The sequence below is a fragment of the Microtus oregoni genome, unplaced genomic scaffold, assembly GCF_018167655.1.
Source record: "Microtus oregoni isolate MIOR12 unplaced genomic scaffold, Mior012 000006F_ref0000085, whole genome shotgun sequence".
Taxonomy (NCBI): Eukaryota; Metazoa; Chordata; class Mammalia; order Rodentia; family Cricetidae; genus Microtus; species Microtus oregoni.
Window position 1 is genome coordinate 39,374,805 of NW_024543065.1, and position 72,089 is coordinate 39,446,893.

The 72,089-nt window shown below is 38.0% G+C and overlaps 2 protein-coding genes across 2 annotated transcripts; both read right to left on the reverse strand.

The window, feature by feature from the left end:
* Positions 1-10,345: 10,345 nt before the first annotated feature.
* Positions 10,346-27,461, reverse strand: LOC121449148 (vomeronasal type-2 receptor 116-like). Its single transcript, XM_041653388.1, is given in 6 exon segments — positions 10,346-11,265; positions 14,788-14,911; positions 18,865-19,092; positions 20,470-21,282; positions 21,557-21,848; positions 27,265-27,461. Coding segments are annotated over 6 exon segments (2,574 nt in total).
* Positions 27,462-34,310: 6,849 nt separating this feature from the next.
* LOC121449162 (vomeronasal type-2 receptor 116-like) lies at positions 34,311-58,120 on the reverse strand. The gene is made up of 7 exons (XM_041653419.1): positions 57,924-58,120; positions 53,549-53,840; positions 52,461-53,273; positions 50,871-51,098; positions 47,315-47,438; positions 42,926-43,805; positions 34,311-34,335 (listed from the first exon to the last, which is right to left on the reverse strand). Exons 1-7 carry the CDS (start codon positions 58,118-58,120, stop codon positions 34,311-34,313), a joined length of 2,559 nt encoding a protein of 852 aa, XP_041509353.1.
* Between the last annotated feature and the right edge of the window lie 13,969 nt (positions 58,121-72,089).

Here is a 72,089-nt window from a genome sequence, read left to right on the forward strand (position 1 = left end):
TATCCTTGGTGTTTTTGACTTTAGCCATTCTGACAGGTGTAAGATGATATCTCAAAGTTGTTTTGATTTGCATTTCCCTGATTGCTAAGGAAGTTGAGCACGACCTTAAGTGTCTTTTGGCCATTTGGACTTCTTCTGTTGAGAATTCTCTGTTCAATTCAGTGCCCCATTTTTTAATTGGGTTAATTAGCATTTTAAAGTCTAGTTTCTTGAGTTCTCTATATATTTTGGAGATCAGACCTTTGTCTGTTGTGGGGTTGGTGAAAATCTTCTCCCAGTCAGTAGGTTGCCTTTGTGTCTTAGTGACCATGTCCTTTGCTTTACAGAAGCTTCTCAGTTTAGGTAGGTCCCATTTATTCAATGTTGCCCTTAATGTCTGTGCTTCTGGGGTTATACATAGGAAGCGATCTCCTGTGCCCATCGGTTGTAGGGTATTTCCCACTTTCTCTTCTATCAGGTTCAGTGTGTTCGGGCTGATATTGAGGTCTTTAATCCATTTGGACTTGAGTTTTGTGCACGGTGAGAGACATGGGTCTATTTTCATTCTTCTACAGGTTGACATCCAGTTGTGCCAGCACCATTTGTTGAAGATGCTTTCTTTCTTCCATTGTATACTTTTAGCTCCTTTATCAAAAATGAGGTGTTCATAGGTTTGTGGGATAAAATCCGGGTCTTCTATATGATTCCATTGGTCGACTTCTCTGTTTTTATGCCAGTACCACACTGTTTTCATTACTGTAGCTCTGTAATAGAGTTTGAAGTCAGGGATGGTAATGCCTCCAGAAGATCCTTTATTGTATAGGATTGTTTTGGCTATCCTGGGTTTTTTGTTTTTCCATATAAAGTTGATTATTGTCTTCTCCAGATCTGTGAAGAATTTTGATGGGATCTTGATGGGGATTGCATTGAATCTATAAATTGCCTTAGGTAGAATTGCCATTTTTACTATGTTGATCCTCCCATTCCAAGAGCAAGGGAGGTCCATCCATTTTTTGGTATCCTCTTCAATTTCTTTCTTCAATGCCTTAAAGTTCTTGTCAAATAAATCTTTCACTTCCTTGGTTAGATTTACCCCAAGATATTTTATGCTGTTTGTGGCTATCGTGAATGGTGAAGCTTCTCTGATTTCCCTCTCTGCTTCCATATCCTTTGTGTATAAGAGGGCGACTGATTTTTTGGAGTTGATCTTGTATCCTGCCTCATTACTAAAGCTGTTTATCAGCTGTATAAGTTCTTTGGTGGAGTTTTGGGGGTCGCTTATGTACACTATCATATCATCTTCAAATAACGAAAGTTTAACTTCTTCCTTTCCAATTCGAATCCCCTTGATCCCATTATGTTGTCTTATTGCTATTGCTAGAACTTCAAGCACTATATTGAAGAGGTATGGCGAGAGTGGACAGCCTTGCCGTGTTCCTGAGTTAAGTGGGATGGCTTTGAGTTTCTCTCCGTTTAATTTGATGTTAGCTGTCGGCTTGCTGTATATAGCTTTTATTATATTTAGGTATGACCCTTGTATCCCTAATCTCTCCAAGACTTTTAACATAAATGGATGTTGAATTTTGTCAAATGCTTTTTCAGCATCTAATGAAATGATCATATGGTTTTTTTTCTTTCAGTTTATTTATATGCTGGATTACATTGATAGATTTTCGTATGTTGAACCAGCCCTGCATCTGAGGAATGAAGCCTACTTGATCATAATGGATAATTTTTCGGATGTGTTCTTGGATTCGATTTGCCAGTATTTTGTTGAGGATTTTTGCGTCGATATTCATGAGTGAGATTGGCCTGTAGTTCTCTTTCCTGGTTGAGTCTTTGAGTGGTTTTGGTATCAGAGTAATTGTGGCTTCATAAAAGGAATTTGGTAATGACCCTTCTGTTTCTATATTGTGGAATATATTAAGGAGTATAGGTATTAGGTCTTCTTGGAAGTTCTGGTAGAATTCTGCATTGAAACCATCTGGTCCTGGGCTTTTTTTGGTAGGGAGGTTTTTGATAACAGCTTCTAATTCTTCGCGACTTACAGGTCTGTTTAGATTGTTCACCTGGTCCTGGTTTAGTTTTGGTACATGGTATTTGTCTAAAAAAGCGTCCATTTCTTTTACATTTTCCAGTTTTGTGGCATACAGGCTTTTGTAGTAAGATCTAATGACTCTCTGAATTTCCTCTGTGTCTGTGGTTATGTCCCCCTTTTCATTTCTGATCTTATTAATTTGCAAATTCTCTCTCTGTCGTTTGATTAGTTTGGATAGGGGTTTATCAATCTTGTTGATTTTCTCCAGGAACCAGCTTTTTGTTTCATTGATTCTTTGGATTGTTTTCTGTGTTTCTATTTTGCTGATTTCCACCCTCAATTTGATTATTTCCAGTCTTCTACTCCTCCTAGGTGAGTCTGCTTCTTTTTTTTCTAGAGCTTTCAAGTGGGCTGTTAAGTCTCCAGTATGTGCTTTCTCTGTTTTCTTTAGGTGGGCACTTAGTGCTATGAACTTTCCTCTCAGGACTGCTTTCATAGTGTCCCATAAGTTCGAGTATGTTGTTTCTTTATTTTCATTGAATTCAAGGAAGACTTTAATTTCTTTCTTTATTTCTTCCTTAATCCAGGTTTGGTTCAGTAGTTGACTGTTCAGTTTCCATGAGTTTGTAGGCTTTCTGGGGGTAGCATTGTTGTTGAATTCTAACTTTAATCCATGGTGATCTGATAAGACACAGGTGGTTACTAATATTTTTTTGTAACTGTGTAAGTTAGCTTTGTTACCAAGTATATGGTCAATTTTCGAGAAGGTTCCATGAGCTGCAGAGAAGAAGGTATATTCTTTCCTCTTTGGGTGGAATAATCTATAGATGTCTGTTAAGTCCATTTGCTTCATTACCTCCATTAATTCTCTAATTTCTCTGTTAGGTTTCTGTCTGATTGACCTGTCCATTGGTGAGAGAGGAGTGTTGAAGTCTCCTACTATTAGTGTGTGCGGTTTGATGTCTGCCTTGAGTTTTAGCAATGTTTCTTTTATGTACGTGGGTGCTTTTATATTAGGGGCATAGATATTCAGGATTGAGACTTCTTCCTGATGAATTGTTCCTGTTATGAGTATAAAATGTCCCTCTCCATCTCTTCTGATTGATTTAAGTTTGAAGTCAACTTTGTTAGAAATTAGTATGGCCACACCTGCTTGTTTCTTAGGTCCATTTGCTTGATAAGCCTTTTCCCAGCCTGGAGTTCTCCTTTTGAACTTAGTACATTTGAAGCTCACCATGTAAATGGACATGAGCTCTGATTCTGTGATGAGCTGTCCTGGGGGACTAAGATGTGACAGAGAAGGATATGACAGGAAGAGTCTCTCAAAGGAACACAAAGCAAATCAACTTCCTCTTTATGTATTTATTTATTGTATATCCCAGCAACAGTTTCATCTCCCTCCCATTTTCTCAGACCTCCCCTGCCTCCCATCTGCCTCTAACCACAATCTCCTCCTTCTCTGTTTCCATTCAGAAAATATCAGCCCTCCCATGGATATCAATGTGACATGGGATTCCAATTTGTAGCAAGAATAAACACCTTGCCTTGTTAAGGATAGTCAAGGTGACATAGTATGAGGAGTATGATCTCAAAATCCTGCAAAGAAGTTTGAACAGCCCCTTTCTCAGAAAATTGAAAATTATTCTAACTCGAGAATCAGAAAAATCAGACTTCAAGAGTGCAAATGAAATTTACATCAGTATAAGTTTGGCTATGTACCCAGTTTTGTTTTATGTGTAATAATTACTATTGTTTTAATTAATAGATAACCTAAGAGATTCCATCATATCACACTCACATACATGTTGTATGACCTTCCTCAGTATTTACACCTCTGCTGCGCACTTCTGCTTAACTTACTATTAATTTTATTCTTCAGTTCACAAAACTTTCTTCTCACTTAATGGTTGTGTGTACTTGTCCAGCTTAGCATACAAGTGTTATATTTTCATCAAATTGGCTTTAGAGGGTATTTTAACAAAATTCTTTTATGCATTTACATCTCAAATAATACCTTTTCTTCTTTCTTTGAATATATATATATATATATATATATATCCACAAACACACTCTCACTTTTACATTTTTTGAAGTGAAAATTCTGCATTTCTGGAGTCTGTTCAGATAATATGATGATCCCATTCCTTCTAATGACATCATGTTATTCTTCCAGGTTGAGGAGAACCCCCTTACTTGAAAATAAATCTCATGAAGCTTTAATCTTATTCCAATATATGTAAGAATAGTATGAATCCAGCAATCAAATATGTTTAATTTCATCATTGGTTTCAATAGTTATTGAATTGTATGGTGCCTATTTATTTATTTTTCTTTTTTCTATCAAGAATGTTTTAATACAATGTTTCCTCTAATCCTTGTATTCCACCCTTCCCTGCCAAGCTGCCATCTAATCCCCACAATGGGCAAGACTTCCCATGGCGAGTCAATAAAAACTGAGACTTCACTTTGAGGCAAGACCAGGGCCCCCTGCCCTATATCTAGACTGAGCAAGGTATTCCTCCAAAAGGAATGTGCTCCAAGATGCCAGTTCAAGCCAGTTCAAGGGAAGAATCCTTGTTCATTGCCAATGATCCCACAGACTCTCTAAGTCTCACAGCTGTCCTGTGCATAAGTGGTCCTAGGTTTATCCTATGCAGGTTCCCTCACAATCAGTCCAGAGTCAGTGAGGTAACACTATCTTACGTCAGCTTTTTCAGTGGGTATCAACATCATACACCAGACCTCTTTGCTCACATTATCATTCCTCCCTTTCATGAATTGGTCTTCAGAAGCTAGTCTGAATGCTTTACTGTGGATCACTGTATCTGCTTCTATTAGTTGTTGGATGAAGGTTCTATGATGACAATGAAGGTAGTCATCAATCTGTTTAAAGAGGAAGGCCAGTTTAGACATCCTCTGCACTATTGTTTAGAGTCTTAACTGGGGCCATCCTTGTAAATTCTTTTTTTTTTTTAATTTTGTTTTTTATTGAGAAAAGGAGAAAAAATAAACAAGTTTCCACCTCCTCCCAGCCTCCCATTTCCCTCCCCCTCCTCCCACCCTTCTCCCCCCCCTCCCACACTTCTCCCCCTCCCCCCACTCCTCTCCCTCTCCCTCTCCATTCCAAAGAGCAGTCAGGGTTCCCTGTCCTGTGGTAAGTCTTAGGTCTTCCCCCCTCCGTCCATTTCTAGGAAGGTGAACATCCAAACTGGCTAGGCTCCCACAAAGCCAGCACATTAAGTAGGTTCAAAACCCCGTGCCATTGTCCTTGGCTTCTCACCAGCCCTCATTGTTCGCCATGCTCAGAGAGTCCAGTTTTATCCCATGCTTTTTCAGTCACAGTCCAGCTGGCCTTGGTGAGCTCCCAATAGATCAGCTCCACTGTCTCAGTGGGTGGGTGCACCCCTCGTGGTCCCGAATTCTTTGCTCATGTTCTCCCTCTTTCTGCTCCTCCTTGGGACCTTGGGAGCTCAGTCCAGTGCTCCAGTGTGGGTCTCTGTCTCTATCTCCATCCATCACCAGATGAAGGTTCTATGATGATATGCAAGATATTCGTCAGTATTGCTATAGGATAGGGTCATTTCAGGTTCACTATCCTCAGCTGCCCAAGGAACTAACTGGGAACCTCGGCTTGGGCCTCTGGGAGCCACTCTAGGTTCAAGTCTCTTGCCAACCCTAAGGTGGCTCCCTTAACTAAGAATTGTGCTTCCGTGCTCCCCTGTCCAACCTTCCTTTATCCCAATCCTCCTTTTTCCCCAAGATCCCCCCAGTCTCCCCTTCTCCCTTTTCTCTCCCCATCTCCCCTTACCCTCATCACACCCCACCCCCAAGATCTCAATTTTCTCCCCGGCAATTTTGTCTACTTCCCATAGCCAAGAGGACAACTCTGTTTTTCCTTTGGTTCACCTTCTTACTTAGCTTCTTTGGGATCACCGATTGTAGACTCCGTGACCCTTGTTTATGGCTAGAAACCAATTATGAATGAGTACATCTCATATTCATCTTTTTGGTTCTGGGTTACCTCACTCAGGATAGTGTTTTCTATTTCCATCCATTTGCATGCAAAATTTGAGAAGTCATTGTATTTTACCACAGCGTAGTACTCTAATGTGTAGATATTCCACACTTTCTTCATCCATTCTTCCATTGAAGGGCATCTAGGTTATTTCCAGATTCTGGCTATTACAAATAATACTGCTATGAACATAGTTGAACAAATGGAAGCAGAGTGGGAAATCAGAGAATCTTCACCTTTCACGATAGCCACAAACAGCATAAAATATCTTGGGGTAACTCTAACCAAGGAAGTGAAAGATCTATTTGACAAGAACTTTAAGGCATTGAAGAAAGAAACCGAGGAGTATACCAGAAAATGGAAGGACCTCCCTTGCTCTTGGATTGGGAGGATCAACATAGTAAAAATGGCAATTCTACCAAAGGCAATTTATAGATTCATTGCAATCCCCGTCAAGGTCCCATCAAAATTCTTCACAGATCTTGAGAGGACAATAATCAACTTTACATGGAAAAACAAAAACCCAGGATAGCCAAAACAATCCTATACAATAAAGGATTGTCTGGAGGCATTACCATCCCTGACTTCAAACTCTTTTACAGAGCTACAGTGATGAAAACAGTGTGGTACTGGCATAAAAACAGAGAAGTCGACCAATGGATTCGTATAGAAGACCCGTATTTTATATAAAGAAATCAAGAAACTAGACTTTAAAATGCTAATTAACCCAATTAAAAAATGGGGCACTGAACTGAACGGAGAATTCTCAGCAGAGGAAATTCAAATGGCCAGAAGACACTTAAGGTCATGCTCAACCACCTTAGCGATCAGGGAAATGCAAATCAAAACACCTTTGAGATATCATCTTACACCTGTCAAAATGGCTAAATAAAAAACTCCAATGATAGCCTTTGCTGGAGAGGCTGTGGAGGACGGGGTACTCTCATCCATTGCTGGTGGGAATGCAATCTTGTGCAACCACTTTGGAAATCGGTGTTTTGGTTTCCAGGAAATTCGGGATCAACCTACCCCTGGACCCAGCAATACCACTCCTGGGAATATACCCAAGAGATGCCCTATCATATGACAAGAGCATTTGTTCAACTATGTTCATAGCAGCAAATTCTTGAGAATTTCCATGGTGCCATGTTTCTCCCAAACCCTTTCCTGGTTCCTTCAATCAAGATATTTCTATTCTTGCTCTCCCTCACTGCCCTTCCCCCTTCTTGAGCATCCTGTTCCCTCATATTCCCTTTTCCCTCTCTTTCTCTCTTCTCACACCCCTTCAATCCTTCCTCCATATTCCCAAGAGTTTCAGGAGATCTTGTCTCTTTTCCAAACCCAGGAAGATCCATTTATGTCTCTGTTAGGGTTCTCCTTGTTACCTAGCTTCTCTAGGATCATGGGCTATAGACTGGTTATACTTTGATTTACCTGTAATATTCACTCATGCGTGAGTATATACCATGGTCATCTATCTGGGTCTAGGTTATGTCACTCAGAATGTTTTTTTTCTAATTCCATCTATTTGAATGGCAATTTCAAGATTTCATTCTTTGTAACTCTGAGTAATAATCCTTTGTGTAAATATACCATAATTTCTTTATCTATTCTTCAGTTTAGGGGAACCTAGGTTGTTTGCAGGTTCTGGGTATTACAAATAATGATGTCATGAACATAGTTGAGCAAATGTTCTTGTGGTAATAGTATGTATCCTTTGGGTATATTCCCAAGAATATATTGCTGGGTCTTGAGGAAGATTTTCCAAACAACAACAATGTTTTACAAAGTGGTTATCCAAGATTGTACTCTCACCAGTAATGGAGGAGGGTGTCTCTTACTCTGAATCCTCTCCAACATGAGCTGTCTTTGGTGTTGTTGATCTTAGCCATTCTGACTTGTATAAGATACTATCTCAGAGTCATTTTGGTTTTCATTTTCTTGATGGCTAAGAATGCTGAGCAATTCCTTAATTGTCTTTTGGCTATTTGCAGTTCAGCTGTTGATTATGCTCTGTTTAGATCTCTACCCAATTCTTATTAATTATTTTATAATTTGGTGTCTAGTTTTTATATAGATCTTGAGATCCGTCCTCTGTCCGATGTGGTTCTAATGCAGATATTTTCCCATTCAATACACTACCATTAAGTCTTGGTGATTGTGTCTTTTGCCTATAGCAGCTCTTTAGTTTCAAGTGGTCCCAATTATTAATTGGTGCTCTCAATGTCTATGCTACTGGGGTTACATTTAGGAAGCGTTCTCCTGTGCCCATTATTTCATTGCTACTTCTCATATCCTCTTCAATGAGTTTCAGTGTGACTGGATATATGTTGAGGTTTTTGACCATTTATACATGTTTTGTACATGGGGTAGATGAATCTGTTTGCATTCTTTTACATACTGACATTCAGTTATGCCAGCACCATTTTTTGGAAGATGCTTTCTTTTGTATGTGGGAGGTCCTTCTGTCTGCATGTTGCTTTTGTTGGTTAATGAATAAAGAACTACTTTTAGCTCATGGCAATAAAGAACAGAACTAGGTGGGGAAAGCTAAGCTGTATGCTGGGGAAAAGAAGGGTCGACTCAGAGAGAAACCATCAAGCCTCTGAAGATAGAAACTGGGAACTTTATCCAGTAAGTCACAGCCTCATGGCGAAATACAGATGAATAGAAATGGGTTAAATTAATATAAGAGTTAGTCAATAAGAAGCTAGAGCTAATGGGCAAGAAGTGATTTAATTAATACAGTTTCTGTGTGATTATTTTGGGTTTAAGCTATCCTGGTGGCCTGAAAATAACAAGTAGCCTCCCCTTCTTCCAACACTTTTTCCATTGTATAATTTTAGCTTCTTTGTCAAAAATCAGGTGTTCATAGGTGTGAGGAATAATGTCAGGATCTTTGTTTCATTTCCATTGGTCTACCTGTCTGATTTTATTGTAGCGAGCTGCATGGTGTCACACCTGATGGAGATGTATAATCAACTCCTGAGATGGCTAAGGCCTGCTATGATCACGCAATGATTATCAGCTGGCTGCATATGCGTGAACCTATGGGCAGTGCCCACTTGGAAGTTCAGGGTTGGCAGCCCATGCCTACTAAAGGGCTGGGAGAGGTTTGCCCGGAGAGAGGTGAGGGAAGTAGAGAGAGAGAGGTCAAGGAGAGAGAAAGAGAGAGGAAAAGGAGAGAGAGAGAGGAGAGAGGGGAAGAGAGAGAGAAAGTGAATAAAGTCCTGGAATAAACTGAAGTGAGAAGAGCTCCGGTGGTCGCGTCATCCTTGCTGGTCGAGGTGGGACACGGCATTTTATGTCAATACCAAGCCTTTTTTATTACTGTAGCTCTATAGAAAAGCTTGATGTCAGGGATGGGAATTCCTCTGGACGTTTCTTTCTTGTAGAGAACTGTTCTGGTCATTCTGGATTTTTTACTTTCCCATAGAAAACTATTTTGCGGTGAGAGATAGAAGCGGTGGATAAAATAGCATAAAGGGATTATGGGAAGGAGTATGGAAGAATAAAGGAATAAAGGCAGGAGAAGCCATAATCAGGGACTATTATGTGGGAAATTATTTTTAATGAAGGGAAAAAAATAAGCCAGTGTTCCATTTCAGTGATTTATAAATTCAATTCTATAATTTATTTTAACTTCAATTAGGAGTATGTTTGTTTTCTGAGTGTGTTATTATGTGCACATCGGAATGTAGGTGTTCTTGGAAGTCAGAAGAGTGTAATTCTTTCATTAGAGCTATTGTTATAGCGACTGCAAGTTGTGGGGAATGGATAGTGAACTCATTTCCTCAGAAAAAGCACACATGAATTTAAATGCAGAAAAACAATTCTTCTTCCTCAATATCCATTACATCTATTTATCATACACTTTTCTCTGTCCTAAATTCTACTCCTCTAACTCCTAGGATGCAATGGCATTCACTTTTCTTGCTCCAAAAATGAGCCTATTAGTTTTACCATCTGATAGCAATATTTAACTCTACTAAAAGCTTTCTCTGTTTTCATTTGCATTCAAAGTTCCACATTCACTCCTTTATCAGTAGAATCACTTAGCATTTATTTTAATGTTGCTGGGGAATTGAGGAATAAAGGAATACATCTCTTGTACACTAATTGTAAAAAATTGAATCTTATAAAATAATTGGCTGTGTGGGTGATTATAGATCACAGTGTACAGAAAAGTAGTATACATGACACTGCTGTGCCTCATTATTAGAAAAACTGATAAGAATCACTAGCCATTCATACAGTTTGCACTGTATTGTATTAGGTGGTTCTGAAAAAATTCTGTAGTTGTCAGATACAATTTATGAAATGTGTGTTCAGCAAGATGTTTTCTCCCTTAACTTTTGAAGAGAATTTCTCTCTGGTCTTAACAAAATTATGTAGCACTTGGGGATAAAAATGCATCCCAGTAGGCCTGCACTGGAAGCCAAGATGGACAAGACCTCCACAACCACCATTATCTTTCCCTTGGTGCTGTGGTAGACAGGGAGAAAGGTGATCCAGACACTGCAAAACAACAGCATGCTGAAGGTCAGCAACTTGGCTTCATTGAATGTGTCAGGGAGATTCCTGGCCAAGAAAGCAACAATGAAGCTCACGAATGCAAGGGAGCCATGGTATCCCAGGACACAGTAGAATGCAGTAACTGAGCCCTTGTTGCAAACAATGATGATCTGACCATGCTCAGAGTGCACATCTTTGTCAATATAAGGAGGAGAAAATTGCAGCCAGATTGTACAGAGAATAATTTGGATGAGCGTACAGATGGCAATGACATAGTTGGGAACACCAGAAATCAGAAAATACCTCATCCTTGTTCCAGGAACTGTTACTTTGAAAGCAAGCAGCACAGTCACTGTTTTGGCCAATACAGTTGAAACAGCCACAGTGAATACAACTCCAAATGTGATTTGTTGCAGAACACAGGTAGCTGAGTTGGGATGCCCAATGAAAAGCAAGGGACACAGGAAACAGAAGATGAGTGAAATTAGCAAGATGTAGCTGAGATTCTGGTTGTTGGCCTTCACAATGGGAGTGTCATGATGCTTCACAAATATCCCAAGAACCACAGTTGTGAATGCAGAGAAGAACAAGGCCATTAAGGTAAGAACCATCCCTAAGGTGTCATTGTAGTTCAGGAAGACCACAGCTTTTTGAATACACTGGTTCTGCTCTCTGTTGGCATACTGGTCCTCTGGACACCTCACACATTTATCCACATCTTCTGGAGACAGAAAAGCATGATTACTACAACTTCTGCCATTTATTGACCGAATATTTCTATTCAGTGTGTTGAGTAAACATTGCAATATCTACATCTTTGCTGATGATGTAGCTGAGAGACCCAGCTGCATAGCAATACTTTCATTTCAGAATATTCATTATATTTATGGAAAATGAAATAAAATAATATGTTATCTATTTAACTATGTGTTGATGATACCATTTTATATTTTCAGAAAACACAGATTATTTTCAGTGCTTTCTAAATGCTATGATGAGTTGACTGAAACTAGTGAGTTTACAGAGATTAAAATGATTAATCACTGTATTGCACAGAGTGTATTTTAATATCTCAGATCCCATGGTTATAGAGATTTTTGATGTCTTTCTGTTTTATAAATGGTTTTCCTGAAATAGATGGAGATCATGTCTTCTATATGACAAGTTATGTGATACATTTTCTAATATAAATTCACCAGCCCGAACACACTGATATATACGAAACAGGAAACAGAATCTGTAGGGACCCTTGGAGTCTGTAAACAAAATACTAAGATCAAGTTTACAACTAAAAGGAGATTGATTTGTCCAAGAGGACAATGGGTAGGGAAAAAGAATCAAAGACAGGAGATAGATAGTGAATATGAGTATGTCAAAAAGAGAGGAGGAAAGGGGTTTTGGTCAAGGAGGACATAGCACTGTCTCTGGTTAGAGGAGACAGGTGTGGCCAGTATAAAAATAGCAGTTTATAAAGGTAAAAGCAGAACCCCCTGATAGGACAAATAATTTAATTTTGATTAAACAGGTTAATTTGGACAGTCATAAAACACTTTTTTTGCTCACTGGACTTCAATAGCATTTAATTGGATATCTTATAGTTTGGAGGCTAATTCCATTATTATGATCCTGGGACATGCAATTATGGAGGAAGACATGGTGCTGGAGAGGGAGTTGAGTATTCTAGGTTTGATCCATAGGCAACGGGAAGTATATGGTCTCACTGTGAATGGCCTTCCCTATGAAAGTACAAGAAGCTTAGAGATCACCAAATAGACTGGATCAAAAAAATACCCCTTGCCATAAAATAATCAAAACACAAAACATACTGAATAAAGAAAGAATATTAAGAGCTTCAAGGAAGAAAGTCTAGTAACATAAATAGGTAAACCTATCAGAATTACACTCGACTTCTCAAAGGAAACCATGAAAGCCAGAAGGTCTTGGATAGATGTGCTGCAGACCCTAACAGACCATGGATGCAAGCACAGGCTACTATACCCCACAAAGCTTTCTTTCACCATCGATGGAGAAAACAAGATATTCCAGAACAAAAACAGATTTAAACAATATGTATACACAAACCCAGCCTTACAGAATGTACTAGAAGGAAAACCACAACCCAAGGATGTCAACAACACCCACAATAGCACAGACATCTGACAACCCTCCACCAACACAACTCAAAGAGGGGAAACACACAAAGACTACCACCGGAAAAAAAATAATTGGAGTTAACAACCACTGGTCATTAATATCGTTTAATAGCAATGGATTCGATTCACCAGTAAAAAGGCACAGGTTCAGAGAATGGTAATGAAAACAGGACCCAACATTCTGCTGTTTACAAGAAACACACCTCAACCTCAAAGACAAAGATTATTTCAGAGTATAGGGTTGGCAAAAGATTTTCCAATCAAACAGACCTAGGAAACAAGTGCGTGTGGCTATCCTAATATCTTACAAAATTTATTTCAAACTAAAATCAGTCAGAAGAGATGCAGAATGGCACTTTATACTCATAACAGGAAAAATTCATCAAAGATGAAGTCTCAATCCTGAATATCTATGCCCCTAATATAAAAGCACCGACATATGTAAAAGAAACATTACTAGAACTCAAATCACACATCAAACCACACACACTAATAGGAGGAGATTTTAACACTCCTCTCTCACCAATCACAGGACAACCAGGTAGAAACTTACCAGAGAAATAAGAAAACTAACAGATGTTATTAATCAAATGGACTTAAGAGACATCTATAGAACATTCCACACTTGTGTAGAATTTGGTCACTATGTTGTATGACTGTCAAAGCTGTTTCTTTGAGAAAAGTCCAGCTAATACAGACTTTCAAGGAATCAAAGATGTATGTCATGGTATGAAGCACAATTAGTAAAAACTCTGGGTCAGAAATTGGGGTTCAACCTGAAGATCTGAAAAGCAAAACACCCAGTCACTGGCTCTTACCTTGACCTCAGTCTGAAATGGCAATCTCATAAAAAGACTGGGTCTGAGACCTATCTTCCCACCCCATTTTATATTTCAGTCTAGGTTTGGGATTAATAGCATGCAACGCTGGGATAAAGGCATGTAAAACCCAATTTCTATATTAACCAGGGTGGCTACTGAGATTAAAGGTGTTTTTTCTTACCATAATCTCTTCTATAACGCTTAAAAGTAAAACAGTTTTACCCTCATATCTTCAGACAGTCTTTATTTATTAAAGTACAGTTGAAATGCGTCTACAGTTCCCTTTTTTTGTCAAAAAAATAATAAAAAAAATAAAAAAATAATAAAAAAGGCTATCATTAATATAAAAACTATATACAATAAGTACAATGACTATATATAATATATACAGGGAAGAAATATATCCACAATATCGAGTCCATTTTCATTTGACATATTGAGAAAAAAATATTTAGTATGTAGCTTATCCTGGTGAGTCCAAAGGCTTATAGCTAATTTACTTTCTGTCAACAACTTACTTTTGCCACAAAGAAAGTAAACTCCATGTGGAGTTTATTCAATATCCATTATGTTCTCTGGAATAGATTGTTCTGCTCTATATTCCTAAACTGTTGATAATACTAATTTTCAAGGACTAGAAATTAGCTTTACATTGTTCAACGAGCCGTATAGGTACCATACCTTGAACAAGATTCAAAATGCACGTACAATATGCTTTCACAAAATTAATCTCAAATTTGTATCAATATACAAAATTGGTATAAATATTCAAAATTTGTATACAATATACAAAAATAAAACAAATGTGAAATACGTTAAACTAACAGACCATGTCTGAGAACTGTCCATCTTTCTCTCTAAGGCTCTGACTAAAAGCATATAGCACTGGGATTAAAGTTATGCAACCCCTGATTTCTATATCAGCTAGGGAAATGACTGGGATTAAACATGCATACCATTGTGGCTACTGGGATTAAAGGTGTATGTTACCATAATTTGGTCTGTAAGGCTTATTGCTGGGACTGTATTACTCTTAGATCTTCAGACAGTCATTATTTATTAATATACAATTGAAATGCCACTACAATGGTATAACAAGTTTTTAAAAATGAATTTGTTAATAATCATAGTCCTATAAAAATTAACTTAGAAAAGTAATATATTTTATTTCTTCAATTGTCTTTTGGTCCATTTGATCTACTCAGTAAGACTGAGAGAAGATGATCTATGTGATGTGAAGGATTTATCTCACTAGCAAACACTCACTTGTCTCATTAGAAACTTCATTTTGTGGGCAGGGGCTGCAATCAAAGCAGCAGGTTGCCATTCCCTCCTGCCAGAATTTTCTGAATCCGGGAAGACAATCAGCACTGCACACAGAGGGCGGCATCTGTGAAAAATCAGATACATACTGGTGTCAGGAGTTTTACCTACTTATATAAATATATTTCATTATCATGTTGATATACTAATTAGCTAGTATTATATACACCAAAAGAGTTATCAGATTAGGCTTAATACATTTTATAATACCACGCATACAAATGTATGGAAACAAACTGATGTAAATTTGAGTAACTACCCACACCTAGAAATTTAGGAGGAAGAATGGGTTTTTTTTTTGATATGAACAAACACTGTAGAGCTTACAAAGTGGTTTTTTTACTTAATTTTCATCACAGTGACACAAAGTACTTTAATAAGTTAGAGTGAACCTTAACTGAAATATTTCTCTCCATTGAATTAGCCTGCTGTCAAATTATTTAAGCATTTTATTAATGGGTAATTGATATAGGACTGCCCTTTCCACTGTTGGCAGTGCTGTGCCTAGTCAGGGCTGTGTGAGAATTCAGAAAAAAACAGTAAGCTATATTCCTGCAGATTCTGATATTAAATGCAGTCTTCATACGCCTGCCTGCCTTGTCATTTCTTTGCTGTAATTCATGATCCCAATCAAACCTTCTCCTCAATAAGATTTTGGTCAATATTTAATCACAGCACCCTCACAGAAAGCTAAGATGAACAGATATCTGGAATAGGAGATTAGCTCTTAAAATATCAGATAGCACACATGTACTCTAAAAAACAGCACTGCAGAGCATGACATATTACAAAGAAAAATACAGCTAAATAGCCAGAGTGAGGAAGGGCATAATGGATATCTATTGAGCTGGAAAGAATGGTGTTTCCTGAAGTGCAAAGGCTTTACAAATCCTCCACATATTTGAGGAACTTGAGTAAAAGTTTGATTTGAATTATTTGTTCTCTTGATGACCAATTTCTTGAGATTTTTGTATATTTTGGAGACCAGACCTCTGTCTGATGTGGAGTTAGTGAAGATTTTTTTCCTATTCTGCAGGATGTTGTTTTATATTATTGACAGTGTCCTTTGCTTTACAGACGCTATTGAGTTTCAGGAGGTCCAATTTATTAATTGTTTCTCTCAGTGTCTGTACTGCTGGGGTTATATTTAGGATGTGGTCTCCTTTGTCATTGCATTCAAATGTACTTTCGACTTTCTCTTCTATAAGGTTTGATATTTTTGGCTTTATGATGATAGTACAACTGTAAAAATGGTAAAGATCCAAAACACTGATGACTACTTGTGCTGGAGAGGTGTGGGGTAAAGGGAGCACTTTTGAATTGCTGGTGGGAATGCAAGATGGTAAAACCCGTTTGGAAGCCAGTATGATAATTTCTCAGAAAAGTAGGAAATAAAACCTTCCCTAAAACCCAGTAATACCACTTTGGGGTATTTATCCAAAGATGCTCAATTGTAACCACAAGGACATATCATCAGCTATATCCATAGGAGCATTGTTTGTCATCCCAGAACCTGGAAAGAGCCTAAATGCCCCTTACCAAAGAATGAATTTAAAAAAGGTGCATATCATCATAGAACCTTCATCTGGTGATGGATGGAGATAGAGACAGAGACCCACACTGGAGCACTGGACTGAGTTCCCAAGGTCCCAATGAGGAGCAGAAGGAGGGAGAACATGAGTAAAGAAGTCGGGACCACGAGGGGTGCACTCACCCACTGAGACAGTGGAGCTGATCTATTGGGAGCTCACCAAGGAGAGCTGGACTGTGACTGAAAAAGCATGGGATAAAACTGGACTCACTGAACATGGCGAACAATGAGGGCTGATGAGACGCCAAGGACAATGGCACGGGGTTTTGAACCTACTTAATGTGCTGGCTTTGTGGGAGCCTAGCCAGTTTGGATGTTCACCTTCCTAGACCAGGATGGAGGGGGGAGGACCTAGGACTTACCACAGGGCAGGGAACCCTGACTGCTCTTTGGACTGGAGAGGGAGGGGGAAAGGAGTGGGGGGAGGGGGAGGGAAATGGGAGGCTGGGAGGAGGTGGAAACTTGTTTTAGTTTTCTTTACTCCTTTTCTCAATAAAAAAAAGGTGGTACATTTTCACAATGGAGTTGTACACAGCAGAAAAAAATAACATCTTAAAAATTTCAGGAAAATGGATGGAGCTAGGAAACATTTTTTGAGTTAGGTAACCCAGACACAGAAAGACAGTTATCATATGTACTCCCTCAGAAGTGGTTTTTATAAATTAATTAATTTAAGATTTCTGTCTCTTCCCCACCACCAACTTCCATTTCCCTCCTGCTCCCCCAATCAAGTCCCCCTCCCTCGTCAGCCCAAAGAGCAATCAGGGTTTCCTGACCTGTGGGAAGTTCAAGGACCACCCACCTCCATCCAGGTCTAGTAAGGTGAGCATCCAAACTGCCTAGGCTCCCACAAAGCCAGTACATGCAGTAGGATCAAAAACCCATTGCCATTGTTCTTGAGTTCTCGGAGTCTTCATTGTCCACTTTGTTCAGCGAGTCCGGTTTTATCCCATGCTTTTTCAGACCCAGGACAGCTGGCCTTGGTGAACTCCCGATAGAACATCCCCATTGTCTCAGTGTGTGGGTGCACCCCTTGCAGTCCTGAGTTCCTTGCTGTGCTCTCTCTTCTTCTGCTCCTGATTTGGAGCTTGAGATTTCTGTCCGGTGCTCCAATGTGCGTCTCTGTCTCCTTTCATCGCGTGATGAGGTTAATATTCAGGAGCATGCCTATATGTTTTTCTTTGGGTTCTCCTTCTCATTTAGCTTCTCTAGGATCACGAATTACAGGCTCAGTGTCCTTTATTTATCACTAGAAACCAAATATGAGTGAGTACATCCCATGTTCCTATTTTTGGGTCTGGCTTACCTCACTCAGGATAGTGTTTTCTATTTCCATCCATTTGTATGCAAAATTCAAGAAGTCCTTGTTTTTTACTGCTGAGTAGAACTCTAATATGTATATATTCCATACTTTCCTCATCTATTCTTCCATTGAAGGGCATCTAAGTTGTTTCCAGGTTATGGCCATTACAAACAATGCTGTTATGAACATAATAGAGCATATACTTTTGTTGTATGATAGGGCCTCTCTTAGGTATATTCCCAAGAGTTGTATTGCTGGGTCCAGAGGTAGGTTGATCCAGAATTTCCTGAGAAACTGCCACACTGCTTTCCAGAGTGGTTGCACACGTTTGCATTCCCACCAGCAATGGATGAGTGTACCCCTTTCTCCACAACCTCTCCAGCAAAGGCTATCATTGGTGTTTTTTATTTTAGCCATTCTGACAGGTGTAAGATGGTATCTTAAAGTTGTCTTGATTTGCCTTTCCCTGATCTCCCTTGCTGTTGGATTGGGAGGATCAACATAGTAAAAATGGCAATTCTACCAAAAGTGATCTATAGATTCAATGCAATCTCCATCAAAATTCTTCACAGATCTCGAGAAGACAATAATGAACTTTATATGGAAAAACAGAAGTGGTTTTTAAACAAGAAGCTAAGAAAACCAGCTTACAAACCACAATCACAGAGAAATTAGACAGCAATGAGGACGGTAGGAGAGACATACATAGATCTAATCTACACAGGAAGTAGAAAAAGACAAAATCTCCTGAGTAAATTGAAAGCATGGGTACTTTTGTGGGGAGGGTTGTATGTGAGAGGAAGAGCAGAGAGTGGAGCAGAGAAAAATGTAGTGCTCAATAAAAATCAATAAAAATATGGCACAGTAGTAACATTCATTATACATTATATATTAAAAAATAAAGATATTCTAGAATGATAAAAATTCATTGTACGCATATGTGAAATCCTTAAAGTATTAATAAAATGTCACATCAAAATTGGATGTAGAAACATACAATAGGAGGAATGTAAATGCTTTGTAATGTGACTAATTATTTTTAGTTCATTATAAGACAGCACAAATCAATCCCATTGTCTGTGTTACTGCTGTGTAATGCAAAAGAATGCAGTTAAGTCAGACCCACCTGTCTACTTCCTGTTGCATGCTCTATCATGTCTTCATATATATGCAGCTGTTGACCATATGGAAAATATGAGCTAAACTCTCCTATTTTCACCTTAAGTCCAAGACCATATGGGAAATTCCAAATATGAAAAATGTCATACTCTTCCTGAAGATTTTCTTTCTGGTTCATAATCATTCTGTCTCCAACTGGATTAGTGAGGCGTGTTTTCCTCAGAAAGGAATGCAGCTGAAAAAGATACACCATTCTATAGTGTGTGTGTCCTTTCTTGAATTCATAAAATGTATTTTATTTCATCTTAAAGGCAATATTACTGAAAGTGTCCAGAGGAGAAATAACAGTAAATCATGTGGACAAATAAAGTTATCATAATGTTCTAGAATATAAGTTCTTTCAGAAAAAAGCACCAAACAGAATCACAGACATATACGCGGATACAAAACACCAATATGAAAACACATACACATCATAAGAAAGAGAGACGGAGAAATCCAGTCAGAGATTCACTTCCACATAGACATACATAATGCATCTACATATTTCATACAGACATACACAAATGCCAACACTTACACATGAAAACAATGATACACACAGTGAAACATATGCACCAAAACAGACACACAAAAACAGAAAGCTGTGAAACACATAAAGAGGGCCACAAACACATGCACAAATTAAATTACAAATACACACAAGGAGACACTCACAGACAAAAACACCTAGAGAGCTATTGATATTGATGGATTTATGCTCATATACAAAGATAGATTGAGAGAAACAGACAGACAGACAAACAAAAACAAAGATATAATATGTTCAAACAATATACACAAGGAACCCAACACATATAAACATGCACTGAAGAAACACAGAAGTTATGCACAGACAAACTCCCATACAGAAAGACATTGGAACAAAAGAAATTTATTTTCAGTTCCTCAAACAGATAGATATGTGGATGTACAGAACCACACACACACACACACACACACACACACATACACACACACATACATTCACACACACACACACACACACACACACACACACTAACACAGATACAATAAGAGATACCCGGAAACACAAAAACGTGTAACCATATGCAAGGAGAACCAGGCATTCATACTTATGTACACAAATGTATGTCTTAATCGAAGAATGACACTGTTTACTGTGTAATTACTTTCACTCAGGATGAGAAATGAGGTCCCAAGTGCCTACAGTGTGAGCAGATTCAGTTTAGAACACTAGTGAAAATCATCTCATAAACGGATTATCACATATTTGAAAATAAATATGCAAGGATTCATCTTCTCATTAGGAAGAGGGTTAAGAAGGAAGGACTTGGGCTTACAGTTTTAGAATAGCTGTGGTGATAGTCAGGTACTCTGTAACAAAATCAGTGTATTTTTTACAAATTGTACCTTCCACACCATTAAGATTTATACCAGCATCCAGATTTACATTATTATGAAGAAAAATTTCCATAAAACTTTATATTGTATGAAATATTCCCTAATTTAGTAAATTGGAACATTTCACAGACATTTAAAGACATTGACATTGATGACATCAAATTTGATATTAAAGAGGAAACACTACCTTCAAGCAGTGAGCAAAATGTCCTTCTCCATTATCCATGGGTTGATTTTATACATGCTGAAGAAGCATTTCATGGAAGGCATGGGCCAGAGCATACACCGCATTATATATGTCATAACTCTCATCACTAAAGGCCATGTCAAAAGTCTGTGCCTTTAGCCATTGCAATGAGGCATTGGATAAGCAATTCTTCAGGGTTTTACACATAGAAGCTGAGACTTTGCAGTTCACGTTCATCCACTCCAGCCTGGCCAGGAATTCTTCTGTGTATTTGAGAGGGTTCAGTGTCTGGACAAATGTTTTAAAATGAGAAACCTCAGCATGATAATGTGCAAAAGTTATTTTCCCATTGAATGAATTACGTGGGAAGTCATTCTTAGTTGTAGTGCCATCCCACTGTGAGGTGGTGACCCATATTCTCTGTAAACATAGAGATCGCCACCTTCTAAAGGCCACAGCTAGAGAACTCTCTGGGTCACCATAAATGATAACTACATTTGTGGATGATGTCATGATTTGGTTATAATAAACTTCAACTCTTGTCAAGAATAAATGCATCTTGACTGGGATCAAACTCACAAAGGCAAAGCAGACTGTAACTTTTTCCATCTCTCCTCTTAATTGTGTGAGAAATTGAGTACCCTGATCATTGTCTGAGATGGCCAGTCCAATCCAGTTCCAGTTGAAGTAAAGCATCAAAGATATCATGGCCAGGGCTAAAGATGTGTCCTTGCCAGCAATCTGATACAGAAAGGGAAATTGTTCACGATTGCTCAGGATGGGATGGAAAGGTCCATAGGTAATCTGCAGGACCTACAACACAGGGAGCAGCATGAGGTAGCACATGTACATAAGAACTTGTAAACTTACTTTAGGTGTAGACTTCCTTAAAAAAACTCCTTATCTGTTACTTCTTCCCTCATCTCAATTTCAAAAAAGGAAATGAGACCCATCACAAATGAATAAAATTGTGAACGACACCGTTTAACACAAATTTGACAGTAGTATCCTACTTAGAATCTTCTTAGCAACTAGGATTATAAGAGCAGAGTTAGAATTTCTTGCAAAGTCACAACAAAAATCTCACCTGTTTAGGTACGATGAGGTTGAAGATAGACCCAACCATCACAGATGTTGCCAAATTTGGTCCTGTAAGCAGCACGAGACACATAGTCTGTTCATAACACATATAATTAGGGGGGAAATCACGAACTTCTTCAGACAAGTGAAAGTGACTATATAATTTTGTCCCAGTTGCACAACCACCCTCTGGACATTCAAATACAAATGATGAATTTGGCAGAAGATCAGGGTTCCTGTTGACTTCATCCATGGAAAAAGCTAAGGCCAGTATAAACTGGAAGTTTTTAGTTGTTGTTCTGTAAAAGGGTATGGTGATTAATATGGACAGAGATCTACATATGATCCTGAGTAGTCAATAGATGGATTATTATGTGCTGTACCATATTCTCAACCACTGCCAATAATGTTACAAGTGGCCTATGCTGTGAGATTAGAATAATATAAGTAGCTGGAAGCTCGTGAAAAGCTTTAAAAGTTCATTAGAGTGTATCTTCCACAAATAAAGAGAGGCATCAACACCTTTCAAAGAGTGTGATTTCAAGTTCTTATTTTAAAATGCTTACTCTAAAAATATAGACAATGGCGGAGGCTTTAACCAAACAATAAACCTATTCATATATGCATTTTGAAATCATTGATCAATGTGAAAAATTCAAGAGACGCCGGGCTGCTTGGCGCATGCCTTTAATCCCAGCACTTGGGAGGCAGAAGGAGGCAGATCTCTGAGTTCTAGATCAGCCTGGTCTATAAGAGCTAGTTCCAGGACAGGCTCCAAAACCACAGAGAAACCCTGTCTCGAAAAAAGCAAAAAAAAAAAAAAATTAAGAGACATGTGAGCCTATGAGTTTATCATATTTTCTCACGAAATAAACTAAATTTGATAAAACTGTCAAATAATGCCTGTTGAGTGTACAATAGTATGGGAAACACTTGGCTGTTATGCTTTCAATTCTTTATAAGCACTGGGCATTATAGTTAATATATGCCCTTGATCTTTGTGTTATTCTTTTTTTACTAATTTATCTAATGGAGGTGTAAAATTTAAATACCAATGATGTATTTTGTAAAGCTGTATGTATGTATTCAACATGTATATAGACAGTATTAATGTTAATTTGGGTAATTAATAGAGAATGGATTACAAGGTTTTGAATAACAATTTGCTACAGATTAGACTGGCCTCAAAAGTACAAAGATACACCAGCTCCAGGTTCTTCTTGCAGAGATTAAGGCCATGTACTACCTTCTAAGTACTATTCACCTAATTTATGTTTACACAGAATGTCATATATTCTAACTGGAGACTTCTGACCAGTTGTTTTTTATACTATAAAACTGCTTTGACTACATTTCCAGTTACACTAACACAACAATAGCATCCTACATTAATTTGTATATGTCAGTTTAACATATTTGTAAAATAGAAGATGATAAGTAATAAAATCTGAGGAAAATGTTTATGAGGCTTTCTGTAGTATGAGTGGGTAATAAGCAAGTTGGGAGTGAATGATACCAATTTGTGTTTATTTTTTTGGGGAAGAGCAGTAACTTCTGTCTCTTCCTAGTCATTTCATATAATCTTACCATTGAACATTAATCATACTTTTTCATTCTAAATGATTCACACAGTGTAAAATGAACCTATTTCCTGTAGTAATAAGAGCGGCGGGGCTGCGTCCCCAACACCCCAGTCGCCTGCACGGCTAGCTTATACCCGAAATAACAACACACAAACTGTATTCATTTAAACACTGCTTGGCCCTTTAGCCCTAGCCCTTACTGGCTAATTCTGTTATCCCGATCAACCCATCTCTAATAATCGGTGAGCACCGGTCTTACCGGGAAAGGTTCAGCATGTCTAACCTGGCGGCTTGCTTCATGGCGTGCGTCTGCCCGGGAGCGGGGCATGGTGTCTCTCTCAGGCGTCTGCTCCTGAGAGGAGAGCTGTGGAGTCTGACCTCACTTCCTCTTCCTCCCAGCATTTTGTTCTGTTTACTCCACCCACAGGGCCAAGCAGTTTCTTTATTGCTTAACCAATGAAATCAACAGATTGATATATGACACTCCCACATCAATTTCCCACTTAAATATTGTACTACTATGATTTCCTTATGTATTTACATATATATTTTCAAAATTATTTTTGAATATTTTTATTACCACACAGAAAAAGTGTCATTGAAAATTTTAGTAACACACAACAGGAATTGGAGACTAGATCTTGTGAAGCCCAAACACCAATTCCTTTCTCCCAAACATTAAGAAACATAAATCCCTTGAGCAGTTATAGTTCCCAGTGCACTAAATTTCTGTGTTTGATAACAACTATTAACAATACAAAAAATTAAAATGTGTGTAGTCTCCACATTGGTAAAATAAAGAGTTATAATTAGCAAAATTACTGAAAACAAATTTAAGAGGTACATAGGAAATAAGTCTCAGAAAATAAACAATTTAGATACAGAGAGACAATACCTTTGTTTTTAAAATAATGGCAAAGATGTGCTAGTATGTAAGTGCCCTATTCCCTCTCTAATGTGTTGCTAACAATCACACACCAGGGCTGTCAATCAAGGAAGTGAAAATGAAAGAGTCAATCACACCTTTCAAAGAATGAGAGCATATATTTCACAGTTCATAATTCCTTTTTTAGCAAAACTAGAATGAGAAGTGAACTTTGAGATTAAAGGGCAGTGATTTTAATGTATGTAAATGAAGTATGGAGAAATAGGAACACATATGATGTTTACAATGGACAGGTCTCTTGCTTCCAATCTTGATGCAGTTTGAGGATAATGGAATCACATCAGATCATTCAAGAGAGTAACTGTATACCTATGGGAAAACTCTTCACAGCTTGGTGTGTTACAAATATTAGTTGCCCTAGTACAAGCTTTAGAACCTACACATTGATGAATGTCCATCAATTATTGTAATCTATGGCATTTACTTGGGCCCACTTAGGATGATAATAACTGAAATAGAATGGGGTTTTATTTAATAAGTCATCTCCTGCTACAGTGTTGTATGTATATGTATTTCTGATCTTGATTAAAGCATTCTGTCTGTATAGCTCATCAAAAAATGTAATGTATAATTAGAGATACAGATTAATAGATAATCATATATAATAGTCAAAATTGCCCTCCCACCTGTACAAGCCTAGTAAACATGATACTTCCACCTGCCTAGGCAGAGAGTGCAGAGCCACGGACATAGTCTCATCCACTTGCCTTCCAACTCTGAGTGGGCACACAAACACCCAGGCCCAAAAATACTGTTGAAATGCTCCAAAGCCAGAGTTTGTGCTGGAAGCATGGCCCAGGAAGCTGCACTTCAAAACTGCTTGGCTTTTATTACTTGCTATGGACCAAACCAGGAAATTCTTTCCCAAAGAAGCCATGCCTCTGCCTGCCTTTAGCAAACAGAGCCCATCCAAGAAAATGCCACTACAAAACCATGCTTAATGCTGTTTTTTTTGGGTTTTTTTAAGCATTTTCAGGTTTTACATAGATTTAGTCCACAAGATTGGCAGATCAATTAGTTATTGCAAGGAACTGCTTGTATCCCACTTCTGACACCAGGTGATGTGGGAATCCTATCTGTGTACTGTGATTACCATTAATGAATAAAGAAACTCCCTTGACCTGTTGATAGGTCAGAACTTAGGTAGGAGGAGAAAATGGAACAGAATGCTGGGAGGAAGTAGGCAGAGTCAGAAGAACATCATGGAGCTGCTGCCACCAGAGACAGAGGCCTGAGAACTTTGCTGGAAAGCCACTGTCACATGGTGATACACAGAGTAATGGAGACATGCTAAATTAATATGTAAGAGTTAGCAAATAAGAAGCTAAAGCTAATGGGTCAAGCAGTGATTTAAATAATACTTTTTCTGTGTGATTATTTCAGGACTAAGATAGCCAGGTGACCAGAAACCACCAAGCAGACTCCTTCCAATAATGGGAGAGTGTTTTTATGAGTGTGGGCCAATGCCCATCTTTCAGTGGATATGCCTATAGAGAATTTAGGAAATATAAGACAAGTCTTTTCTGTAAATGGTATTATGTCTTTTTTTAAATATAAACTAAAAATTGATTTATTCTTTTTTTAAATTTATTTATTTATTAAAGATTTCTGTTTCTTTCCAGCCACCGCCTCCAATTTCCCTCTCCCTCCCCCAGTTAAGTTCCCCCCCCCATCCCGAAAAGCAATCAGGGTTCCCTGTCCTGTGGGAAGTCCAAGGAACCCCCACCTCCATCCAGGTCTAGTAAGTTGAGCATCCAAACTGCCTAGGCTCCCACAAAGCCACTACGTGCAGTAGGATCAGAAACCCATTGCCATTGTTCTTGAGTTCTCAGCAGTCCTCATTGTCCACTGTGTTCAGCGAGTCCGGTTTTATCCCAGGCTTTTCCAGACCCAGGCCAGCTGGCCTTGGTGAGTTCACAGTAGAACATCCCTATTGTCTCAGTGTGTGGGTGAACCCCTTGCGGTCCTGAGTTCCTTGCTCGTGCTCTCTCTCTTTCTGCTCCTGATTTGGACCTTGAGATTTCTGTCCTGTGCTCCAATGTGGGTCTCTGTCTCTGTCTCCTTTCATCGCCTGCTGAAGGTTAATATTCAGGAGGATGCCTATATGTTTTTCTTTGGGTTCTCCTAATTTAGCTTCTCTAAGATCACTAATTATAGGCTCAATGTCCTTGGTTTATGGCTAGAAACCAAATATGAGTGAGTACATCCCATGTTCCTCTTATTGGGTCTGGCTTACATCACTCAGGATAGTGTTATCTATTTCCATCCATTCATATAATGTACCAATCACACTTGCTTTTTATTTCTCCCAAGTCCACCCTCACACCCTTGTGCCCATCCCTAAAACTTACACGAATTTTTCAGTTTACAAAAGAGATAAAAGCTTTAGATAAGTTAGCATTAATCTGTACTGAACTCCACATTGTAGAAAAAGCAGCTAACAGGTGTCTATATAACAGCTGGAGTAGATTCACACCTTTGAGTCACAGCCAAATCTATAGCTTTGGGCTAAAACCCATGAACATTCTTTTCTCCTCTGTCCAGATTTGACACAGGCAGTTTTACCAGTCCGGCAGGTTTGTCTTATTAACAGGCTTCCTAGCAAAGGATAAACGGGTCTCAGGTGTAACTCTTACTATTCCTTTATTTAAAAGAACTTGCTTGGCAATGACTGCTCTCAGCAATGACTACTTGTGTCTCTGGCAAATGATTAAATGGGAAGAGAAAGGGTCAAAGTCTACGCTGAGGGTCTAAGTGATGAGGTGTATAAAAGTCTGAGGGTGTGAGAGCTTAGTATGTTCTAAGGGTCAGAGAAAATGCTTTACGGTGTGTCAATGCAAGTTGTCAAGGTCGAAGAAGATGATTTAAGATATATGAAAAATGGGAAATGGTTCGGATTTCTTTCCCCTTCTATGCTATTGTTAAACCAAGATTTCAAAAGTTCAGCATTTTAACATTGATCAATAGAGTTCTGATAAGCTGGTTGTGCGCTGACTACTTACAATTAGTCACAAGCTCAATAGTTTAAATGTCCAAACATAACATTTATACAACAAAAAAATTCTTACTTTAAAGAGACAGTGAACACTGTCCTATGGAAATAAAGGCCTGTGGATGTACAAATACTTCTATCCCCACATGAAATATTTATGATGACATTAACATAGAAAATTCAAAGAAACTTACTGTATATTCAGAATATGGTTGAAATAATCTTTCTCCACAGGCCGCTGCTCTGTTATAAGGTAGAAGACACAACCTGTCACCAAATCTTCATCCGTTTCTTTGTTCTCATACATTCTCCAAAAGCACCTGGGTTGAGTGAACCTGGACGCAAGAAGTGGAATGTTCAGGAAAAAGAAGAGAAAAATCAAAGCGACCATCTTTGTCCTCCTTGAAGCCTGGGCAGTGTTTCTTGTGAAGTGCTCTTCAGATCAGCATATTATATGGGTGCCCATATTTTCCCACCTACTTGTATTTCTGCAGCAAAAGCAGAGGCTATTTGTGTATTCATGATCCCTTTATTTCCCAGGTGATTCCTCGCCTCTGGGGAATCTTGGACACTTTCTTCCCCTATGGCTGTGCACCTGATATGCATATGATGCAAATATAATTCAGAAATATATATGAGGAAAATTCAGGTAGTTTCATGACATCATTTAATTTTGTGGAAATTATGGCTCCATGGGGGATGTCATTGTGAGAAAAATTTTGGCCATGACTGCCAGAACAATATTTTTATGTTAATGCCTTTAAAAATGATATCAGTGGCTTTCGTTAGATGATCCACATTGAGACAGGAAGGACACAAAAAGTCAAAATTCGTAGTTGCACACTTTGAATTCTCTCACAAAATCCCTGTCAGGGAACAAGAGTTCCATGGTTAGAGAAAGTGAGTTTCACACAGCTCGCACAGTGGGTTTATACTACAGGACTGACAGTAACAGAATATCTGACCAAATACTGTGCTTCCATTGTCTTGAGAACAAATAATCAGCTGCAATTCTAAATTTTTCTGAATCCTGCTGTTCTACAGTCATCCAAATCCCCATAGAATCAGTTACATTTATAGTGTTGTAAAATGTTTTTGAATATTCACCAAGATCACTACAGATTCTGTGTTCTACATTTCAAACACTCAATCATATCTATTATACTTCCTCCAAACAACAAAAAATAAATAGAAGATAAGGCAAATATTTTGTCTATAACATAATCTCCCTCATATCTCCCTCCATGAGTATCAGTTTTCATAGATCAATTAGTCATTTGACAAATTTTCCTGCTTTATCTGTGATTTACTACAGGTTTTTTCTCATTTTAGATTCTGTAGTGGTTGTGAATATGTCTTGTGAAAATCTGCAAAGGAAAGATACTGTGAAGTGACCATCAGCTCAAGGCATATTTTGCTTTCTTTTGCCTGAATTTAAGCAAGCTTTTTGAAATAAATTACATATTGACCATGATAGAATTTGCTCAGGACCAACATCTGGAAACATTCCAGGTTAGTTACTCATAAGTTCTTCTTATACCAATTTCCAACTCATCTCTTTTCGCTTGCCTTCTAGAACCTGCATTACCACTGTGAGGTTGCATTGATGAGTGTGAGCTGATGAGTCTCTTTCAGTGGATGGATATGGACTGCAGTAAAAGCAGAACAAAAATAGGCCAAGGAGGCCCAAAAATACTGGCTTATTTCCAAATTGACCAAAAGTCAGAGAGTTGAAACGTATCTCTATTCCTTCAAGGTTATTGTGTCTCTACCTCAAACAAAAGTCCCAAGTAGATTTAGATCAGAGAGTTCTGCTTTCTCAAGGTTATTCTCAACACGTGTTGCTAATAGCCAGTCCTTGTATTTCAGGAAAAGAGAGTAGATATGCTTCTACCTCAAACAAAAGTCTCAGGGTCCAACTAAGGTTCCATTTCCTTTAAAGAGGTATCATTGGATTCCAACTAGGGAGTAGTTTGCCTATAGAATGTTTTGAGATAGCAGCAGAATATTTAACTGTGGATATAGCCAAAGAACTTCAACTGCTCTATTCATTTTCTTGTATCATGATAATACAGTTTTTTTTTAAATCTTACTCATTCTTTTTGGAGCCTGGAATATTTTAACCAATTGGAAAGTATATGTAAGCAATTTCAGTACTTATTGGAACTCCCTCTCAGTACTATTCTCTGTTATTATTTTAAAATGCAGCTTTGTATTCTTTTTTAATTGTATAAAATATACTCAAAATACACAAATCAACTGATTGAATCTGTAAAATATGATCCAACTATATACTATTGATAAAGAACTCACTCAAATATAATAATGCAAATATGATATGAACACACCATTGAAACTACTCAGCAACTAAGAAAAAAACAAATTAGTGAAAGATATGACAACTTGGATGGATCTCAAGGACTCTTCAGTAAATCTTTTAATGTCTCAGTTGGTTTGCATATGACCATGAAGAGAAAATTGTGTGGTGGAAAGCAGATTCAAAGTTGCCAGGTGTTTGGATGCTGGGGAAGAAGGGGGTAGACATGGCCACATATGAGCCATGTAGTAGATCTCTTTGCACTGCTGGATGGCTTCTGTGTCTTGATTTCAATGGTAGTCATAAAAATTTTCATGTGTGATACAATTACACAGATTATATTGGTCAGTATTCTTTACAAATTTTCCTAAATCTCCACCCTCCTACCCTGGCAAGTGGTACTTTTGTTGAGGCTGGTCCCCACCAGTAGGGCAATTTTTTCTCTGCTTGGTTGTAAGATTTACTTAGCATCTAATATGAGGTAAACAGGACTGGAGTTCTCCTTTTTTTTTTCTTTTTTTTTTTTAGAATTTAACAGGTTCATTTTAAGTTTTTTATTAATTCTTTGAGAATTTCTGAGAGTATCTTTTGATCATAGCCATGCTTCTCCCCTCACTCTGCCTGGACCTGCCACCACCTCCATTTCCTACCCGTTCATCATCTTTGTTTTTCAAACCCATTGTGTGCAGGTGGGCTGTCCGTATACTCTTGGCTATGTGACCTTCCCCTGGAACGGGCTGAGTCACGAGGGGCACACTCTTAAAGAAGTGCAGCTCTTCTGGGGATTGTCAGTAGTTCCTCAGCTAGGCGTGGGACTTCACGCCCATCCCTGGGCTGGGTGTGTTTGTAACTCAGCTGGTACGGTGTTTGGCTGGCGTACATGAAGCTCTGGATTTAATCCCCAGTACCCAATAGACCATGTGTGTCTGTGTAGTCCTGCAGTTTTAACTCTTGGCAGTGAAGGCAAAATTTCATTGATATCTTTGCCTGTGTAGTAACTTTGAAGCTAGCCTGGGACACATAAGACTCCCTCACCCCCACCCCCAAAAATAAAAAGTAATATCATGATTTTCATTACCTTGACTTTTTATGGTGAAAATATAGTGACTCTGACTAAATAATTTGCCTTCTTTGAAATTGCCAGGCTTCTGTGTACAATCGGCCTGGTCAAGTTACTTTTCAAAGGTACTACCAGTATCTCTTGACTTCCTGCATTAGGCCAGACATTTCCTGCATGTCATCAGCTGACTGAATTGCGAGATCACAGTTTGAGGTGATCTGCTTGTGATTTCAGGCTTTGAAAGGGAGGAGGTGAAACTAGAAAAGGTATCAGGTAGTCCAACCCTGACGTTTTGATGATTTTACTTTGGGAAGTGGTATTAGAATTGAAGGGAAGAATGGACTCATGATATGCTAAGAAAAACAGCCAAGAAATCTTAGAAAACAGAGAAGCAAAATTTGGTCTTGTAATTGTTTAGACTTTTTAAGATTTCTCAGCAGCATCTTTGATCCTTACTGTGAAAAGGGTCTTTACAATGTGTCCTTTATTTGGCTATTGAAAGGACTGAGTGACAATATTTAGAATATTGACTTTAACAGTTTTAGTGTGTATTAAATACTCAGTAATGATATTTTCCATCAGATTTGTATAGGATTGCTTGTATGGACTTGCTTACCTTTTTATTCTTTCATACCTTTGTAGATGATGCTTATTCTTCCTTAAGGCTTCAAACCTTTCTAAGTCATTGTTTTAACAAATAGTAACAAATAGCATACCTTTAGTAAGGCCCATATCTTTATGCAGATTGCATGGAAGTGAATGAGGAAAGGCTTGAAGCCATTCTGTACTGAGTTGAATGTCTAACTTGAAAGAAGTTCAGTATAGAAAACATCTCAGCAGCCCTAGCCAAGGAGAGCCCTCCCCTAAATAACACGCTACCAACTGTAGCATGCCCACAGAACACTAGGGAATGGCCAACTGTGTTAACCTCCATACTAAATGACTTTTGATAAAAATCCACACAAAGTAATGGCAGTCTGAGTTTCCACCCCTAAAATTAATATACAGTGATTTTTCTAATCTCATACTTTCTTTTTTTTTATTGAGAAAAGAAGAAAAAAAAACATAAACAAAAAAACAAGTTTCCACCTCCTCCCAGCCTCCCATTTCCCTTCCCCTCCTCCCACCCTTCTCCCCCTCCTCCCACCCTTCTCCCCCTCCCCTCACTCCTCTCCCCCCCTCCCTCTCCAGTCCACAGAACAGTCCGGGTTCCCTGCCCTGTGGTAAGTCCTAGGTCCTCCCCCCTCTGTCCATATCTAGGAAGGTGAACATCCAAACTGGCTAGGCTCCCACAAAGCCAGCACATTAAGTAGGATCAAAACCCCCTGCCATTGTCCTTGGTGTCTCATCAGCCCTCATTGTTCGCCATGTTCAGAGAGTCCGGTTTTATCCCATGCTTTTTCGGTCACAGTCCAGCTGGCCTTGGTGAGCTCCCCGTAGATCAGCTCCACTGTCTCAGTGGGTGGATGCACGCCTCGTGGTCCCGAATTCTTTGCTCATGTTCTCCCTCCTTCTGCTCCTCCTTGGGACCTTGGGAGCTCAGTCCAGCGCTCCTGTGTGGGTCTCTGTCTCTATCTCTATCCATCACCAGATGAAGATTCTTCTTTAGGTTCACCTCTTGTAGACTCCGTGGTCCTTATTTATGGCTAGAAACCAATTATGAGTGAGTACATCCCATATTCATCTTTTTGGGTCTGGGACACCTCACTCAGGATAGTGTTTTCTATTTCCATCCATTTGCATGCAAAATTCGAGAAGTCATTGTTTTTTACCGCAGCGTAGTACTCTAGCGTGTATATACTCCATACTTTCTTCATCCATTCTTCCATTGAAGGGCATCTAGGTTGTTTCCAGGTTCTGGCTATTACAAATAATACTGCTATGAACATAGTTGAACAAATGCTTTTGTCATTTGATAAAGCATCTCTTGGGTATATTCCCAAGAGTGGTATTGCTGGGTCCAGGGGTAAGTTGATCCCGAATTTCCTGAGAAACCGAAACACTGACTTCCACAGTGGTTGCACAAGATTGCATTCCCACCAGCAATGGATGAGGGTACCCGTTCCTCCACAGCCTCTCCAGCAAAGGTTATCCTTGGTGTTTTTGACTTTAGCCATTCTGACAGGTGTAAGATGATATCTCAAAGTTGTTTTGATTTGCATTTCCCTGATTGCTAAGGAAGTTGAGCACGACCTTAAGTGTCTTTTGGCCATTTGGACTTCTTCTGTTGAGAATTCTCTGTTCAATTCAGTGCCCCATTTTTTAATTGGGTTAATTAGCATTTTAAAGTCTAGTTTCTTGAGTTCTCTATATATTTTGGAGATCAGACCTTTGTCTGTTGTGGGGTTGGTGAAAATCTTCTCCCAGTCAGTAGGTTGCCTTTGTGTCTTAGTGACCATGTCCTTTGCTTTACAGAAGCTTCTCAGTTTAGGTAGGTCCCATTTATTCAATGTTGCCCTTAATGTCTGTGCTTCTGGGGTTATACATAGGAAGCGATCTCCTGTGCCCATCGGTTGTAGGGTATTTCCCACTTTCTCTTCTATCAGGTTCAGTGTGTTCGGGCTGATATTGAGGTCTTTAATCCATTTGGACTTGAGTTTTGTGCACGGTGAGAGACATGGGTCTATTTTCATTCTTCTACAGGTTGACATCCAGTTGTGCCAGCACCATTTGTTGAAGATGCTTTCTTTCTTCCATTGTATACTTTTAGCTCCTTTATCAAAAATGAGGTGTTCATAGGTTTGTGGGATAAAATCCGGGTCTTCTATATGATTCCATTGGTCGACTTCTCTGTTTTTATGCCAGTACCACACTGTTTTCATTACTGTAGCTCTGTAATAGAGTTTGAAGTCAGGGATGGTAATGCCTCCAGAAGATCCTTTATTGTATAGGATTGTTTTGGCTATCCTGGGTTTTTTGTTTTTCCATATAAAGTTGATTATTGTCTTCTCCAGATCTGTGAAGAATTTTGATGGGATCTTGATGGGGATTGCATTGAATCTATAAATTGCCTTAGGTAGAATTGCCATTTTTACTATGTTGATCCTCCCATTCCAAGAGCAAGGGAGGTCCATCCATTTTTTGGTATCCTCTTCAATTTCTTTCTTCAATGCCTTAAAGTTCTTGTCAAATAAATCTTTCACTTCCTTGGTTAGATTTACCCCAAGATATTTTATGCTGTTTGTGGCTATCGTGAATGGTGAAGCTTCTCTGATTTCCCTCTCTGCTTCCATATCCTTTGTGTATAAGAGGGCGACTGATTTTTTGGAGTTGATCTTGTATCCTGCCTCATTACTAAAGCTGTTTATCAGCTGTATAAGTTCTTTGGTGGAGTTTTGGGGGTCGCTTATGTACACTATCATATCATCTTCAAATAACGAAAGTTTAACTTCTTCCTTTCCAATTCGAATCCCCTTGATCCCATTATGTTGTCTTATTGCTATTGCTAGAACTTCAAGCACTATATTGAAGAGGTATGGCGAGAGTGGACAGCCTTGCCGTGTTCCTGAGTTAAGTGGGATGGCTTTGAGTTTCTCTCCGTTTAATTTGATGTTAGCTGTCGGCTTGCTGTATATAGCTTTTATTATATTTAGGTATGACCCTTGTATCCCTAATCTCTCCAAGACTTTTAACATAAATGGATGTTGAATTTTGTCAAATGCTTTTTCAGCATCTAATGAAATGATCATATGGTTTTTTTTCTTTCAGTTTATTTATATGCTGGATTACATTGATAGATTTTCGTATGTTGAACCAGCCCTGCATCTGAGGAATGAAGCCTACTTGATCATAATGGATAATTTTTCGGATGTGTTCTTGGATTCGATTTGCCAGTATTTTGTTGAGGATTTTTGCGTCGATATTCATGAGTGAGATTGGCCTGTAGTTCTCTTTCCTGGTTGAGTCTTTGAGTGGTTTTGGTATCAGAGTAATTGTGGCTTCATAAAAGGAATTTGGTAATGACCCTTCTGTTTCTATATTGTGGAATATATTAAGGAGTATAGGTATTAGGTCTTCTTGGAAGTTCTGGTAGAATTCTGCATTGAAACCATCTGGTCCTGGGCTTTTTTTGGTAGGGAGGTTTTTGATAACAGCTTCTAATTCTTCGCGACTTACAGGTCTGTTTAGATTGTTCACCTGGTCCTGGTTTAGTTTTGGTACATGGTATTTGTCTAAAAAAGCGTCCATTTCTTTTACATTTTCCAGTTTTGTGGCATACAGGCTTTTGTAGTAAGATCTAATGACTCTCTGAATTTCCTCTGTGTCTGTGGTTATGTCCCCCTTTTCATTTCTGATCTTATTAATTTGCAAATTCTCTCTCTGTCGTTTGATTAGTTTGGATAGGGGTTTATCAATCTTGTTGATTTTCTCCAGGAACCAGCTTTTTGTTTCATTGATTCTTTGGATTGTTTTCTGTGTTTCTATTTTGCTGATTTCCACCCTCAATTTGATTATTTCCAGTCTTCTACTCCTCCTAGGTGAGTCTGCTTCTTTTTTTTCTAGAGCTTTCAAGTGGGCTGTTAAGTCTCCAGTATGTGCTTTCTCTGTTTTCTTTAGGTGGGCACTTAGTGCTATGAACTTTCCTCTCAGGACTGCTTTCATAGTGTCCCATAAGTTCGAGTATGTTGTTTCTTTATTTTCATTGAATTCAAGGAAGACTTTAATTTCTTTCTTTATTTCTTCCTTAATCCAGGTTTGGTTCAGTAGTTGACTGTTCAGTTTCCATGAGTTTGTAGGCTTTCTGGGGGTAGCATTGTTGTTGAATTCTAACTTTAATCCATGGTGATCTGATAAGACACAGGTGGTTACTAATATTTTTTTGTAACTGTGTAAGTTAGCTTTGTTACCAAGTATATGGTCAATTTTCGAGAAGGTTCCATGAGCTGCAGAGAAGAAGGTATATTCTTTCCTCTTTGGGTGGAATAATCTATAGATGTCTGTTAAGTCCATTTGCTTCATTACCTCCATTAATTCTCTAATTTCTCTGTTAGGTTTCTGTCTGATTGACCTGTCCATTGGTGAGAGAGGAGTGTTGAAGTCTCCTACTATTAGTGTGTGCGGTTTGATGTCTGCCTTGAGTTTTAGCAATGTTTCTTTTATGTACGTGGGTGCTTTTATATTAGGGGCATAGATATTCAGGATTGAGACTTCTTCCTGATGAATTGTTCCTGTTATGAGTATAAAATGTCCCTCTCCATCTCTTCTGATTGATTTAAGTTTGAAGTCAACTTTGTTAGAAATTAGTATGGCCACACCTGCTTGTTTCTTAGGTCCATTTGCTTGATAAGCCTTTTCCCAGCCTGGAGTTCTCCTTTTGAACTTAGTACATTTGAAGCTCACCATGTAAATGGACATGAGCTCTGATTCTGTGATGAGCTGTCCTGGGGGACTAAGATGTGACAGAGAAGGATATGACAGGAAGAGTCTCTCAAAGGAACACAAAGCAAATCAACTTCCTCTTTATGTATTTATTTATTGTATATCCCAGCAACAGTTTCATCTCCCTCCCATTTTCTCAGACCTCCCCTGCCTCCCATCTGCCTCTAACCACAATCTCCTCCTTCTCTGTTTCCATTCAGAAAATATCAGCCCTCCCATGGATATCAATGTGACATGGGATTCCAATTTGTAGCAAGAATAAACACCTTGCCTTGTTAAGGATAGTCAAGGTGACATAGTATGAGGAGTATGATCTCAAAATCCTGCAAAGAAGTTTGAACAGCCCCTTTCTCAGAAAATTGAAAATTATTCTAACTCGAGAATCAGAAAAATCAGACTTCAAGAGTGCAAATGAAATTTACATCAGTATAAGTTTGGCTATGTACCCAGTTTTGTTTTATGTGTAATAATTACTATTGTTTTAATTAATAGATAACCTAAGAGATTCCATCATATCACACTCACATACATGTTGTATGACCTTCCTCAGTATTTACACCTCTGCTGCGCACTTCTGCTTAACTTACTATTAATTTTATTCTTCAGTTCACAAAACTTTCTTCTCACTTAATGGTTGTGTGTACTTGTCCAGCTTAGCATACAAGTGTTATATTTTCTTCAAATTGGCTTTAGAGGGTATTTTAACAAAATTCTTTTATGCATTTACATCTCAAATAATACCTTTTCTTCTTTCTTTGAATATATATATATATATATATATATATATATCCACAAACACACTCTCACTTTTACATTTTTTGAAGTGAAAATTCTGCATTTCTGGAGTCTGTTCAGATAATATGATGATCCCATTCCTTCTAATGACATCATGGAATTCTTCCAGGTTGAGGAGAACCCCCTTACTTGAAAATAAATCTCATGAAGCTTTAATCTTATTCCAATATATGTAAGAATAGTATGAATCCAGCAATCAAATATGTTTAATTTCATCATTGGTTTCAATAGTTATTGAATTGTATGGTGCCTATTTATTTATTTTTCTTTTTTCTATCAAGAATGTTTTAATACAATGTTTCCTCTAATCCTTGTATTCCACCCTTCCCTGCCAAGCTGCCATCTAATCCCCACAATGGGCAAGACTTCCCATGGCGAGTCAATAAAAACTGAGACTTCACTTTGAGGCAAGACCAGGGCCCCCTGCCCTATATCTAGACTGAGCAAGGTATTCCTCCAAAAGGAATGTGCTCCAAGATGCCAGTTCAAGCCAGTTCAAGGGAAGAATCCTTGTTCATTGCCAATGATCCCACAGACTCTCTAAGTCTCACAGCTGTCCTGTGCATAAGTGGTCCTAGGTTTATCCTATGCAGGTTCCCTCACAATCAGTCCAGAGTCAGTGAGGTAACACTATCTTACGTCAGCTTTTTCAGTGGGTATCAACATCATACACCAGACCTCTTTGCTCACATTATCATTCCTCCCTTTCATGAATTGGTCTTCAGAAGCTAGTCTGAATGCTTTACTGTGGATCACTGTATCTGCTTCTATTAGTTGTTGGATGAAGGTTCTATGATGACAATGAAGGTAGTCATCAATCTGTTTAAAGAGGAAGGCCAGTTTAGACATCCTCTGCACTATTGTTTAGAGTCTTAACTGGGGCCATCCTTGTAAATTCTTTTTTTTTTTTAATTTTGTTTTTTATTGAGAAAAGGAGAAAAAATAAACAAGTTTCCACCTCCTCCCAGCCTCCCATTTCCCTCCCCCTCCTCCCACCCTTCTCCCCCCCCTCCCACACTTCTCCCCCTCCCCCCACTCCTCTCCCTCTCCCTCTCCATTCCAAAGAGCAGTCAGGGTTCCCTGTCCTGTGGTAAGTCTTAGGTCTTCCCCCCTCCGTCCATTTCTAGGAAGGTGAACATCCAAACTGGCTAGGCTCCCACAAAGCCAGCACATTAAGTAGGTTCAAAACCCCGTGCCATTGTCCTTGGCTTCTCACCAGCCCTCATTGTTCGCCATGCTCAGAGAGTCCAGTTTTATCCCATGCTTTTTCAGTCACAGTCCAGCTGGCCTTGGTGAGCTCCCAATAGATCAGCTCCACTGTCTCAGTGGGTGGGTGCACCCCTCGTGGTCCCGAATTCTTTGCTCATGTTCTCCCTCTTTCTGCTCCTCCTTGGGACCTTGGGAGCTCAGTCCAGTGCTCCAGTGTGGGTCTCTGTCTCTATCTCCATCCATCACCAGATGAAGGTTCTATGATGATATGCAAGATATTCGTCAGTATTGCTATAGGATAGGGTCATTTCAGGTTCACTATCCTCAGCTGCCCAAGGAACTAACTGGGAACCTCGGCTTGGGCCTCTGGGAGCCACTCTAGGTTCAAGTCTCTTGCCAACCCTAAGGTGGCTCCCTTAACTAAGAATTGTGCTTCCGTGCTCCCCTGTCCAACCTTCCTTTATCCCAATCCTCCTTTTTCCCCAAGATCCCCCCAGTCTCCCCTTCTCCCTTTTCTCTCCCCATCTCCCCTTACCCTCATCACACCCCACCCCCAAGATCTCAATTTTCTCCCCGGCAATTTTGTCTACTTCCCATAGCCAAGAGGACAACTCTGTTTTTCCTTTGGTTCACCTTCTTACTTAGCTTCTTTGGGATCACCGATTGTAGACTCCGTGACCCTTGTTTATGGCTAGAAACCAATTATGAATGAGTACATCTCATATTCATCTTTTTGGTTCTGGGTTACCTCACTCAGGATAGTGTTTTCTATTTCCATCCATTTGCATGCAAAATTTGAGAAGTCATTGTATTTTACCACAGCGTAGTACTCTAATGTGTAGATATTCCACACTTTCTTCATCCATTCTTCCATTGAAGGGCATCTAGGTTATTTCCAGATTCTGGCTATTACAAATAATACTGCTATGAACATAGTTGAACAAATGGAAGCAGAGTGGGAAATCAGAGAATCTTCACCTTTCACGATAGCCACAAACAGCATAAAATATCTTGGGGTAACTCTAACCAAGGAAGTGAAAGATCTATTTGACAAGAACTTTAAGGCATTGAAGAAAGAAACCGAGGAGTATACCAGAAAATGGAAGGACCTCCCTTGCTCTTGGATTGGGAGGATCAACATAGTAAAAATGGCAATTCTACCAAAGGCAATTTATAGATTCATTGCAATCCCCGTCAAGGTCCCATCAAAATTCTTCACAGATCTTGAGAGGACAATAATCAACTTTACATGGAAAAACAAAAACCCAGGATAGCCAAAACAATCCTATACAATAAAGGATTGTCTGGAGGCATTACCATCCCTGACTTCAAACTCTTTTACAGAGCTACAGTGATGAAAACAGTGTGGTACTGGCATAAAAACAGAGAAGTCGACCAATGGATTCGTATAGAAGACCCGTATTTTATATAAAGAACTCAAGAAACTAGACTTTAAAATGCTAATTAACCCAATTAAAAAATGGGGCACTGAACTGAACGGAGAATTCTCAGCAGAGGAAATTCAAATGGCCAGAAGACACTTAAGGTCATGCTCAACCACCTTAGCGATCAGGGAAATGCAAATCAAAACACCTTTGAGATATCATCTTACACCTGTCAAAATGGCTAAATAAAAAACTCCAATGATAGCCTTTGCTGGAGAGGCTGTGGAGGACGGGGTACTCTCATCCATTGCTGGTGGGAATGCAATCTTGTGCAACCACTTTGGAAATCGGTGTTTTGGTTTCCAGGAAATTCGGGATCAACCTACCCCTGGACCCAGCAATACCACTCCTGGGAATATACCCAAGAGATGCCCTATCATATGACAAGAGCATTTGTTCAACTATGTTCATAGCAGCAAATTCTTGAGAATTTCCATGGTGCCATGTTTCTCCCAAACCCTTTCCTGGTTCCTTCAATCAAGATATTTCTATTCTTGCTCTCCCTCACTGCCCTTCCCCCTTCTTGAGCATCCTGTTCCCTCATATTCCCTTTTCCCTCTCTTTCTCTCTTCTCACACCCCTTCAATCCTTCCTCCATATTCCCAAGAGTTTCAGGAGATCTTGTCTCTTTTCCAAACCCAGGAAGATCCATTTATGTCTCTGTTAGGGTTCTCCTTGTTACCTAGCTTCTCTAGGATCATGGGCTATAGACTGGTTATACTTTGATTTACCTGTAATATTCACTCATGCGTGAGTATATACCATGGTCATCTATCTGGGTCTAGGTTATGTCACTCAGAATGTTTTTTTTCTAATTCCATCTATTTGAATGGCAATTTCAAGATTTCATTCTTTGTAACTCTGAGTAATAATCCTTTGTGTAAATATACCATAATTTCTTTATCTATTCTTCAGTTTAGGGGAACCTAGGTTGTTTGCAGGTTCTGGGTATTACAAATAATGATGTCATGAACATAGTTGAGCAAATGTTCTTGTGGTAATAGTATGTATCCTTTGGGTATATTCCCAAGAATATATTGCTGGGTCTTGAGGAAGATTTTCCAAACAACAACAATGTTTTACAAAGTGGTTATCCAAGATTGTACTCTCACCAGTAATGGAGGAGGGTGTCTCTTACTCTGAATCCTCTCCAACATGAGCTGTCTTTGGTGTTGTTGATCTTAGCCATTCTGACTTGTATAAGATACTATCTCAGAGTCATTTTGGTTTTCATTTTCTTGATGGCTAAGAATGCTGAGCAATTCCTTAATTGTCTTTTGGCTATTTGCAGTTCAGCTGTTGATTATGCTCTGTTTAGATCTCTACCCAATTCTTATTAATTATTTTATAATTTGGTGTCTAGTTTTTATATAGATCTTGAGATCCGTCCTCTGTCCGATGTGGTTCTAATGCAGATATTTTCCCATTCAATACACTACCATTAAGTCTTGGTGATTGTGTCTTTTGCCTATAGCAGCTCTTTAGTTTCAAGTGGTCCCAATTATTAATTGGTGCTCTCAATGTCTATGCTACTGGGGTTACATTTAGGAAGCGTTCTCCTGTGCCCATTATTTCATTGCTACTTCTCATATCCTCTTCAATGAGTTTCAGTGTGACTGGATATATGTTGAGGTTTTTGACCATTTATACATGTTTTGTACATGGGGTAGATGAATCTGTTTGCATTCTTTTACATACTGACATTCAGTTATGCCAGCACCATTTTTTGGAAGATGCTTTCTTTTGTATGTGGGAGGTCCTTCTGTCTGCATGTTGCTTTTGTTGGTTAATGAATAAAGAACTACTTTTAGCTCATGGCAATAAAGAACAGAACTAGGTGGGGAAAGCTAAGCTGTATGCTGGGGAAAAGAAGGGTCGACTCAGAGAGAAACCATCAAGCCTCTGAAGATAGAAACTGGGAACTTTATCCAGTAAGTCACAGCCTCATGGCGAAATACAGATGAATAGAAATGGGTTAAATTAATATAAGAGTTAGTCAATAAGAAGCTAGAGCTAATGGGCAAGAAGTGATTTAATTAATACAGTTTCTGTGTGATTATTTTGGGTTTAAGCTATCCTGGTGGCCTGAAAATAACAAGTAGCCTCCCCTTCTTCCAACACTTTTTCCATTGTATAATTTTAGCTTCTTTGTCAAAAATCAGGTGTTCATAGGTGTGAGGAATAATGTCAGGATCTTTGTTTCATTTCCATTGGTCTACCTGTCTGATTTTATTGTAGCGAGCTGCATGGTGTCACACCTGATGGAGATGTATAATCAACTCCTGAGATGGCTAAGGCCTGCTATGATCACGCAATGATTATCAGCTGGCTGCATATGCGTGAACCTATGGGCAGTGCCCACTTGGAAGTTCAGGGTTGGCAGCCCATGCCTACTAAAGGGCTGGGAGAGGTTTGCCCGGAGAGAGGTGAGGGAAGTAGAGAGAGAGAGGTCAAGGAGAGAGAAAGAGAGAGGAAAAGGAGAGAGAGAGAGGAGAGAGGGGAAGAGAGAGAGAAAGTGAATAAAGTCCTGGAATAAACTGAAGTGAGAAGAGCTCCGGTGGTCGCGTCATCCTTGCTGGTCGAGGTGGGACACGGCATTTTATGTCAATACCAAGCCTTTTTTATTACTGTAGCTCTATAGAAAAGCTTGATGTCAGGGATGCGAATTCCTCTGGACGTTTCTTTCTTGTAGAGAACTGTTCTGGTCATTCTGGATTTTTTACTTTCTTATAGAAAACTATTTTGCGGTGAGAGATAGAAGCGGTGGATAAAATAACATAAAGGGATTATGGGAAGGAGTATGGAAGAATAAAGGAATAAAGGCAGGAGAAGCCATAATCAGGGACTATTATGTGGGAAATTATTTTTAATGAAGGGAAAAAAATAAGCCAGTGTTCCATTTCAGTGATTTATAAATTCAATTCTATAATTTATTTTAACTTCAATTAGGAGTATGTTTGTTTTCTGAGTGTGTTATTATGTGCACATCGGAATGTAGGTGTTCTTGGAAGTCAGAAGAGTGTAATTCTTTCATTAGAGCTATTGTTATAGCGACTGCAAGTTGTGGGGAATGGATAGTGAACTCATTTCCTCAGAAAAAGCACACATGAATTTAAATGCAGAAAAACAATTCTTCTTCCTCAATATCCATTACATCTATTTATCATACACTTTTCTCTGTCCTAAATTCTACTCCTCTAACTCCTAGGATGCAATGGTATTCACTTTTCTTGCTCCAAAAATGAGCTTATTAGTTTTACCATCTGATAGCAATATTTAACTCTACTAAAAGATTTCTCTGTTTTCATTTGCATTCAAAGTTCCACATTCACTCCTTTATCAGTAGAATCACTTAGCATTTATTTTAATGTTGCTGGGGAATTGAGGAATAAAGGAATACATCTCTTGTACACTAATTGTAAAAAATTGAATCTTATAAAATAATTGGCTGTGTGGGTGATTATAGATCACAGTGTACAGAAAAGTAGTATACATGACACTGCTGTGCCTCATTATTAGAAAAACTGATAAGAATCATTAGCCATTCATACAGTTTGCACTGTATTGTATTAGGTGGTTCTGAAAAAATTCTGTAGTTGTCAGATACAATTTATGAAATGTGTGTTCAGCAAGATGTTTTCTCCCTTAACTTTTGAAGAGAATTTCTCTCTGGTCTTAACAAAATTATGTAGCACTTGGGGATAAAAATGCATCCCAGTAGGCCTGCACTGGAAGCCAAGATGGACAAGACCTCCACAACCACCATTATCTTTCCCTTGGTGCTGTGGTAGACAGGGAGAAAGGTGATCCAGACACTGCAAAACAACAGCATGCTGAAGGTCAGCAACTTGGCTTCATTGAATGTGTCAGGGAGATTCCTGGCTAAGAAAGCAACAATGAAGCTCACGAATGCAAGGGAGCCATGGTATCCCAGGACACAGTAGAATGCAGTAACTGAGCCCTTGTTGCACACAATGATGATCTGACCATGCTCAGAGTGCACATCTTTGTCAATATAAGGAGGAGAAAATTGCAGCCAGATTGTACAGAGAATAATTTGGATGAGCGTACAGATGGCAATGACATAGTTGGGAACACCAGAAATCAGAAAATACCTCATCCTTGTTCCAGGAACTGTTACTTTGAAAGCAAGCAGCACAGTCACTGTTTTGGCCAATACAGTGGAAACAGCCACAGTGAATACAACTCCAAATGTGATTTGTTGCAGAACACAGGTAGCTGAGTTGGGATGCCCAATGAAAAGCAAGGGACACAGGAAACAGAAGATGAGTGAAATTAGCAAGATGTAGCTGAGATTCTGGTTGTTGGCCTTCACAATGGGAGTGTCATGATGCTTCACAAATATCCCAAGAACCACAGTTGTGAATGCAGAGAAGAACAAGGCCATTAAGGTAAGAACCATCCCTAAGGTGTCATTGTAGTTCAGGAAGACCACATCTTTTTGAATACACTGGTTCTGCTCTCTGTTGGCATACTGGTCCTCTGGACACCTCACACATTTATCCACATCTTCTGGAGACAGAAAAGCATGATTACTACAACTTCTGCCATTTATTGACCGAATATTTCTATTCAGTGTGTTGAGTAAACATTGCAATATCTACATCTTTGCTGATGATGTAGCTGAGAGACCCAGCTGCATAGCAATACTTTCATTTCAGAATATTCATTATATTTATGGAAAATGAAATAAAATAATATGTTATCTATTTAACTATTTGTTGATGATACCATTTTATATTTTCAGAAAACACAGATTATTTTCAGTGCTTTCTAAATGCTATGATGAGTTGACTGAAACTAGTGAGTTTACAGAGATTAAAATGATTAATCACTGTATTGCACAGAGTGTATTTTAATATCTCAGATCCCATGGTTATAGAGATTTTTGATGTCTTTCTGTTTTATAAATGGTTTTCCTGAAATAGATGGAGATCATGTCTTCTATATGACAAATTATGTGATACATTTTCTAATATAAATTCACCAGCCCGAACACACTGATATATACAAAACAGGAAACAGAATCTGTAGGGACCCTTGTAGTCTGTAAACAAAATACTAAGATCAAGTTTACAACTAAAAGGAGATTGATTTGTCCAAGAGGACAATGGGTAGGGAAAAAGAATCAAAGACAGGAGATAGAGAATGAATAGGAGTAAGTCAAAAAGAGAGGAGGAAAGGGGTTTTGGTCAAGGAGGACATAGCACTGTCTCTGGTTAGAGGAGACAGGTGTGGCCAGTATAAAAATAGCAGTTTATAAAGGTAAAAGCAGAACCCCCTGATAGGACAAATAATTTAATTTTGATTAAACAGGTTAATTTGGACAGTCATAAAACACTTTTTTTGCTCACTGGACTTCAATAGCATTTAATTGGATATCTTATAGTTTGGAGGCTAATTCCATTATTATGATCCTGGGACATGCAATTATGGAGGAAGACATGGTGCTGGAGAGGGAATTGAGTATTCTAGGTTTGATCCATAGGCAACGGGAAGTATATGGTCTCACTGTGAATGGCCTTCCCTATGAAAGTACAAGAAGCTTAGAGATCACCAAATAGACTGGATCAAAAAAATACCCCTTGCCATAAAATAATCAAAACACAAAACATACTGAATAAAGAAAGAATATTAAGAGCTTCAAGGAAGAAAGTCTAGTAACATAAATAGGTAAACCTATCAGAATTACACTCGACTTCTCAAAGGAAACCATGAAAGCCAGAAGGTCTTGGATAGATGTGCTGCAGACCCTAACAGACCATGGATGCAAGCACAGGCTACTATACCCCACAAAGCTTTCTTTCACCATCGATGGAGAAAACAAGATATTCCAGGACAAAAACAGATTTAAACAATATGTATACACAAACCCAGCCTTACAGAATGTACTAGAAGGAAAACCACAACCCAAGGATGTCAACAACACCCACAATAGCACAGACATCTGACAACCCTCCACCAACACAACTCAAAGAGGGGAAACACACAAAGACTACCACCGAAAAAAAAAAATAATTGGAGTTAACAACCACTGGTCATTAATATCGTTTAATAGCAATGGATTCGATTCACCAGTAAAAAGGCACAGGTTCAGAGAATGGTAATGAAAACAGGACCCAACATTCTGCTGTTTACAAGAAACACACCTCAACCTCAAAGACAAAGATTATTTCAGAGTATAGGGTTGGCAAAAGATTTTCCAATCAAACAGACCTAGGAAACAAGTGCGTGTGGCTATCCTAATATCTTACAAAATTTATTTCAAACTAAAATCAGTCAGAAGAGATGCAGAATGGCACTTTATACTCATAACAGGAAAAATTCATCAAAGATGAAGTCTCAATCCTGAATATCTATGCCCCTAATATAAAAGCACCGACATATGTAAAAGAAACATTACTAGAACTCAAATCACACATCAAACCACACACACTAATAGGAGGAGATTTTAACACTCCTCTCTCACCAATGCACAGGACAACCAGGTAGAAACTTACCAGAGAAATAAGAAAACTAACAGATGTTATTAATCAAATGGACTTAAGAGACATCTATAGAACATTCCACACTTGTGTAGAATTTGGTCACTATGTTGTATGACTGTCAAAGCTGTTTCTTTGAGAAAAGTCCAGCTAATACAGACTTTCAAGGAATCAAAGATGTATGTCATGGTATGAAGCACAATTAGTAAAAACTCTGGGTCAGAAATTGGGGTTCAACCTGAAGATCTGAAAAGCAAAACACCCAGTCACTGGCTCTTACCTTGACCTCAGTCTGAAATGGCAATCTCATAAAGAGACTGGGTCTGAGACCTATCTTCCCACCCCATTTTATATTTCAGTCTAGGTTTGGGATTAATAGCATGCAACGCTGGGATAAAGGCATGTAAAACCCAATTTCTATATTAACCAGGGTGGCTACTGGGATTAAAGGTGTTTTTTCTTACCATAATCTCTTCTATAACGCTGAAAAGTAAAACAGTTTTACCCTCATATCTTCAGACAGTCTTTATTTATTAAAGTACAGTTGAAATGTGTCTACAGTTCCCTTTTTTTGTCAAAAAAAATAATAAAAAGGCTATAATTAATATAAAAACTATATACAATAAGTACAATGACTATATATAATATATACAGGGAAGAAATATATCCACAATATTGAGTCCATTTTCATTTGACATATTGAGAAAAAAATATTTAGTATGTAGCTTATCCTGGTGAGTCTAAAGGCTTATAGCTAATTTACTTTCTATCAACAACTTACTTTTGCCACAAAGAAAGTAAACTCCATGTGGAGTTTATTCAATATCCATTATGTTCTCTGGAGTAGATTGTTCTGCTCTATTTTCCTAAACTGTTGATAATACTAATTTTCAAGGACTAGAAATTAGCTTTACATTGTTCAACGAGCCGTATAGGTACCATACCTTGAACAAGATTCAAAATGCATGTACAATATGCTTTCACAAAATTAATCTCAAATTTGTATCAATATACAAAATTGGTATAAATATTCAAAATTTGTATACAATATACAAAAATAAAACAAATGTGAAATACGTTAAACTAACAGACCATGTCTGAGAACTGTCCATCTTTCTCTCTAAGGCTCTGACTAAAGGCATATAGCACTGGGATTAAAGTTATGCAACCCCTGATTTCTATATCAGCTAGGGAAGTAACTGGGATTAAACATGCATACCATTGTGGCTACTGGGATTAAAGGTGTATGTTACCATAATGCGGTCTTACTGTAAGGCTTATTGCTGGGACTGTATTACTCTTAGATCTTCAGACAGTCATTATTTATTAATATACAATTGAAATGCCACTACAATGGTATAACAAGTTTTTAAAAATGAATTTGTTAATAATCATAGTCCTATAAAAATTAACTTAGGAAAGTAATATATTTTATTTCTTCAATTGTCTTTTGGTCCATTTGATCTACTCAGTAAGACTGAGAGAAGATGATCTATGTGATGTGAAGGATTTATCTCACTAGCAAACACTCACTTGTCTCATTAGAAACTTCATTTTGTGGGCAGGGGCTGCAATCAAAGCAGCAGGCTGCCATTCCCTCCTGCCAGAATTTTCTGAATCCGGGAAGACAATCAGCACTGCACACAGAGGGCGGCATCTGTGAAAAATCAGATACATACTGGTGTCAGGAGTTTTACCTACTTATATAAATATATTTCATTATCATGTTGATATATGAATTAGCTAGTATTATATACACCAAAAGAGTTATCAGATTAGGCTTAATACATTTTATAATACCACGCATACAAATGTATGGAAACAAACTGATGTAAATTTGAGTAACTACCCACACCTAGAAATTTAGGAGGAAGAATGGGTTTTTTTTTTTGATATGAACAAACACTGTAGAGCTTACAAGGTCGTTTTTTTACTTAATTTTCATCACAGTGACACAAAGTACTTTAATAAGTTAGAGTGAACCTTAACTGAAATATTTCTCTCCATTGAATTAGCCTGCTGTCAAATTATTTAAGCATTTTATTAATGGGTAATTGATATAGGACTGCCCTTCCCACTGTTGGCAGTGCTGTCCCTAGTCAGGGCTGTGTGAGAATTCAGAAAAAAACAGTAAGCTATATTCCTGCAGATTCTGATATTAAATGCAGTCTTCATACGACTGCCTGCCTTGTCATTTCTTTGCTGTAATTCATGATCCCAATCAAACCTTCTCCTCAATAAGATTTTGGTCAATATTTAATCACAGCAACCTCACAGAAAGCTAAGATGAACAGATATCTGGAATAGGGGAATAGCTCTTAAAATATCAAATAGCACACATGTACTCTAAAAAACAGCACTGCAAATCATGGCATATTATAAAGAAAAATACAGCTAAATAGCCAGAGTGAGGATGGCATAATGGATATCTATTGAGCTGGAAAGTATGGTGTTTCCTGAAGTGTAAAGGCTTTACAAATCCTCCACATATTTGAGGAACCTGAGTAAAAGTTTGATTTGAATTATTTGTTTTCTTGATGACCAATTTCTTGAGAGTTTTATATATTTTGGAAACCAGATATCTGTCTGATGTGGAGTTAGTGAAGATTTTTTTTCCTATTCTGTAAGATGTTTTATGTTATTGACAGTGTCCTTTGCTTTACAGAAGCTATCGAGTTTCAGGAGGTCCCATTTATTAACTGTTTCTCTCAGTGTCTGTACTGCTGGGGTTATATTTAGGACGTGGTCTCCATTGCCAATGCATTCAAATGTACTTTCGACTTCCTCTTCTATAAGGTTTGGTGTTTTTGGCTTTATGATGATAGTACAACTGTAAGAATGGTGAAGATCAAAAACACTGATGACTACTTATGCTGGAGACGTGTGGGGTAAAGGGAGCACTTTTGAATTGCTGGTGGGAATGCAAGATGGTACAACCCATTTGGAAGCCAGTATGATGATTTCTCAGAAAAGTAGGAAATAAAACCTTCCCTAAAACCCAGTAATACCACTTTGGGTGTGCTCAATTGTAACCACAAGGACATAACATAAGCTATATCCATAGCAGCATTGATTGTTATCCCGGAACCTGGAAACAGCCTAAATGCGCCTTACCAAAGAATGAATTTTAAAAAGGTGGTACATTTTCACAATGGAGTAGCACACAGCAGAAAAAAAAAACATCTTAAAATTTTCAGGAAAATGGGTGGAGCTAGGAAACATTTTTTGAGTTAGGTAACGCAGACACAGTAAGACAGTTATCATATGTACTCCCTCAGAAGTGGTTTTTTTAAATTAATTAATTAATTAATTTAAGAATTCTGTCTCTTCCCCGCCACCGCCTTCCATTTCCCTCCCGCTCCCCCAATCAAGTCCCCCTCCCTCGTCAGCCCAAAGAGCAATCAGGGTTCCCTGCCCTGTGGGAAGTTCAAGGACCACCCACCTCCATCCAGGTCTAGTAAGGTGAGCAGCCAAACTGCCTAGGCTCCCACAAAGCCAGTACGTGCAGTAGGATCAAAAACCCATTGCCATTGTTCTTGAGTTCTCAGAGTCTTCATTGTCTGCTTTGTTCAGCGAGTCTGGTTTTATCCCATGGTTTTTCAGACCCAGGCCAGCTGGCCTTGGTGAGTTCCCGATAGAACATCCCCATTGTCTCAGTGTGTGGGTGCACCCCTCGCGGTCCTGAGTTCCTTGCTTGTGCTCTCTCTTCTTCTGCTCCTGATTTGGACCTTGTGATTTCTGTGCGGTGCTCCAATGTGGGTCTCTGTCTCTGTCTCCTTTCATCGCTTGATGAGGTTAATATTCAGGAGGATGCCTATATGTTTTTCTTTGGGTTCTCGTTCTTATTTATCTTCTCTAGGATCACGAATTATAGGCTCAATGTCTTTTATTAATGGCTAGAAATCAATTATGAGTGAGTACATCCCATGTTCCTCTTCTTGGGTCTTGCTTACCTCACTCAGGATAGTGTTTTCTATTTCAATCCATTTGTATGCATAATTCAAGAAGTCCTTGTTTTTTACTGCTGAGTAGAACTCTAATATGTATATATTCCATACTTTCCTCATCCATTCTTCCATTGAAGGGCTTCTAGGTTGTTTCCAGGTTCTGGCTATTACAAACAATGCTGCTATGAACATAGTTGAGCATATACTTTTGTTGTATGATAAGGCATCTCTTGGTTATATTCCCAAGAGTTGTATTGCTGGGTCCAGGGGTAGGTTGATCCCGAATTTCCTGAGATACCGGCACACTGCTTTCCAGAGTGGTTGCACAAGTTTGCATTCCCACCAGCAATGGATGAGTGTACCCCTTTCTCCACAACCTCTCCAGCAAAAACTATCATTGGTGTTTTTTATTTTAGCCATTCTGACAGGTGTAAGATGGTATCTTAAAGTTGTCTTGATTTGCATTTCTCTGATCTCACTTGCTCTTGGATTAGGAGGATAAACATAGTAAAAATGGCAGTTCTACCAAAAGTGATCTATAGATTCAATGCAATGTCCATCTAAATCCCATCAAAATTCTTCACAGATCTCGAGAAGACAATAATGAACTTTATATGGAAAAGCAGAAGTGGTTTTTAAACAAGAAGCTAAGAAAACCAGCTTACAAACCACAATCCCAGAGACCTTAGACAACAATGAGGATGGTAGGAGAGACATACATAGATCTAATCTACACAAGAAGTAGAAAAAGACAAAATCTCCTGAGTAAATTGAAAGCATGGATCTTTTGGGGAGAGGGATGCATGGGAGAGGAAGAGCAGAAAGGGGAGCAGAGAAAAATGTAGAGCTCAATAAAAATCAATAAAAACATAGCACAGTAGTAACAGTCATTCCACATTATATATTAGAGGAAAAGAAAGATATTCTGGAATGATAAATATTCATTGTATGCATTTCTGAAATTCTTAAAGTACTAATAAATTGTCAAATCAAAAATACATATAGAATCATACAATAGAAGGAATGTAAATGCTTTGTAATGTGACTAATTATTTTTAGTTCATTATAAGACAGCACAAATCAATCCCATTGTCTGTGTTACTGCTGTGTAATGCAAATGAATGCAGTTAAATCAGACCCACCTGTCTACTTCCTGTTGCATGCTCTATCATGTCTTCATATATATGCAGCTGTTGACCGTATGGAAAATATGAGCTAAACTCTCCTATTTTCACCTTAAGTCCAAGGCCATATGGGAAATTCCAAATATGAAAAATGTCATACTCTTCCTGAAGATTTTCTTTCTGGTTCATAATCACTCTGTCTCCAACTGGATTAGTGAAGCGTGTTTTCCTCAGAAAGGAGTGCAGCTGAAAGAGTCACACCATTCTATAGTGTGTGTGCTCTTCCTTGAATTCATAAAATGCATTTTATTTTATCTTAAAGGAAGTATTATTGAAGGTGTTCAGGGGAGAAATAACAGTAAAACATGTGGACAAATAAAGTTATCATAATGTTCCTAGAATTTAAGTTCTTTCAGAAAAAAGCACCAAACAGAATCACAGACATATACACAGATACAAAACACCCATATGAAAACACATACACGCCATAAGAAAGAGAGACGGAGACATACAGTCAGAGATTCACTTCCATATAGACATACATAATGCATCTACATACATTTTATATAGACACAAATATGCCAACATTCACACATGAAAACAAAGACATGCACAGTGAGGCATATGCACCAAAACAGACACACAAAAACAGAAAGCTGTGAAACACATAAAGAGGGCCAAAAATACATGCACAAATTAAATTACAAATACACACAAGAAGACACTCACAGACAAAAACAAATATGCAGAGAGCTATTGATATTGATGGATTTATGCTCATATACAAAGATAGATTGAGAGAAACAGACAGACAGACAAACAAAAAAGATATACATATGTTCAAGCAATATGCAACTGTGAAGTCAACAGATATAAACACATGCACTGAAAAAATACACAAAAATTATTCACAGAAAGAAACTCTCATACAGAAAGACATTGATACAAGAGAAATTTATTTTCAGTTCCTCAAACAGATAAATATGCAGATATACAGAAACACACACACAAACACACACACATATATATATATGTATATATCCACTAACAGAGATACAGTGAGAGATACCTAGAAAAAAAACATGAAACCATACACTAGAAGAACCATGCATTCATACTTATGTACACAAATGCATGTCCTTAACTGAAGAATGACACTGTTTACTGTGTAATTACATTCACTCAGGATGAGAAATGAGGTCCCCATAGCCTACAGTGTGAGCAGATTCAGTTTAGAACACTAGTGAAAATCATCTCATAAGCTGATTATCACATATTTGACAATGAATATGCAAGGATTCATCTTCTCATAAAGAAGAGGATTAAGGAGGAAGGACTTAGGCTTACAGTTTTAGGAAAGCTGTGGTGATAGTCAGGCACTCTGTAACAAAATCAGTGTACTTCCTTTACAAATTGTAACTTCCACACCATTGCTTTTGCATTAAGATTTATACCAGCATCCAGATTTACATCATTATGAAGAAAAATTTCCATAAATCTTTATATTGTATGAAATATTCCCTAATTTAGTAAATTGGGACATTTGATAGACATTTAAAGACGTTGACTTTGATGATATCAAATTTCATCCAAAAGAGGAAACAGTACCTTCAAGCAGTGAGCATAATGTCCTTCTCCATTATCCATGGGTTGATTATATACATGCTGAAGAAGCATTTCATGGAGGGCATGGGCCACAGCATACACCACATTATATATGTCATAACTCTCATCACTAAAGGCCATGTTAAAAGTCTGTGCCTTTAGCCATTGCAATGAGGCATTGGATAAGCAATTCTGCAGGGTCTTACACATAGAAGCTGAGACTTTGCAGTTCACGTTCATCCACTCCAGCCTGGCCAGGAATTCTTCTGTGTATTTGAGAGGGTTCAGTGTCTGGACAAATGTTTTAAAATGAGAAACCTCAGCATGATGGTGTGCAAAAGTTATTTTCCCATTGAATGAATTACGTGGGAAGTCATTCTTAGTTGTAGTGCCATCCCACTGTGAGGTGGTGACCCATATTCTCTGTAAACCTAGAGATCGCCACCTTCCAAAGGCCAAAGCTAGAGAACTCTCTGGGTCACCATAAATGATAACCACATTAGTGGATGTTGTCACTATTTGGTTATAATACACTTCAGTTCTTTGCAAGAATAAATGCATCTTGACTGGGATCACACTCACAAAGGCAAAGCAGACTGTAATTTTTTCCATCTCTCCTCTTAATTGTGTGAGAAATTGAGTACCCTGATCATTGTCTGAGATGGCCAGTCCAATCCAGTTCCAGTTGAAGTAAAGCATCAAAGAGATCATGGCCAGGGCTAAAGTTTTGTCTTTGACAGCCATCTGATGCAGAGAAGGAAATTGTTCACGATTGCTCAGATTGGGATGGAAAGGTCCATAGGTAATCTGAAGGACCTACAACACAGGGAGCAGCATGAGGCAGCACATGTACATAAAAACTTGTAAAGACATTTTAGGTCAAGTATTCCTTAAAAAACTCCTTATCTATTAGTTCTTCCCTCATCTCAATTTCAAATAGGGAATTCAGGCCCCACCACAAATGAATAAAACCTTGAACGACATTGTTTAACACAAATTTGACAGTAGTATCCTCCTCATAATCTTCTTAGCTTCTATGATTATATGAGTAGTGTTAGAATTTCTTGCAAAGTTCCAACACAAAATCTCACCTGTTGAGGTTTGAGGAGGTTGAACATGATCCCAAACATCATAGATTTGGTCAAATTTGGTCCTGTAAGGACCACGATACACATAGTCTGTTCATGACACATATAATTAGGGGGCAAATCACGAACTTCTTCAGTAAAGTCAAAGTGACTATGTATTTTTGTCCCAGTTGCACAACCACCGTCTGGACATTCAAATACAAATGATGAATTTGGTAGAAGATCAGGGTTCCTGTTGACTTCATCCATGGAAAAAGCTAAGGCCAGTAAAAACTGGAAGTATTTAGTTGTTGTTCTGTAAAAGGGTATGGTGATTAATATGAACAGAGATCTACACATGATCCTGAGTAGTCAACAGATAGATTATTATGAGCTCTACCATATTCTCAACCACTGCCAATATTGATACAAATGGCCTATGCTGTGAGATTAGAATAATATAAGTAGCTGGAAGCTTGTGAAAAGCTTTAAAAGTTCATTAGAGTGCATCTTCCATAAATAAAGTGATACGTCAGCACCTTTTAAAGAGTGTGTTTTAAATTTCTGGTTTTTGAGTGCTTACTCTAAAGATAAAGACAATGGCAGAGGCTTTAACCAAACAATAAACTTATTCATATATTCATTTTTAAATCATTGATCAATGTGAAAAAATCAAGAGACATGTGAGCCTATGAGTTTATCATATTTTCTCACAAATTAACTGAATTTGATAAAACTGTCAAATAATGCCTGTTGAGTGTACAATAGTATGGGAAACATTTGGCTGTTATGCTTTCAATTCTTTATAATGAGTGGGCATTATAGTTAACATATGCCCTTGATCTTTGTGTTATTCTGTAGATATAGGAGTGGCAGGTCACTTCCCACCACCTGGCTAGCTTTACCCAAAATAATTACACAAAAACTGTATTCTTTTAAACACTGCCTGCCCCATTAGTTCTAGCCTCTTATTGGCTAATTCTCACATCTTGATTAACCCATTTCTAATAATCTGTGTAGCACCATGAGGTAATGGCTTACTGGGAAGGATCTTAGCCTGCCTCCATCTTGGAGAGGAGAGCTATAGCGGCTGCTTGACTCAGCTTTTTTTCCCAGAATTCTGTTCTGTCTACCCCACCTATCTACGTTCTGATCTATCAGGCCAAGCAGTTTTCTTTATTAATCAACCAATGAAACAACATGTAGACAGATGACCCTCCTCCATCATTATCCTTTTTATCTGATTTATCTAATGGAGGTGTAAAATCTCTTTTTAAGATTTATATTTAAATGAATTTAAATACAAAAGATGTATTTTGTAAAGCTATATGTATGTATTCACCATGTATATAGACAGTATTAATGTTAATGCGGGTATTTAATAGAGAATGGTTTACAAGGTTTTGAATAACAATTTGCTACAGATTAGACTGGCCTCAAAAGTACAAAGATACACCAGCTCCATGTTCTTATTGCAGAGATTAAGGCCATGTACTATCTTCTAAGTACTCTTCACCTAATTTATGTTTACACATAATGTCATATATCCTCACTGGAGACTTCTGACCAATTGATTTTTATACTACAAAACTGCTTTGACTACATTTCCAGTTACATTAACACAACAAAGCATCCTACATAAATTTGTATTCTCCTGTTTAACATATTTGTAAAATAGAAGATGATAAAGAATAAAATCTGAGGAAAATGTTTATGAGGCTTTCTGTAATAAAAGTGGGTAATAAGCAAGTTGGGAGTGAATAATACCAATTTGTGTTTATTTTTTTGGGAAGAGCAGTAACTTCTGTCTCTTCCTAGTCATTTCATATAATTTGACCAATGAACATTAATCATACTTCATTCTAAATAATTCACTCAGAGTCAAATGAACCAATTTCCCACTTAGATATTGTACCACTATAATTTTTTATGTATTAACATATACATTTTCAATATAAAAATAATTTTTTAATATTTTTATTACCACACAGAAAAAGTGTCATTGAAAATTTTAGTAACACACAACAGGAATTTGAGACTAAATCTTGTGAAGCCCAAACACAAATTCCTTTTCCCCAAACATTAAGAAACCAATCCCTTGAGCAGTTATAGTATCCCAGTGCTCTAAATTTCTGCATTTGATAACAACTATTAACAATACGAAAAATTAAAATGTGTGTAGTCCCAACATTGGGAAAATAAAGAGTTATAATTAGCAAAATTACTGAATGCAAATCCTATTATAACAGATGTTGTTCAATAAGGTCCTCTAAGCTCCATAGTATACCTGATCTTGTCATTACAGACATTATTGGGGGGGGGTCTTTATTTTGTTCAGAAAAATGAATGAGGCTGTGTAATTGTGACACAATATTATAGCACTCCTGCTGGTAATTGAAATACTGGTCACATATTTGGTAAAAGATCAGGGTTCTAGTTCTATAAAAGGCAACAGTGTTTATTATGGACATAGATCTACATATGATTATTTGTAGGAAAAAAAAGGATTATCCCATACTGGACAATATTCCCAAACTCCCTCAATAATTGAAGCAAATGTCCTGTGTTGTGAGTTTGGAATGACATAAGTTGCTGGAAGGTTAAAAATACTTTAAAAGTTCATGAAAGTAAGTCTCCCATAAATAAGATGAGCAATTTGCAACTTTCACGGAAAAAGCCATGCATCTCTGGATTTTTAGTGCTTTCACAATGTATATATAAAAGATACAGGCTTTGGTGATACAGAAAACCTCATCAGATTTTCAGTTTGAAATAATTGAGCAATATTAAAAGTACACATGATGCATCAGCCAAGATTCAGGTAAGTTTTATGAAACAAACTTAACTGGATGATGCACTCAAGGAATTACAGGTGAGTGCACAGTAGTCTCTTGGGGGTAATGTTTGGTTCCTGTACTAATAATTCTTTCATATTTAGTGGACAATATAGTTAATATATTCCCTCATGTCTACCATCACTATCTTGTATTTTTATCTTTCTCGTTTATCAATTAAAGGTACAAAATGTTCTTTAAATATTTAATTTTTAATACATTTAACTATCAGACTACATTTGGTAAATAAATTGACTTTTGTGTATGGACATGAGAAATACTCATATAGACAATAAAAGGGAATGGATTTCACAATTTTCAGTAAAATTGGTTTTTATTTGCCACTGGCCTTGAATGCATAATGATAAACCTACTCCATTTCATCAATGCAGAGATTAAGGGCTTAAACCACAATATTGTCCAAGTATTTAATGCTTACGTAGGTATGTTTGATGTAATTGTACCTGGTATAGCTGAACAACTTAAATTTTCTTGTACAGAGCACCTTTTGTCTACATTTCCAGTTACAAACTCACAACACTGGCATGCAATTGAGAACTATGTACATCTGGAAATTGCAGTGAGATTCGTTTGTGCCAGTTTACAAGCTTGTAAAGTACAATAATATAAAATGTGCAATGTACAGAAAATATTTATGAATTTTTATAATATTAATAGTCAACAATACCATTTTGTGTTCATGTTTACCCTTAAATAATATCTATTACTACTACTAATAATAAATAATAACTCCTATGTCTTCTTACATATTATCTATCATATGAACAATAAACAACAAACTCAAACATTTGCTTTCATATTGAATGATACATTCAGACTTAAAAACAATCTATTTTTCTAGTTTGATTTCTTACCTTTGTGGTATCTTTATGAATAAATATAAATATTTACCTCTACATGTTGAAATAAAAAACAATCTTAAAATAATTGTTACTACCTTACAGAAAATGCCATCAAAAGTTTCATTAATACTCTACATGAATTTGAGATAAGAACTTATGGAAGTGAAACACTAACTCCTGCACACTAAACATTAGGAATTGTCAGTGATTTGAGCTCTGGGGGTGGCATAGTGATCCAAGTGCTTTATTTGAAAAGAATAACCAACAATACACAACATCAAAAGTGCATAGTTTACAAATTGGTAAATGACAAAGCTATAATTTGTACAATTATTGAAGAGAAAAAGAAGATGTAAATGAGATAGTGTTGACAGTGAGTAACCAGTTTAGATCTATAGAGAAGAGACGTGTGCTTCTTAAATAATGGCAAAGAGCGAGTAGGTAACATTCTCAAGTATTGAATAGTATCATATGCTGCAGCTGCCACTCAGGTAAGTGCAAAGAAAGGAAGCAGTCACCACTATTAGTGACAACTCATATTTCAAAGAATGCAAACATATCATTTCTACAAAAAAATTTCTTACTTTAAAGAGACAGTGAACACCGTCTTATAAAAATAAAGGCCTGTGGTTGTACATATATTTCTGACCCCCTATGAAATATTTATGGTGACATTTACATAGAAAATTTAAAGAAACTTACTGTATATTCAGAATGTGGTTGAAATAATCTTTCTCCACAGGCCGCTGCTTTGTTATAAAGAAGAAGACACAACCTGTAAACAAATCTTCATCCTTGTCTTTATTCTCATTCATTCTCCAAAAGCATCTGGATTGAGTGAACCTGGACACAAGAAGTGGAATGTTCAGGAAAAAGAAGAGAAAAATCAAAGCAAACATCTTTGTCCTCCTTGAAGCCTGGGCAGTGTGTCTTGTGGAGTGCTCTTCAGATCAGCATATATGGGTGCGCGTATTTTCCCACCTCCTTGTATTTCTGCAGCCAAAGTAGAGGCTATTTGTGTATTCATGATTCCTTTATTTCCCAGTTGATTCCTCACCTCTGGGGAATCTTGGACACTTTCTTCCCCCTATGGCTGTGCACCTGATATGCATGTGATCAAATTTGGTTCAGAAATATATATGAGGAGAATTCAGGTAGTTTCATGACATCATTTAATTTTGTGGAAATTACGGCTCCATGGGGGATGGCATTTTGAGAAAAATTTTGGCCATGACTGCCAGAACAATATTTTTATGTTAATGCCTTTAAAAATGATGTCATTGGATTTTGTTAGATTATCCACATTGAGACAGGAAGGACACAAAAAGTCAAAATTCGTAGTTGCACACTGGGAATTCTTTCACAAAATCGCTGTCAGGGAACAAGAGTTCCATAGTTAGAGAAATTGAGTTTCACACCTTGCACAGTGGGCTTATACTACAGGACTGACAGTAACAGAATATCTGACCAAATACTGTGCTTCCATTGTTTTGAGAATAAATAATTGAGCTGTAATTCTAAATTTTTCTGAATCCTGCTGTTCTACAATCATCCAAATCCATATAGAATCAGTTACATTAATAGCATTATAAAATGTTTGTGAATATTCAGCAAGATCACCACAGATTATGTATTTTACATTTCAAACTAAATAATATCTTTTATATTTCCTCAAAATAATAAATACTAAATAGAAGATAAGGCAAATATCTTATGTCTAAAACATAATCTTTTTCATAATTTCTCTCCATGAGCATCAGTTTTCATAGATCAATTAGTCATTTGACAATTATTCCTGCTTTATCTGTGATTTACTACAGTTTTTTTTTTCTCATTTTAGATTCTATAGTGGTTGTGAATATGTCTTGTTGAGAATCTGCAAAGGAAAGACATACTGTGAAGTGATCATGTACTCAATGCATATTTTCTTTTTCTTCTTCTTTTTATTTATTTATTAAAGATTTCTGCCTCCTCCCCGCCACCACTTCCCATTTCCCTCCCCCTCCCCCGCTCAAGTCCCTCTCCCTCATCAGCTAAAAGAGCAATCAGGGTTCCCAGATCTGTGGGAAGTCCAGGAACGCCCACCTCCAGCCAGGTTTAGTAAGGTGAGCATCCAAACTGCCTAGGCTCCCACTAAGCCAGTACGTGCAGTAGGATCAAAAACCCATTACCATTGTTCTTGAGATCTCAGCAGTCCTCATTGTCCGCTATGTTCAGCGAGTCCGGTTTTATCCCATGCTTTTTCAGACCCAGGTCAGCTGGCTTTGGTGAATTCCCGATAGAACATCCCCATTGTCTCAGTGTGTGGGTGCACCCCTAGCAGTACTAATTTCCTTGCTCGTACTCTCTCTCCTTCTGCTCCTGATTTGGACCTTGAGATTTCTGTGCGGTGCTCCAATGTGGGTCTCTGTCTCTGTCTCCTTTCATTGCCTGAAGAAGGTTAATATTCAGGAGGATGCCTATATGATTTTCTTTGGATTCACCTGCTTATTTAGCTTCTCTAGGATCGTGAATTATAGGCTCAATGTCCTTTATTTATGGCTAGAAACCAAAAATGAGTGAGTACATCCTATGTTCCTCTTCTTTGGTCTGACTTACCTCACTATGGATAGTGTTTTCTATTTCCATCCATTTGTACCCAAAATTCAAGAAGTCCTTGTTTTTTACTGCTGAGTAGAACTCTAATATGTATATATTCCATACTTTCTTCATCCATTCTTCCATTGAAGGGCATTTAGGTTGTTTCCAGGTTCTGGCTATTACAAACAATGCTGCTATGAACATAGTTGAGCATATATTTTTGTTGTATGATAGGGCCTCTCTTGGTTATATTCCCAAGAGTGGTATTGCTGGGTCCAGGGGTAGGTTGATCCCGAATTTCCTGAGAAACCGGCACACTGCTTTCCAGAGTGGTTGCAGAAGTTTGCATTCCCACCAGCAATGGATGAGTGTACTCCTTTCTCCACAACCTCTCCAGCAAAGGCTATCATTGGTGTTTTTTATTTTAGCCATTCTGACAGGTGTAAGATGGTATCTTAAAGTTGTCTTGATTTGCATTTCCCTGATCGCTAAGGAAGTTGATCATGACCTTAAGTGTCTTTTGGCCATTTGAAGTTCTTCTGTTGAGAATTCTCTGTTCAGCTCAGTGCCCCATTTTATAATTGGGTTGATTAGTCTTTTGCGGTCTAGTTTTTTGAGTTCTTTATTTATTTTGGAGATCAGACCTTTGTCAGTTGCGGGGTTGGTGAAGATCTTCTCCCAGTCAGTGGGTAGCCTTTTTGTCTTAGTGACAGTATCTTTGATATGCAGAATCTTCTCAGTCTTAGGAGGTCCCATTTATTCAATGAGGCTCTTAATGTCTGTGCTGTTGGGGTTATACGTAGGAAGTGGTCTCCTGTGCCCATGTGTTGTAGAGTCCTTCCCACTACCTATTCTATCAGGTTCAGTGTGTTCGGATTGATATTGAGGTTTTTAATCCATTTGGACTTGAGTTTTGTGCATGGTGATAGATATGGATCTATTTTCATTCTTCTACAGATTGACATTCAGTTTTGCCAGCACAATTTGTTGAAGATGCTCTCTTTTTTTCCATTGTATACTTTTAGCTCCTTTATCGAAGATCAGGTATTCATAGGTTTGTGGGTTAATGTCAGGGTCTTCTATTCGATTCCATTGGTCAACTTCTCTGTTTCTATTCCAATACCAAGCTGTTTTCAATACTGTAGCTCTGTAATAGAGTTTGAAGTCAGGGATGGTAATGCCTCCAGACAATCCTTTATTGTATAAGATATTTTTGCCTATCCTGGTTTTTTTCTTTTTCCATATAAAGTTGATTTTTGTCTTCTTCAGATCTGTGAACAATTTTGATGGGATTTTGATGGGGATTGTATTGAATCTATAGATTGCTTTTGGTAGAATTGCCATTTTTACTATGTTGATCCTCCCAATCCAAGAGCAAGGGAGATCCTTCCATTTTCTGGTGTCCTCCTCAATTTCTTTCTTCAAAGACTTAAAGTTCTTGTCAAATAGATCTTTCACTTCCTTGGTTAGAGTTACCCCCAAGATATTTTATGCTGTTTGTGGCTATCGTGAAAGGTGAAGCTTATCTGATTTCCCTCTCTGCTTCCATATCCTTTGTGTATAAGAGGGCGACTGATTTTTTGGAGTTGATCTTGTATCCTGCCACATTACTAAAGGTTTTTATCAGCTATAGGAGTTCTTTGGTAGAGTTTTTGGGGTCGCTTATGTACACTATCATATCATCTGCAAATAACGAAATTTTCACATCTTCCTTTCCAATTCGAATCCCCTTGATCCCATTATGTTGTCTTATTGCTATTGCTAGAACTTCAAGCACTATATTGAAGAGGTATGGCGAGAGTGGACAGCCTTGTCGTGTTCCTGAATTAGTGGGATGGCTTTAAGTTTCTCTCCATTTAATTTGATGTTAGCTGTCGGCTTGCTGTATATAGCTTTTATTATATTTAGGTATGTCCCTTGTATCCCTAATCTCTCCAATACTTTTATCATAAAGGGATGTTGAATTTTGTCAAAAGCTTTTTCAGCATCTAATGAAATGATGATATGTTTTTTTTCTTTCAGTTTATTTATATGATGGATTACATTGATAGATTTTTGTATGTTGAACCAGCCCTGCATCCTTGGGATGAAGCCTACTTTATCATAATGGATAATTTTCTTAATGTGTTCTTGGATTCGGTTTGCCAGTATTTTGTTGAGGATTTTTGCATCGATGTTCATGAGTGAGATTGGTCTATAATTTTCTTTCTTCGTTGAGTCTTTGTGCAGTTTTGGAATCAGAGTAACTGTAGCTTCATAAAAGGAATTTGGCAATGCCTCTTCTGCTTCTATATTGTGAAATACATTAAGGAGTATAGGTATTAGGTCTTCTTGGAAGTTCTGGTAGAATTCCACATTGAAACCATCTGGTCCTGGGCTTTTTTTGGTAGGGAGGTTTTTGATAACCTCTTCTAATTCTTCGCAACGAACAGGTCTATTTAGATTGTTCACCTGGTCCTGGTTTAACTTTGGTATATGGTATTTATCTAAAAAAGTGTCCATTTCCTTTACATTTTCCAGTATTGTGGCATATAGGCTTTTGTAGTAAGATCTAATGATTCTCTGAATTTCCTCTGTGTCTTGGTTATGTCCTCCTTTTCATTTCTGATCTTATTAATTTGCAAATTCTCTCTCTGCCGTTTGAATAGTTTGGATAGGGGTTTGTCAATCTTGTTGATTTTCTCCAGGAACCAGCTTTTTGTTTCATTGATTCTTTGTATTGTTTTCTGTGTTTCTATTTTGTTGATTTCCGCCCTAGTTTGATTATTTCCAGTCTTCTACTCCTCCTAGGTGAGTCTGCTTCTTTTTTTTCTAGAGCTTTCAGGTGGGCTGTTAAGTCTCCAATGTAAGCTTTCTCTGTTTTCTTTAAGTGGGCACTTAGTGCTATGAACTTTCCTCTTAGGACTGCTTTCATAGTGTCCCATAAGTTTAAGTATGTTGTTTCTTTATTTTCATTGAATTCCAGGAAGACTTTAATTTCTTTCTTAATTTCTTCCTTAATCCAGGTATGGTTCAGTAGTTGACTGTTCAGTTTCCATGAATTTGTAGGCTTTCTGGGGTTAGGATTGTTGTTGAATTCTAACTTTAATCCATGGTGATCTGATAAGACACAGGTGGTTACTAATATTTTTTTGTAACTGTGGATGTTTGCTTTGTTACTGACTATGTGGTCGATTTTTGAGAAGGTTCTATGAGCTGCAGAGAAGAAGGTATTTTCTTTCCTATTTGAGTGGAATGTTCTATAGATGTCTGTTAAGTCCATTTGATTCATTACCTCCATTAATTCTCTTATTTCTCTGTTAGGTTTCTGTCTGATTGACCTGTCAATTGGTGAGAGAGGAGTGTTGAAGTCTCCTACTATTAGTGTGTGCGGTTTGATGGCTGCCTTGAGTTTTAGCAATGTTTCTTTTATGTACGTGGGTACTTTTATATTAGGGGCATAGATGTTCAGGATTGAGACTTCAACCTGATGAACTGTTCCTGTTATGAGTATAAAATGTCCCTCTCCATCTCTTCTGATTGATTTAACTTTGAAGTCTACTTTGTTAGAGATTTGTATGGCCACCCCTGCTTGTTTCTTAGGTCCATTTGCTTGATAAGCCTTTTCCCAGCCCTTTACTCTGAGTAGGTGCCTGTCTTTGTGTTTGAGGTGTGTTTCTTGTAAACAGAAGAATGTTGGATCCTGTTTTCGTATCTAATCTCTTAGCCTTTGCCTTTTAATAGGTGAGTTGAGTCCATTGACATTAAGTGATATTAATGACCAGTGGTTGTTAACTCTGGTCATTTTTTTAGTCGTAGAGTTTGTGTGTTTCCCTTCTTTGTTTTGTGTATGTGAAGGGTCTCTAGATGTCTGAGTTATTGTGGTCATTGTTGGACTCCTTGGTTAGTGAATTTCCTTCTATTACTTTCTGTAAGGCTGGGATTTGTGGCTGCGTATTGTTTAAATTTGTTTTTATCCTGGAAAATTTTGTTTTCTCCATTTATAGTGAATGAAAGCTTGGCTGGGTATAGTAATCTGGGCTTGATTTCATGGTCTCTCAGTTTCTGCAGTACATCTATCCAGAACCTTCTGGCTTTCATGGTTTCCATGGAGAAGTCAGGTGTAAGTCTGATAGGTTTACCTTTATAAGTAATTTGGCCTTTTTCCTTTGCAGCTCTTAATATTCTTTCCTTATTCTGTATGCTTTGTGTTTTGATAATTATATGGCGAGGGGATGTTTATTTTTTGATCCAGCCTATTCGGTGTTCTGTATGCTTCTTGAACCTTCATCGGTATATCTTTCTTTAGGTTGGGAAAGTTTTCTTCTATAATTTTATTAAATACATTTTCTGGACCATTGAGCTGCACTTCTTCTCCTCCTATTATTCTTAGGTTTGGTCTTTTTATTGTGTCCCATATTTCCTGAATATTTTGTGATGAGAGTTTGTTGGACTTGCTGTTTTCTTTGATCAGAGTGTTTATTTTCTCTATGGTATCTTCAGAATCTGAGATTCTTTCTTCTATCTCTTGTATTCTGTTGGTTATGCTTGTTTTTGTAGACTCTGTTTGTTTACTTAAATTTTCCATGTCCAGCTGGCCCTCTGTTTGTGTTTTCTTCTTTGCCTCCATTTCAGTTTTCAAGTCTTGAACTGTTTCCATTATCTGTTTGATTGTTTTTCCTTGATTTTCTAGGGTATCATTCACTGATTTATTCAATTCTTCAAACTTTCTGTTATATTTCTCATCCATTTCTATAAGGGCGTTTTTTACATGCTGTTTAAGGGCATCAATCACTTTCATGAAGTCAATCTTTTCTACTTCTTCTTGATTAAGTTGTTCATGTCCTCCCGTTGTGAGGTCGCTGGTTTCTGATGGCTTCATGTTGCTTTTCAGCTTGTTGGGCGAATTCTTGCCTTGGCGTCTGCCCATCTCTTCTTCCAAATGCTCCCTTATGGATCTTCTTTTACCAGATCAGGTCTCCTTACCTACCCAATGCTGGCTCTCCCCAATGTTGGCTCTCCTGGCGCAGAAAGATAAGGTCTCCGTGCTGGTTGGGCAGGTCGCAAACAAAGCACCTACCCTGCTTGGTGCAGGCAGGCGATCGAAACAAAGGTACTCCCGCCCGCTTGGGTGCCCCAAGGATTCTGACCCAGTGCCCAGACAGGCTGGGCTGGGTGACATTATGTGCCGAAAGAGGACAGTGGGGCTGAAGTGGGGAGGGTTCTGGATGGGAGCTGGGTGGGCTAGGAAGAAAGAGGCAGTATGCAGGGAGTGGAGGCCCTGCAGAGGGCCCAAGAAGGATAGGGGGCCAAGGAACCTCTGAGCTCCCCTTCCCAGGCTGGTGCCGCGGGGCCAGAAACTCACCCCAACGCTGTCTCTCCTGGCGCCGAGAGATCAGGCCTCCGTGCTGGTGGGCAGGTCGCAAACAAAGCCCAGGTTTCTTTTCTTATCTCCACAGGAAAATATTCATCTTCAAAGAAATTAAGGGACCCTGAATATTTAATTACTGATGGATGGACACATTTTGTAAGTATTAATTCTTATATATATATATGTCTTATTAAACATTTCTTTATAAATATATAGAGCTGGTTTTGAAGTTGGACACTGGCTCAGTCCCTCTCCAAATCCAAGCCTGTTAGTAAGAGAAAAACCCAGAGTTTCTGGAGTTTCTGTCTCATGTCAAGAGCCATGATATGGGACAGAAAGATATATGAGTTTAGAAAACATCTTTGCTTTTCTTCATATCTATCATACTTTTCATTGAAAATATCTATCATGCCTTTCATTGAATATATTTATGTATGTCTATATATGTCTATATGATTAATGTTTAAGTTTTTCACAATGAACAGTGAGTTTTTCCTGAAGTGACATTTGAAGTTTCCAGGAAGAAGATGGGGCCCCACAACAACAACTCTACCTGGTTGATATGACGTCATGATACTCTTAGCTGTACTACAAGACTTGTTTTGGATACCAGCTGCACAAGATGATCCCAACTTGGTTAGCTGAAATGCTGCACATCTTGTACAACATTCTGGCCAGACCTCAAAAAAATACTCAGAGACTCTTTGCAATTTTGAAAGACATTGATCTTGAAATTTAACCATCATTTTACTTTCACAGGATCCCCCAGAAAGAACGTCGCCCCCATGACAGCTGGAAGTAATTTTAGAGGATGACGTCCCCTCTCCCAGTAAAGTTTACCCCTGGGTTTAGGGACATCATTTAGGGGTTGGGAGGTTGGGGGAGGAATTTTATAAGCTCAGGGATCATTTTGAAAAAAAAAAGAGGGAATGATGGGATAATATATTTATAATTGTGAGTTACTGCTTTTAGACAAATATATTGGTATCGATTCATGTATATTGATACAAAGTTAAATTATATTGACTATTGTATGCATGCATGTTTCTATGTCTGTTTAAAACATTTTTATGTATTGATATATATTGTATTGATATATATATTGTATATATTTACCATATTGCAGTGTACATTCTACCTCTGATTAAGATACTTATATAATGTTTGTATATTGATATATATTTGCCATATTGCAATGTATATTTGTACAGTGTTTCTATTTGGAGGTCATTATCCTCATTTGTTACACAGTTGTTTATTGTCTTAGTCTTTAAGTTAGATAGATATTGAGAATTATATAGATAAATAGTCATCTAAGTTTGTCATTTATAATTAGACTAATCAGTTTCTCTAGATATATAGAGATTATACTCAGTATAGATAGATAATCTTCGACCTCTTCAAAGAGCTGTAGAAAATGGCCTTTAATCTAACTCAGAGTTTCGTGATAGTGAGACACAATTGCTCCTGGCAAAACCGCTCTATTCCTGGGAGAATGTTGAGCACCAAAGACACTCCACCTGGAGCCTTTCTATTTGGCAGAACTGGCCTTTGGGCAAAGAAATGCCCATACCTCAACCACTGACAGAGATACAGAGCGTGCATCAATGGATAAAACAGGACTGTCATATCCTGCCAAGACAGGGGAAGATAGTTTTGAAAAGTTCCTTGCCTTTAATAATGGTATGTCAGTTATGTTAGGCCTTAGCCAAAATTGGTTGACTCAACGTTGCAAACGAGACTTTGGGTGATTGCCCAGGTAGTCAGTTGTCTCTGTCAATTGTTGCACATTTTGGATATATCTCGTTTGTTGAGTAGTGTTTATTCCCTTCTCAGATCTTTGATGGAGTTGAAGATTATATAATTGTAGTTACTCTCTACATTATTTGGACTCCTTGAGATAGAATGTTTAGAAAAGCTTTTATTCTCAATATTGTTTGTTTTTTTGATTACTTGTTGTTATTGTATATAGTTGTATTTGGTTTAGTTCTTTCTTATTTAGACAAAAAGGGGAAATGTAGTGATAAGTCCCGCCCCTTAGGGGGTGTGTTCGCCTTGGGCTAATGTTGCCTATAAATTTGGCAAGCGTGCTCCCAGCCGTCTTCTTCTGCTTTCCTGGTCTCCGCAGGAACGGTGGTTCTGTAAGTCTATTTCGCCATTAAAGCTATATATATTTTTACAATCTGTCTGCATTCGTTTACTCCATTACACATTAATGTGGATCTCTGTATCTGCCTCTAATCATTGTTGGATGAAGGCTCTATGATGACAATGAAGGTAGTCATCAATCTGAATAAAGAGATCTCTACCAAAGAACTCTTACAGCTGATAAACACCTTTAGTAATGTGGCAGGATACGAGATCAACTCCAAAAAATCAGTTTCCTTTCCGATACACAAAGGATAAGGAAGCCGAGAAGGAAATCAGAGAAACATCACCTTTCATGATAGCCACAAATAGCATAAAATATCTTGGGGTAACTCTGACCAAGGAAGTGAAAGATCTGTTTGACAAGAACTTTAAGTCTTTGAAGAAAGAAATTGAAGAGGACACCAGAAAATAGTAGGACCTCCCTTGCTCTTGGATTGGGAGGATCAACATAGTAAAAATGGCAATTCTACCAAAAGCAATCTATAGATTCAATACAATCCCCATAGGAATCCCATCAAAGTTCTTCATAGATCTGGAGAAGACAATAATCAACTTCATATGGAAAAACAAAACACCCAGGATATCCAAAACAATCTTATACAATAAAGGATCATCTGGAGGCATTACCATCCCTGACTTCAAACTCTATTACAGAGCTAAGGTAATGAAAACAGCTTGGTATTGGCTTAAAACAGAGAAGTCGACAAATGGAAACAAATAGAAGACCCTGATCTTAACCCACAAACCTATGAACACCTGATCTTTGATAAAGGAGCTAAAAGTATACAATGGAAAAAGAGAGCATCTTCAACAAATGGTGCTGGCATAACTGGATGTCAATCTGCAGAAGAATGAAAATAGATCCATATCTATCACCATGCACAAAACTCAAGTTCAAATGGATTAAAGACCTCAATATCAGACCGAACACACTGAACATGATAGAAGAGAAAGTGGGAAGTACTCCATAACACATGGGCACAGGAGACCACTTCCTACGTATAACCCCAACAGCACAGACATTAAGGGCATCATGAATAAATATGACCTTCTGAGACTTTGAAGCTTCTGTAAAACAAAAGACATTGTCACTAAGACAAAAAGGCTACCCACTGACTGGGAGAAGATCTTCACCAACCCCGCAACTGACAAAGGTCTGATCTCCAAAATATATAAAGAACTCAAAAAACTAGACCGTAAAAGGCTAATCAACCCAATTATAAAATGGGGCACTGAGCTGAACAGAGAATTCTCAACAGAAGAACTTCAAATGGCCAAAAGACACTTAAGGTCATGCTCAACTTCCTTAGCGATCAGGGAAATGCAAATCAAGACAACTTTAAGATACCATCTTACACCTGTCAGAATGGCTAAAATAAAAAACACTAATGATAGCCTTTGCTGGAGAGGTTGTGGAGAAAGGGGTACACTCATCCATTGCTGGTGGGAATGCAAACTTGTGCAACCACTTTGGAAAGCAGTGTGGCGGTTTCTTAGCAAATTTGGGATCCACCTACCTCTGGACCCAGCAATACCACTCTTGTGAATAAACCCAAAGTGATGCCCTATCATACAACAAAAGTATATGCTCTACTATGTTCATAGCAGCATTGTTTGTAATAGCCAGAACCTGGAAACAACCTAGATGCCCTTCAATGGGAGAATGGATGAAGAAAGTATGGAATATATACATATTAGAGTATTACTCAGCAGTAAAAAACAAGTACTTCTTGAATTTTGCATGCAAATGGATGGAAATAGAAAACACTCTCCTGAGTGAGGTAAGCCAGACCAAAGAAGAGGAACATGGGATGTACTCACTCATATTTGGTTTCTAGCCATAAATAAAGGACATTGAGCCTATAATTAGTGATTCTAGAGAATCTAAAAAAGGAGAACCCAAAGAAAATCATATAGTCATCCTCCTGAATATTAACCTTCATCAGGCAATGAAAGGAGACAGAGACAAACACCCACATTGGAGCACCGGACTGAAATCTCAAAGTCCAAATCAGGAGCATTAGGAGAGAGAGCACGAGCAAGGAACTCAGGACCGCAAGGGGTGCACCCACATACAGAGACAATGGGGATGTTCTATAGGGAACTCACCAAGGCCAGCTGGCCTGGGTCTGCAAAAGACTGGGATAAAACTGGACTTGCTGAACATAGCGGACAACAAGGACTACTGAGAACTCAAGAAAATGGCAATGGGTTTCTGATCCTACTGCACGTACTGGCTTTGTGGGAGCCTAGGCAGTTTGGATGCTCACCTTACTAGACTTGGATGGAGGTGGGTGGTCCTTGGACTTCCCTAGGACGGGGAACCCGGATTGCTCTTTCTGCTGACAAGCGAGTGGGATTTGATTGGTGGAGGGGGAAGGAAATGGGAGGCGGTGGCAGGAAAGAGACAAAATTCTTTATATATAAATAAATAAATTAAAAAAAAGAACTTCGAGTACCATGTTGAATAGCTATCGAGAGAGTGGACAGCCTTATCTTGTTCTTCATTTTTGTATAATTACTTTGTGTTCTCTCCATTTGAATTCATTTTGACTCTTGGCTTCCTATATATTGTTTTCTTATGTTTATTAGATGCTGAAGATGCATTTGACAAAATTCAACATCCCTTTCTGATAATAGTCTTGGAGAGGTTATCGATACAAGGGTCATACCTAAATATAATAAAAGCTATTTACAGCAAACCGACAGCTAACATCAAATTAAATTGAGAGAAACTCAAAGCCATCCCACTAAAATCAGGAACACGCCAAGGTTGACTACTCTCTCCATACCTCCTCAACATATTGCTTGAAGTTCTAACAATAGCAATAAGACAACATAAGGAGATCAAAGGGATTCGAAATGGAAAGGAAGAAGTTAACCTTTCATTATTTGCAGATGATATGATAGTGTACATAAGCCACCCCAAAAACTCCACCAAAGAACTCCTACAGCTGATAAACACCTTTAGTAGCATGGCAGGATACAAGATTAACTCCAAAAAATCAGTCGCCCTCTTCTACAGAAAGGATAAAGAAGCAGAGAGGGAAATCAGAGAAGCATCACCTTTCATGATAGCGACAAATAGCATAAAATATCTTGGGGTAACTTTAACCCAGGAAGTGAAGTATCTATTTGACAAGAACTTTAAGTATTTGAAGAAAGAAATTGAGAAGGATACCAGAAAATGAAAGGATCTCCCTTGCTCTTGGATTGGGAGGATCAACATAGTAAAAATGGCAATTCTACCATGAACAATTTATAGATTCAATGCTATCACCATTAAAATACCATCAAAATTCTTCACAGGTCTTGAAAGGACATTAATCAACTTTATATGAAAAACAACCCAGGATAGCCAAAACAATCTTATATAATAAAGGAACTTCTGGAGGCATTACCATCCCTGACTTCAAACTCTATTCCAGAGCTTCAGTAGTGAAAACAGCTTAGTCTTGGCTTTCATCCATGGTCTCTTAGTGTCTTGTCTGCAGTTTGTCTGTCCAGGACCTTCAGGCTTTCATGTCTGACTCCATATGTTACATGAACTTTTCCTTTGACACTATGAACATTCTTTCTTCGTTTGTATGTTTTGTGTTTCGATTAGTACATGACAAGGGTACTTTTATGTCAAGTCTATTGTTGTTCTGTGCATTTCTTGAGCCTTCATAAGGATATCCTTTTTTAGGTTGAAAAAGTTTTCTTCTATGATTTTGTTGAATATATTTTCTGTGCCTTTGGGCTGGAACTCTCAGAGTTTTATCTCTATTATTCTTATGTTTGGTCCTTTTATGGTGTCCCATATTTCCTGGCTGTTCTGTGGTAAGAATTTATTGGATTTAATGTTTTATTTGACCAGTGATTCTATTTGCTCAATAGTATCTTCAAAACATGAGATTATCTTTTCCATCTCATGTATTTTGTTGATTATGCTTGCTTCTGTTGTTTCTGTTCATTTACCCAGATTTCCCATTTCCGGAATTTCTTTGGTTCATGTTTCCTTTATTGCTTATATTTCAATCTTCAAGTCTTGAACTTATGAGCTGTGTACTTCTCCTGTTGATTTTTATTGGATTTTTGAACGATTTCTTTTTTAAAATTTTATTTACTTTTATTTTTTATTATTATTTATTTATTTATTAAAGATTTCTGTCTCTTCCCCACCATTGCCTCCCATATCCCTCCCCGTCCCCAATCAACTCCCCCTATATCATCAGCCAGAAGAGCAGACCAGGTTCCCTACCCTGTGGGGAGTCCAAGGACCTCCCACCTCCTTCCAGGTCTAGTAAGGTGAACATCCAAACAGCCTAGGCTCCCACAAAGCCAGTACGTACACTAGGATCAAAACCCAGTGCCATTGTTCTTGACTTCTCAGCCGTCCTCATTTTCTGCTATTTGAACGATTTCTTGATTTTTTTGTCTTTTCCACCATTTTAAGGGAATTTTTTATCTCCTCTTTAAAGTTCTCCTTCATCATCATAAAATTATCTTTAAAATCATATTCTTCTCCTGTTTTGGTTTGGCATGATAAAGTCTTTCTGTATCACTGAGTTCTGATGTCCCATGTTGCTTTTTAGGCTTTTTGATACATTTTTCTATTGGTCCCTACACATCTCTTACTCCAGTTGTTCCCAGCAGTGTCTTTGTATGTTATTCCAATCCTTGGTGTGGCTGTCTGTGTCTTTTGAAACTCTTCCTGGTCTGCTCTGTACTGTTGTTCTCTGAGTCTCAGGTAGCCACTGAGTTCTCTCTTGGGCCTGTTCTCTTGGTCCACTCTGTGCAATCAC

What these genes read in the sequence shown, in the direction of transcription:
- LOC121449162 (XM_041653419.1), bottom strand. Translation starts at nt 58,120, where the DNA reads ATGTTTGCTTTGATTTTTCTCTTCTTTTTCCTGAACATTCCACTTCTT. An exon ending in ATTATGCTCACTGCTTGAAG is followed by an intron (nt 51,099 to 52,460) that starts GTACTGTTTCCT and finishes TGACTCTTTCAG; the next exon opens with CTGCACTCCTTTCTGAGGAA. An exon ending in ATGCAACAGGAAGTAGACAG is followed by an intron (nt 47,439 to 50,870) that starts GTGGGTCTGATT and finishes GATTTTTCACAG; the next exon opens with ATGCCGCCCTCTGTGTGCAG.